General features: G+C 46.2%; 1 protein-coding gene across 1 annotated transcript; it reads left to right on the forward strand.

Moving 5' to 3' along the window:
• Positions 1-39,794: 39,794 nt before the first annotated feature.
• Positions 39,795-40,889, forward strand: LOC136658992 (4-galactosyl-N-acetylglucosaminide 3-alpha-L-fucosyltransferase FUT6-like). Its single transcript, XM_066635987.1, has one exon. The coding sequence runs from the start codon at positions 39,795-39,797 to the stop codon at positions 40,887-40,889; it is 1,095 nt and encodes a 364-aa protein (XP_066492084.1).
• The last annotated feature ends 20,059 nt before the right edge of the window (positions 40,890-60,948 follow it).

A 60,948-nucleotide genomic window follows, 5' to 3' on the forward strand; every position in this document is an offset into this window, starting at 1 on the left:
GCCCTAAGACAGTTGCATTTTTGTTCTCTGGTGTGTGTCACCCAGGCCAAATAAAGAGGTTCTGGGGAACACATCTGGCCCATGGACCTTATGTTTGACACCCTTGTTCTAGAAGCATCTGCACCCAGCTTGAGATGTAGCTTGCGTCAACGGGATGGCCAAATGTGAAATTCTGTGAAACCAGCTGTGACCAGTGGTTTGGGAGTTCCTATAGCAGCCTACAGCCAGCTCTGAATCTCTTGTGATTTTGGTGCAAATTGGGTACAAAAAATAATTATCAGCTCTACTATTGTTTTTACAGATAGTTCCTGAACCACTGTGCCTATCTTTCTGAACTTTAGCAAGGATCTTACCTAAGGGCAATTCTAACTTTTTAAATCATCCAGTTGCCTCTAGAATGAGAAACCTATTTGGATGAAATATAGCAGGGCTGCCACCCCTGTAAATTTCTGATCAGCAATTTAAAAATTTGTAGTGAATTGCATTTTGCTCTTTGAAAAAACCAAGAATCAACAACAACAAAAAGAATCAAAGTTAAAACAAAGCAACCATCTAATTAGACACAAAGTGAAGCACATTGTTGGAATGAGCCAATGAGATGATCAGGCCCCCAAAGGAAGCACACTCCTGATCTGTATCTATCTTTTTTTTTTTCCTCACCTGAACCTGTTTTGATCTATCTGACTATCTGCTCATCCTGCTAATGTATCTGTAATCTGCATTTACTGTATCTCTCATCTAATCTGCATCAGTCTATTCTGGTTCTATATATTTCTTTGTTTTAATGCATGCTGATTTGCTTTTTGTCCACATGTTTTGTTTTCTGTTAAAAGCTGTTTAGCCTTTAACAGAAACATAGATGATGATCTAGGCTTGTGAGTGCACAACTGGGTTAATGTTAGAAAAGCATCTTGGAGCACGTAAAGAATGCATTTCCCCTTCCCCTTAGCAAACCTGCAGGTGTAACTTACAACTGGAAGTCACGGTAGCTCTTCTCTTTTAGAAATGTAAACTTTATCCTCACCTTCCTTGACAGCATTCTCAGAGCATAGCCTACAAACCTCCTCGGGAGTAAGCCGCACCAGCACACAGAGGTTGGATCCAGCCTACAAACCCCGTGGTGGCTTCCTTGGCAAGCTTTGCATCGGCCCACCTGGGCCAACGCAAGGCTCTGGGGTGGGCAGAGAGGAGGCGGGAGGTAGGCTTTCTGGAGCAGGGGGAGGGCAGGCAGTGAGCAGCCCTAGGGGCAGGCAGGCAGAAAGCAGGGCTGGGATGTGGCAGTTATGCTGGATCCCAACCCCTGTTACTGGGGAGTTTGGAGCGGAGCGAAGCGGCTTGCAGAAGGTGGCACAAGTTCAAGGAGACCCATAGGGGCAAGGGCCCCTTACCTGAAGGTAAGGGGGAAAGTTTACCTCTGGCTGAGCCACTTTGGGCCCCTATCCTGCTCTGGATACAGTGCAAGCCTCTTGGCTTGCCTGTTTCAGCGCACGGTAGGATTGCACAGGGTAGGATTCCGTGCAGGGTAGGATGAAGAAGCTTTGCTGAGGAAGAATCAGCATGGCTTCTCTAAGGATAAGTCTTGCCTCACAAACCTTTCAGAATTCTTTGAAAAGGTCAGCAGGCATGTGGATGCAGGAGAACCTGTGCATATTATATATCTGGATTTTTCAGATGGCATTTGACACCAAAGGCTGCTGAGAACACTCCACAGTCAGGGAATTAGAGGGCAGGTCCTCTCATGAATTAGGAACTGGTTGAGGACCAGGAAACAGAGAGTGGGTGTCAATGAGCAATTCTCATAGTGGAGGGAGGTGAAAAGCAGTGTGCCCCAAGGATCTGTCCTGGGACCAGTGCTTTTCAGCATGTTCATAAATGACCTGAAGACAGAGTTAAGCAGCAAGGTGGCCAAGTTTGCGGGTGACACTAAACGTTTCTGAATGGTGAAGAGTAGAAGAGATTGTGAAAAGCTCCAGAAGGATCTCTCCAAACTGGGAGAATGGGCAGCAAAATGGCCCAAATGCAATTATGCATTCTAATGTAAGTGTAAAGTAATGCGCATTGGCACAAAAAAAAAATCAAAAATTCACGTATAGTCTAAGTGTCGACCCAATATGTGAAGAAGGCTAATTCCATGCTTGGGATCATTCAAAAAGGTATTAAAACGGCTATATAATACCATTGTACAAATTGATGGTAAGGCCACACCTGAAGTTCTTCACAGGTTACAAGCCATGATGTGTATGTGCAACCTCCTGATTTTAGAAGTAGGTTACCTCAGAATTATAGATTCAAGGGAGGGCACCAGGATGCAGGTCTCTTGTTGTCTTGAGTGCTGTCTGAAGCATCTGGTAGGTTACTGTGAGATACAGAAAGCTGAACTAGATGGGTCTTAGTCCTGATCCAGTGGGGCTTTTCTTATGTTCTTATATAATGTGTATTTGTTTATTATAATTGCCATCATAACTTTTATTCCAACTTGGTTAAAAAATACATTTTGCATTGATTTGTTTAGTTAAACGACAATCACTTCCCCCTTCTTTGCATCATTCATTTTTTAATTAGAAGAGTTATGGGTAGGAAAATTGGAGGTTTTTCTTTCTTGCTTTCTCTCTTGTTTCCAGCTAGTTTTTTCTGACTTGTGTTATTCCCAGGGACCAGGGAGGATATGCTTTTGTTCATGCTCAATCTCAGCATAGTTGGTTTGTTGGCATCTGCCTGTGCGCTTCTTCTGTGCATAGACACCAATGATATGCAGTGAGGTCAATGGCCAGGGAAGCACTTTCTGTGGTTTAGCAAAGCATTCTGGGGCATTACCTGGAGGCTGTAAGGCATTCTGGGGGCTACCCAGAAGCCAGAAGGCATTCTAGGGTAGTACCCAGCCTCAATCAGAGGGGAGGCTGAGCTCGTTGCTGCTGCACCTCTTGTCTCTCCCTATATAGTAACAGGCACCATGTCATCCTGAAAAGTTGGGGCCCACCTCTGGGCTATCATTACTTGGTCCTGCAGTGACAATAAGAACAGTGACTCATATTCCCATTAATATCCAAAATTTCTTTCATTATCAATATGCTGTATGTGAGAGAGAAAGGAGCAGGAAATGGCTATCTGTTTGGCTCACCGCCACAGCCAACCAAATGTCAACAATCTGTTCAATTGCTTTTTGATAGAAGAAGGGACAGGAGGGCCCCACACATCCTGGGTTAGGGTGATTACAGCCTCTGAGGTGGGTCTGATCGCACTTTTCACAGATGCCAGGCTATTAAAAACACAAAAACCTAGAGCTAATCCCCACTCTATATGGAGTGGGAAGGAAGACCTCCACTATTAGATGATTTGCATGCCTGATTAGACCCAGCAGGGAGAGGGGGAAAGGGCTGAGATGTATGAATGATCCATTTATCAAGCTCTGCAGCCTCTGTGGAAAGCAGAAAACAAAGAAAGATGCAAACGTTCTTAACAGCCAAGGAATCCAGGCGGCTGAAGCTCTCTGGTTCTGGTAAAAAGGATGAAAAACTATAGCTTGATGCGCCAGGACACAGAACATGTTATTGTGGTGTACATGTGATAGAAAAAGGGGATGTGTAGCCACCCCACATATAATGGGATAGAAGCATGCAGATGTTCCATTTTTAATGGGTATACATTTCTACTGTTATGCATGAAACAGCCTGAAAGCCTGATGTAAACAGTCTATCCTATCCTCTTCCCCCCTTGCCAATGCAGCTGTGCCAAAAAGTCACACACTGCATCCAGCAGTTGGGGGCAGGGACACAAGAGCAAATGGGAGGTAAGTATAAAACATTTATACTTGCTTCCCAGTAAGCCTTGGAGCTGCCTATGGGTCTTCTTGGACATATGCCACCACTTTTGGTGGTGTATGTCCTTGGAGAGAAAAGGGGCAAGGAGCTTTGTAATAGGGGATAGCATTTGGTGCATGCCCTCATCCACATCTGAGATGTGGTGCATCCTGAGAAGTTGGGGGTCATCTCTGAAAAGGCCCCATCTTTGGTCACTGCCAGAGGTGGTGGCAGTTTGGTGGTAGCCCCAAGAGCAAGAATACTGTGGATGATCTTAAAAACTGGACTGGCTCATGAAACAAGTTCATGAATAGCTTTATTGAGTCATGTGACATTTACAGCCCAATCCTACCTAAATTCCCATGTGGCAATGCAGCAATGCTGATGAGGGCTATGTTGCATAGCTGATGAGGGCTATGTTGCATTATGGGGGATTTTTGGCTGCTGAAAGTCAAAAATTTGACCCCTTGCCTCAGGGTAAGCCCCAGAAGCTGCTATGAGTCAACTCAGACCTGCATGAGCTCAATCACAGGCACACATGCAGGTCAATCAGGGATTGGAATGGAGCAATGGAATTTATGCCCATCTCAAGTGACACTTTGGCTGTGGTCATGACTGGAAGTGGTCATGACTCACTGAAAAAACATAGGGCTGCCCTATTGTAGGATCAGACATGAAACCTTCAGCAGATGATATCACTGGCACAAGTCCATGTTGATCTGGGCAGGCAGATCAGGGCAGGGCAGGGAGTATGCACGGGTGCCGCTGATCCACCCTCCTGGACTCAATCTGCCCACCCCCTGCCTCTGTTTCTGTCCCATTTCACCCTCCCCAAGCCCTGTCCCACCCCCTCCTTGTCTTCTCCCTCCCTCCCCAGGGCTGAACTTGCCTACTCTGGAGAGTGTCCCGGTGGCTGCCAACATGTGCAGGAAGACTCCAGCCTTCCCACTGGCACGCTGGCTGCTAGCGCTGTTGCAAAGCGCTTTATGGTACTTTTGTGACCGCACGTGCTGGCAGAACACATGTTCCACCGGGACAGCATTTAGGTATGATTGGGCCATAAATACCTACCAACTGCTGTACAATTAATAAAACAGTCTCCATGGCAAAATGTCTCATTGGCTCTTAGATATAGCACATAAGGAAGGTCAAGCAAATCCAGGTGTGTTTATTCTAACTATAACCTGGGTGACAATGGCTAGGGGTGGAGAGGAAGGAGGCAGATGAGCACTTGGCTCCAGCCAGCCTGATGGAGGGGGCTAGCAGCTGCCTTCTCTTCCCCTCTTGAAGTTGCTGTTTGGCTGGGCTATAATGCTCTCCCTTGGTTTCACTACCCCATTTGCAGGAAGTGACATTGGGAAGAATGTCAGTGATTCCCAGAGGTAGGAAAATGGTGAAAGGGAGAGTCTTAACAGCAATGCCAGTTTCTATTTGTCAGATGGAGGCCACCATCTTTTCATACATCCTGCTCCTCATAGAACAATACTGTGTATTATGGTTCTAAAGAGAATAGACGAACACATAGACGAACAGGCCTTGCTGAGGGAGAGTCAGCATGGCTTCTGTAAGGGTAAGTCTTGCCTCACAAACCTTATAGAATTCTTTGAAAAGGTCAACAGGCATGTGGATGCGGGAGAACCCGTGGACATTATATATCTGGACTTTCAGAAGGCGTTTGACACGGTCCCTCACCAAAGGCTACTGAAAAAACTCCACAGTCAGGGAATTAGAGGACAGGTCCTCTCCTGGATTGAGAACTGGTTGGAGGCCAGGAAGCAGAGAGTGGGTGTCAATGGGCAATTTTCACAATGGAGAGAGGTGAAAAGCGGTGTGCCCCAAGGATCTGTCCTGGGACCGGTGCTTTTCAACCTCTTCATAAATGACCTGGAGACAGGGTTCAGCAGTGAAGTGGCTAAGTTTGCAGATGACACCAAACTTTTCCGAGTGGTAAAGACCAGAAGTGATTGTGAGGAGCTCCAAAAGGATCTCTCCAGACTGGCAGAATGGGCAGCAAAATGGCAGATGCGCTTCAATGTCAGTAAGTGTAAAGTCATGCACATTGGGGCAAAAAATCAAAACTTTAGATATAGGCTGATGGGTTCTGAGCTGTCTGTGACAGATCAGGAGAGAGATCTTGGGGTGGTGGTGGACAGGTCGATGAAAGTGTCGACCCAATGTGCGGCAGCAGTGAAGAAGGCCAATTCTATGCTTGGGATCATTAGGAAGGGTATTGAGAACAAAATGGTTAGTATTATAATGCCGTTGTACAAATCTATGGTAAGGCCACACCTGGAGTATTGTGTCCAGTTCTGGTCGCCGCATCTCAAAAAAGACATAGTGGAAATGGAAAAGGTGCAAAAGAGAGCAACTAAGATGATTACGGGGCTGGGGCACCTTCCTTATGAGGAAAGGCTACGGCGTTTGGGCCTCTTCAGCCTAGAAAAGAGACGCTTGAGGGGGGACATGATTGAGACATACAAAATTATGCAGGGGATGGACAGAGTGGATAGGGAGATGCTCTTTACACTCTCACATAATACCAGAACCAGGGGACATCCACTAAAATTGAGTGTTGGGCGGGTTAGGACAGACAAAAGAAAATATTTCTTTACTCAGCGTGTGGTCGGTCTGTGGAACTCCTTGCCACAGGATGTGGTGCTGGCGTCTAGCCTAGACGCCTTTAAAAGGGGATTGGACGAGTTTCTGGAGGAAAAATCCATTATGGGGTACAAGCCATGATGTGTATGCGCAACCTCCTGATTTTAGGAATGGGTTAAGTCAGAATGCCAGATGTAGGGGAGAGCACCAGGATGAGGTCTCTTGTTATCTGGTGTGCTCCCTGGGGCATTTGGTGGGCCGCTGTGAGATACAGGAAGCTAGACTAGATGGGCCTATGGCCTGATCCAGTGGGGCTGTTCTTATGTTCTTAATTAGGAAAGAGGGAATGATGTTGGCCACTGACTGACAGAAGGGACATGGTTATTGCCACTGTCACCAGGAGAAGTACCATCAGTACAAAACAGGCAGTGGTAGGGAAATAAGGTGAGCTAGGAGCAGTTTTTCCCTCCACCCTCCAAAACTCAGGCTGTTTTTGACAGAGAACTTCCTCTTCTGCGCAAATAGTGTGCATGTGCCCATTGACAAAATATTGCCAAAAAAAAAAAAGGCAAGCAATTTCTGTGTGATAGCATGTACGATTGCATCAAGATTCTTGCTGTGTTTTACTAGTGCACTTCAATGAAACACCATGCATAAAGCATCTTGATGCATCATACTTATACTCACATTGAGATTTCTGTAGCGTTTTACCAGGGCACTTGTGTACAAAATTTAGAGGGAAAGTCATGATTGAACTGAAGGGACTGAAACCTGTGTCAAAGACTGTATACAGAATTTGGAAATTAAAAAACAGGTGTCCTAATGCACTGTTTCTGCTTTGGAAGTGATCAGATAATTTGGAACTTCAAAAGTGGGGAAGAATTTCAGAAGCTGAAGGTAGCCAGCACATTTTATCTTTCTTTGCCAGGGCTCTGATCCAGCACCTCCAAGTCCTGGCAAGTGGTAGCACCTTTGTGTGAAAGCCATAACATATTCCAGTGGAATGACAGGTCACCAGCAGTGTTACTGTTCTTTCACACTAGGAAATGAAGAACCAGTGGAACGCTCCTGCCCTGGGGATACTGGCAGAAGGAAGGCAACCCTGCCTTGATTACCTTTCCCAGAACAGAATCTCACAGTGTGCCAAATGTCATGTGTTTTTTGGATTGGGTTTTGAGCTCCAAAATGCTTCTTTTTGCAATTCTCTCTCTTAAGAACCTTCCTCCTTCAGTGGATAGAGAATTCCTCTAACTTCCTAAATTCCCCAAAATTCCTCTAGAGCAGTGGTTCCCAAACTGTGCTCCATGGAGCACTTGATGCCCTGTGAGGCATCTCCAAGTGCTCAGTGAAAAGATTGGAAAGAAAATTAAATAAATGTAACAAGATCTCAAAATTGCGAATTTTGATAACTGTGTATAGGTAAGTATTGGGTAGTGTCTAAGTCTCACCGGGGGGCCTGACTTACCAAGTGTTGTGGGGAGCTGGGCTTCTTGGCTTGCTGAAGCGTCTGGGAAGGGGCCCGCTACCGGAGAAGCAGCTGAGGCAGCAGCAGGTCCCAGTGGGCCGACAGACTACACTGACAGAAGTATGGGCAGCCAATGCAGTAGGAGACAGGCAGACACCTTCGGCCCCATGACAGCCCCCAGAATGGAGGACAACCCAAGTGAAGAGAGGCCAAGAGAAGGAAAACAGGAGGGGATGGGAAGCGGGAAGGAGTTGGAACCCAAGGCAAGTTGGAACACCTATGTTACCCCTGCAAGGGGAAGAAGTGGGTACAAAGAGGGGCGGCAATCCCTTCTTAAGCCCCAGGCAGACCTGTGATTGGTCATTGGTGGTGAGGCAGCTGGTTAGGAAGGACGCTAGCCAGTCAGTGAGTGTTGAGAGTGACCACGGATGGGGAAAAAGAATAGAGTGATGGAACCCCCTTCCGCTGCTGCTTGTCCGAGGTCTTTAGCATGGGGCCAAGCAATAAGATGTTATGTTTAACAGGCCCAAATGCTTAAAAATACCTTCCATCGTCAATACTGCTGTCATTTGCTTTATTACCTATGTAGGTGCTAGGTGAAAATATTGTCACCCTTATGCCAAAGACACATACAGGTGGGACTTCGGTATCCATTGATTTGGTATCCACTGATTTGACTTACCACTAATACTGAGGTCCACCTTGTAATAATGAAAAAAGCATCAGAATCCAATTTCCTACCTTTGCGCTGTTAAATAATAATTTCATTCTACTAGATTCCACTATTCACCCCATCTAGTAGCTGAATGCAGTATAGTGCCTATGCTAATGCATTCTGGAGCAACAATGGAGGAGCAAGGAACCTGAATGTGGGTTTTTAAAGCTATTTTTCCACTGATTTGGTATCCACTGATGTATTTTATCGACTAGGGCTGCGGTTTTCAAACTCTCCGGGAGTTTGAAACCCGCAGTAAGTCTTTGCGGGGGTGGGGGGAGGCAGCAGGGGCAGGGGGAAGGCAGGCCAAGGCAGGCCATCGCATCGCTCAGGGGGCTGCAGGGGGCTGCTCATTCAATTTCTCTGCCATCTCTAAGTCTCCTTTTATCTCCCCTTTCCCTCCCTCACCATCCAGAGGGCCAACCGCTTCTCTGGCGGGTTTCCTGCTTCTAACATATTTGAAGAAGCTTTTATTATTCCCCTTAATGTTGCTGGCCATGCGTTCCTCATAGTCTCGCTTGGCCTCCCCTATCACCTTCTTACATTTCTTTTGCCACAGTTTATGTTCCTTTTTATTCTCCTCATTAGGGCAAGACTTCCATTTACGGAAGGAAGCTTCCTTGCCCTTCACAGCCTCTCTAACTTGGCTGGTTAGCCATGCGGGCCCTCTCCTGGATTTAGTGGAACCCTTCTTCTTTGTGGTACCCCTAGTGCAGTGGTATTCAAACTGGGGCATCACGATGCCCCAGCCTGTGGGTCCTGGCCTCTACCCCCTTAAGGGGCGGGAGCAGCCAGGAGACAGGGGGAAGGCAGCGGCACGATCCGCAAGATCCCGCCGCTCAGGGGGGCTGCAGGGGCTTGGGTACACTTGCCCAAGCCTCCTGCAGCCTCCCGGGGGTGTGGGGAGCCCTGCGCAACCTTCGACAGGGCTCCCCAGTTCAGGAAAAGTGAAAGCAGAGCGATTGCGCCCCACTCCGCAAAACCAGAAGCGAAGCACGATCGCTCCACTTTCCCTTCTGATGGGGCTGCAGGGACTGGGGTGCACCCCCCAGGCCCTGCAGCAGCCGTCCCTGTGTGTGGGGAGCCCTGCTCGAGCACCTGCAGAGCACCCCAGGTCAGGGAAAGGGAGAGTGGAGTGATCTACTTTGCCTCTGCTAAAGCGGCAGCGGGGCGTGATTGTAGGCCGGTCAGCCTAACATCCATACCGGGTAAGATGGTGGAATGCCTCATCAAAGATAGGATCTCAAAACACATAGACGAACAGGCCTTGCTGAGAGAGAGTCAGCATGGCTTCTGTAAGGGTAAGTCTTGCCTCACGAACCTTATAGAATTCTTTGAAAAGGTCAACAGGCATGTGGATGCGGGAGAACCCATGGACATTATATATCTGGACTTTCAGAAAGCGTTTGACACGGTCCCTCACCAAAGGCTACTGAAAAAACTCCACAGTCAGGGAATTAGAGGACAGGTCCTCTCATGGATTGAGAACTGGTTGGAGGCCAGGAAGCAGAGAGTGGGTGTCAATGGGCAATTTTCACAATGGAGAGAGGTGAAAAGCGGTGTGCCCCAAGGATCTGTCCTGGGACCGGTGCTTTTCAACCTCTTCATAAATGACCTGGAGACAGGGTTGAGCAGTGAAGTGGCTAAGTTTGCAGATGACACCAAACTTTTCCGAGTGGTAAAGACCAGAAGTGATTGTGAGGAGCTCCAGAAGGATCTCTCCAGACTGGCAGAATGGGCAGCAAAATGGCAGATGCGCTTCAATGTCAGTAAGTGTAAAGTCATGCACATTGGGGCAAAAAATCAAAACTTTAGATATAGGCTGATGGGTTCTGAGCTGTCTGTGACAGATCAGGAGAGAGATCTTGGGGTGGTGGTGGACAGGTCGATGAAAGTGTCGACCCAATGTGCGGCGGCAGAGAAGAAGGCCAATTCTATGCTTGGGATAATTAGGAAGGGTATTGAGAACAAAACGGCTAGTATTATAATGCCGTTGTACAAATCGATGGTAAGGCCACACCTGGAGTATTGTGTCCAGTTCTGGTCGCCACATCTCAAAAAAGACATAGTGGAAATGGAAAAGGTGCAAAAGAGAGCGACTAAGATGATTACGGGGCTGGGGCACCTTCCTTATGAGGAATGGCTACGGTGTTTGGGCCTCTTCAGTCTAGAAAAGAGACGCCTGGGGGGGGACATGATTGAGACATACAAAATTATGCAGGGGATGGACAGAGTGGATAGGGAGATGCTCTTTACACTCTCACATAATACCAGAACCAGGGGACATCCACTAAAATTGAGTGTTGGGCGGGTTAGGACAGACAAAAGAAAATATTTCTTTACTCAGCGTGTGGTCGGTCTGTGGAACTCCTTGCCACAGGATGTGGTGCTGGCGTCTAGCCTAGACGCGTTTAAAAGGGGATTGGACAGGTTTCTGGAGGAAAAATCCATTATGGGGTACAAGCCATGATGTGTATGTGCAACCTCCTGATTTTAGAAATGGGTTATGTCAGAATGCCAGATGCAAGGGAGGGCACCAGGATGAGGTTTCTTGTTATCTGGTGTGCTCCCTGGGGCATTTGGTGGGCCGCTGTGAGATACAGGAAGCTGGACTAGATGGGCCTATGGCCTGATCCAGTGGGGCTGTTCTTATGTTCTTATGTTCTTATGGAGATGCTCTTTACACTCTCACATAATACCAGAACCAGGGGACATCCCCTGAAATTGAGTGTTGGGAGAGTCAGAATAGACAAGAGAAAATATTTATTTACTCAGCATGTGGTTGGTCTGTGGAACTCCTTGCCACAGAATGTGGTGATGGCGACTGGCCTGGACGCCTTTAAAAGGGGATTGAACAAGTTTCTGGAGGAAAAATCCATTATGGGTTGCAAGCCATGATGTGTACGTGCAACCTCCTGATTTTAGAAATGGGCTATGTCAGAATGCCAGGTGCAAGGGAGGGCACCAGGATGAGGTCTCTTGTTATCTGGTGTGCTCCCTGGGGCATTTGGTGGGCCGCTGTGCCAGTGTTTGATCATATGAGAAAGGTGCAGTATACAGTATTTTAAACAAATATATTTGTACCAGTTGTATTACCAACCCAAAGTACATTTGATCAATGAATTTTGTTTCCTGCATATGTTAATTGCTAGACCAAATTAAAAATGTTTAATTATATACTCACTATATGTATTGTATTATGTATTGGCAACCTTCAGTCTCGAAAGACTATGGTATCGCGCTCTGAAAGGTGGTTCTGGCACAGCGTCTAGTGTGGCTGAAAAGGCCAATCCGGGAGTGACAATCCCTTCCACACTGGGAGCAAGTGCAGTCTGTCCCTGGTCTGTCTCCCTGGCTATGGGCCTTCCTTCTTTGCCTCTTAGCCTCAGACTGTTGGCAAAGTGTCTCTTCAAACTGGGAAAGGCCATGCTGCACAGCCTGCCTCCAAGCGGGCCGCTCAGAGGCCAGGGTTTCCCACTTGTTGAGGTCCATCCCTAAGGCCTTCAGATCCCTCTTGCAGATGTCCTTGTATCGCAGCTGTGGTCTACCTGTAGGGCGCTTTCCTTGCACGAGTTCTCCATAGAGGAGATCCTTTGGGATCCGGCCATCATCCATTCTCACGACATGACCAAGCCAACGCAGGCGTCTCTGTTTCAGCAGTGAATACATGCTAGGGATTCCAGCACGTTCCAGGACTGTGTTGTTTGGAACTTTGTCCTGCCAGGTGATGCCGAGGATGCGTCGGAGGCAGCGCATGTGGAAAGCGCTCAGTTTCCTCTCCTGTTGTGGGCGAAGAGTCCATGACTCGCTGCAGTACAGAAGTGTACTCAGGACGCAAGCTCTGTAGACCTGGATCTTGGTATGTTCCGTCAGCTTCTTGTTGGACCAGACTCTCTTTGTGAGTCTGGAAAACGTGGTAGCTGCTTTTACTGTTCTTATTATTTCACAGAGGGAGTGTGCTAACAAGAAGTCTTGCTGAAATTGTAAAGAAGGACTTTGTACTCGATTCTGAATACTTGATTACATCCCTAGTGGTTGTACCAAAGTAAGTAAATCTCCAGATTTCAGGTGTATTGAAACTTTGGGGCTAAACTAAACAATAAGACTGTGTGATTGGAGCCAACATGTATGCTGCGTTTCTTTGTTAGAATAACAAATGTAAATTGTTATTTCTTTTGTAAACAAAAGAAAGTGACTGAAATAATTACGGGACTGGGGCACCTTCCTTATGAGGAAAGACTGCAGCGTTTGTTTGGGACTCTTCAGTCTGGAACAAAGGAGCCTGAGAGGGGACATGATTGAGACATACAAAATTATGCAAGGAAAGGGTAGAGAGATGCTATTTTCCCTCTCACACAACACCAGAACCAGGGGGCATCCACTAAAATTGAGTGTTGGGACAGACAAAATTGGGACAAACAAAATTGAGTGTTGGGACAGACAAAATTGAGTGTTAGGACAGACAAAAGAAAATATTTCTTTACTCAGCATGTGGTTGGTCTGTGGAACTCCTTGCCACAGTATGTAGTGATGGCGTCTGGCCTGGACGCCTTTATAAGGGGCCTGATGGCATCCACCCAAGAGTTAAACTACCTTTTGGTATATCTTTTGGTATACTGGTAAATGGTCATTAGGATATAGAACCTGTTGTTAATTTATTTGAATCCCACCACTGATCAGAACCCCCACCCCAGCTTAGCCACATGCTGAAACCTCAGCTCTGGTGGCAGTAGAAGGGCAGGCGGTGCCATTGAGAGTGCAGGACTTTGCCCCTTGGCCTCCATGACTTGTGCCTGCACAACAGGAAAGGAGAGTTTGAGATTGCTGGTTTTTCTGAACTTTCTCAGAAAAAGCTTAGAAAGGGTTATATGGTCTGGGCATGCAGGGCTGTCAGAGCTGGCCACTCTGTCAAGGATGCTGCTGACAGCGAGGGAGAGGTATTCAGGACGGAGACTGAGGGCCTTGCTCAGGAGTGCAAAAAGAGGAGCTCAAACAGCCTCAAACGTAGCCAGGGGAGGGAGTTAAACTACCCAGCTTCCTGCTGTTGCCTTCTCCTGCCAGGGATCACAGGCAGTCACCCTCACAGGACAGATGCCTACCCTTTACTCAGCTCCTCATTGGCTGCTGGGAAATCCTTATATACAGGCACCCTTGGTCTCCACCCAGCCCCTTCTTGCCCCTGCCCTGGTGTAAGTTTTGCTCCCTTCACAGGCCCTGATCCTGAAGGGAGCCTCCTCTCCCATTGCTGAGGCTGCGGTTGCATGACTGCCTCGTTATCTGGAGGGAGTGGTGCCATCTGAGACTCAGGTGCCTTGCAGAAAGACTAGGGGTGCTTGCTGAGTCAGGCACCAATCTTGTTAGCCTGCTGGGCTCATCCCAAAGGGCGCAGCAGCGACTGTGTTGCTGTTCCAGGGGGGATGCTGTGCCTGGCCACCCAACGACAGGCCCAATCAGGCCATGGCAAAGACCACCAACTGTCAGGGGCTCCACAGGAAAGCCCATGAGGGCTGGAGGTGAGGACTGCCCTGGACAAGAGTATACCAGAGGATTTGGGGGGGGGGGGGATTCTCAGAGGAAGCTCAGGAAAGAAATGCTTTCTGCATCCGGCTGAGGGCAATTCAACTGACATTAGGGAGGAACCCTCTCTTGTTGAATGGTTTGCTACTTTTCAACCTGTTAGACACACAGAAGGCCTGCCAGGAAAAGCAAAGTAACGGCTTTGCCCTCAGGGGAAGCTGGAAGGTCCTGTCATTTTGATGAATAGCTTTGGCACTACCAGTACGACAGCTTGGGTAGCCAGATGATGAACTGGAAATGGGGGAGGGGAAGGAATCTGTTCCCTCTCCATTCCTGGATACCGACCTCCAAGAAGTCCTCCGTTCCTTGGTCAATATGTCCAGCAAGTTCTTAAGAGGCATCCACACAGAGGAGCAAGAACTTCAGACCCATAATTCTCAGTCTAGTTCAGCACTCTTGTCTGCTGACAGCAGCCAAAACAACTGTCACAGTGATTGTTATCATAATTATTCCATTATCAGAGATACTTCCAAAATTCACCCCATTCATTTTTCCCCAGATTTTTCGGTTCTGAATGATTGTGATTTTATTTCTGAAGTGGATGTATCAGGAATCCTCAGTGTTTCTTTTTTATTTCTAGACTATCATCCAGAGTCTTTATATGCTGGTTGGAATGACTTTCAGATCCTGTTCATTTCTGTTTCTGCTCCCACCATTACCAACACACACATGTGCACTGATAAAACACAATTTAAAAAACCACAACAACCTTGATGCAGTAAAATAACAGATGATCACATCAAGAATCATTTTCTGTGATGTTTTACCAATGTTTGTATGGAGTTATTTGGACAAATAATAGAGCACCCCGAGAGCAATATTCATGACCCTTATCCACGGGGGTTTCTTTCTAGAACCCCCTGTGGATAGCTGAAACCACGGATATAGGCGAACACCCATCTCTGCAGTCTGGGGAGGCTTCTAAGTTCAGCAGGCAAAAAAATCAATTTCCATTTCTCCATGAAACTGGAAGTGACATTTTCAATGCCTAATAAGGCATTGGAAGGCTTGGGGAAGCCCTCCAGGGCCCCCCCAGTATTAGCACAATTCAAACATGGGAAAGTGAAACTTACACCTTCAGACCAGAACTACTGAACCGCAACTGTAGGTCACCCAGTTCAGTTCACAGAAATCCTAGGCCCCAATGGTAAGTGCCATCTCTTCTAAGCTCCACTCACTCTAATTTAGAGTGTGTCTAGAACACATGGCACTGCAGCAAGCTACAAGTGTTTTGGCATTGTATGAAGGTGAAATTAACAGTATGGAATACAAATAAGCATTTCGGTGGTACTCCTTGCCATAGGAAGTAGTGATGGCATCTCGTCTAGATGTCCTCTAGAATGAGATATTTTCCTTACTTTGAGTAGTGCTGCTATGTTTCTACCCCTGTAATCATTACAGGGGGACCCCGTATCAGCGGAGGCTTTCCCAGCCCTCCTAATGCCTTTTATGGACATTAAAACATCACTTCTGTTTTTTGACCAAAAACTGGAAGTGATATTTTTTGACCAAAAAGAGAAATTCTGAGGCCACTGGTGGACATCTGTGGCTTCGGCGGGGCTCAGAAGCCCATCAAGAGGGGAAGGAAGCCAGGCTCCCCTTGCCTGCAGAGCAGTGGTTTCCAACCTTTAGGAGCCCGTGGACCACTGGGACAAAAACTGGAATTGGCACGAACCACATGCAACCAGGGCCTCTGAGAGGCGTTTTATCAGGGGGTACAATGTTTCTTTTGGACTCCTTCCCAAAGGGGGAGGGAAGGGGGTGAAACAGAGTGGGGGAGGGTGATGACAGGGGTGGGTAGAACAGGGGTGGGGAAGGGCGAAACAGGGCAAGGGAGGATGGCAACAGCAGGAAGAGTCTTTGAAGCCCAGATCTACCTTGCTTCCCAATGTGGTGCCCAGGACTACCTGTCCACACAGTGTTGGCAGCTTCCTCCCAGATTTGAAAATGTTCAGGAATGTCATGTGTGTAATCCTTGGCCCAGCACATATGACTTGCGACTGCCACAGCCACTATGCACCCAGCATCCCACACAGGCAGCAAGTCCGAGTGAGATTGGAAAATATAAGGTCCCAGGAAATTTCTGGGGCTCATCCTTTGGCTCCTGGGTCCCGGTACATATTACCCCTGTACCCCCTCTCATGGGCTCTGCATGCAACCTCCACCTCTTCACACAAGAAATACAATTAAATTTGTAAAAATTAGGGAAGATTCATTACATTTATTATTTATAGTGAAGATTTGTGGGTTGTTGCTTTTGTTGCTGGCTGCAGCTGTGGGCAGTTCATTCTCTGCCCTCTCTGGTGGTCTGTGGGGGAGCACGCTGGAAGTGATCAAAGGCAATCTTTTTTCCCCCTGAGACTTCACAGACCGCTTCTCAAGGTCTCATGGACCACCTGTTGGGAACCAGTGCTCCCAAGAGGCCAGGCCACAGAGATGGGCATTCACTCATATCCATGGTATCAGGTATCCGCGGGGGCGGGGGGAGTTCTGGAATGGAACTTCATTGATTAGGGGGCACACCTGTAATGCTTTTAGTTTACCTGTAAATGCATTTAGTTTCACCTGTATGTAAATGCACACCTGTAATGCATTTAGTTTCAGTCTTGCTCATGCAAAGCTGAAACTGTCAATTAAAAACTTGTTTAAAAATTGTAGTAACATCTGGTTTATACGAGGGTCACCCAGAAAGTAATACACCACATTTTTTTTTCTCAGCCTACTGTAATGGTACGAATGCGAAACTTTAGATATACATTATTTGAATTTTCAGGAATGCGCACACAAATTTTTGGTTTCTTCAGACAGATAGCATAGTTGCAGCAGTGTTTCAAAATGGCGTCTGTAAGTGATGTACGTTACAAGCAGCGTGTCGTCATTGAATTTCTCACTGCGGAGAAAGAAACTGTTGGGAACATTCACAAACGTTTGTGTACAGTTTATGGAGAATCTGCAGTCGACAGAAGTACGGTTAGTCGCTGGGCACAGAGGGTGAGGCCATTAGAAGGCGGTTCGGCAGAGCTCCAAGATTTGCAGCATTCGGGGTGGCCATCCACGGCTGTCACACCTGACAAGACGCAGCTTGCTGATGTGCTCATTCGCGAGGATCGACGCATAACGACTAGGCAGTTGGCGCTGAAGCTGTCAATCAGCAAAGGAAGTGTGGATGCAATCATCCATGCTCTTGATTACTCAAAAGTGTGTGCACGATGGGTTCCACGCTGTCTTACGGTGGACCACAAATCTCTCAGAAAAAAACATTTCTTCTGAGTTGCTGAAACGTTTTGAAGATGAGGGGGAAGCGTTCTTGTCCAGGATTGTGACAGGTGATGAAACCTGGGTTCACCATTTTGAGCCCGAAACAAAATGACAGTCGATGGAATGGTGTCATCCTCAATCTCCACAGAAGAAAAAATTCAAAGCAACTGCTTCCGCCGGTAAGGTCATGATCACTGTGTTTTGGGACTGTGAGGGCGTCATACTCATTGATGTGATGCCAAGAGGCAGCACCATTAATTCTGAAGCTTATGTGAAGATAATCGTAGGATAATTAGGAAGGGGTTTCTGACTCAGGCTTCTTGCCCCAGGCCCAAAGACAGCCCTCAGTGGTCCTGCGGGCGACATAGGCCTCCCTACTGGTGCCGTTTACTCATCAGGTGGCAAAATGGGCCTTATGGCATGTTTATGATACCCAACATCAGTGCCATTGAATTGGGCTGGCCAACAAGTTCATGGATGATGGAGCAGGAAGAGGATGATCATTACGACTGTCAGGTCAGCAGGGGAGGATAGCCCTTGCTTTCCCGAAAGCAGAATAGCATGGGAGCATAGGAAGATAGCAAAAGAAGCAGGCGATCCCAAACAGAGCCAAAGAAGCAGACACAGGCTTGTTTGTTGCAGAAGCATGTATTGGTAAAAGGAGCAGGCAGAAGAGTAGTCAGTCAAACGGTCCAGAAGTCAGGGATACAGCAGGTCACAGTCACAAGAAGGCAGTCCAAAATCAGTACACAAACCAGCAGCACGGCACGCAGAAACTCCACCACAACCTTGGTGTCTGTGCTTGCCCCATATATACTGGGGTCAGCCAATCAGAGTAGGGCAACCTCATAGTCACAAGACAGTCTTGTGTCCCACTCTGATTGGCTGTCCAGTGGTGCATTGCATCACTCCACCATAGCCTACGTGACTCTGCACACATTTCCCCAGATCACATGGCTCCCACCTGTAACAGGTGCAGATCATAAGAACATAAGAACATAAGAACAGCCCCACTGGATCAGGCCATAGGCCCATCTAGTCCAGCTTCCTGTATCTCACAGCGGCCCACCAAATGCCCCAGGGAGCACACCAGATAACAAGAGACCTCATCCTGGTGCCCTCCCCTACATCTGGCATTCTGACTTAACCCATTCCTAAAATCACCTGTAACAGGAAGGCGGATCATGAACATGCTGCACGAAACCTTCCCTAAGTTCCAGAACAGTAGCAAAGTTTTCTTGCCCTTTGTCACAAAGGCTGTTGCAGCAAAGACAAAACGATTAAATGGTTTACTGTGGTGGGAGTTTTTATACTTCCGGAGCTTTTGTGCTTTGAGATTGTTCTTTTTATAGGAACTATAGAAATCATGATTCTGTTTGCACAGGGCTATACAATACTACTGTGTTGTGAACAGCTGAATACTGGACAGTGTTATGCTAATTCCGTTCTTGGTCAAAGGTAACGTGTGGGACTTCTGCGCCTCCATTCTCTTGAAATTGCCTTGAACTCTTGAACAAGCTGGCCTTGGAATGCCTAATTGGGAAATTTATTATTACGCCGCAGCAATGAATTGGATAAAGGATTGGGCAGAAATGGAAAAATCTAGAGAGTTAAAATTAGAATTGCATGATCTGCAGATTGGCCCTCATGCCTTTATGATTTATGATAAAGCCAAATATCATAGCTATTTTAAACAACATCTGATAAGAAGGGCACTGTTATTTGCCTGGGAACAAATAAGGTATAAAATTTATGAGAAAATTCCGAGATGGGTTAAACCACTAGAAATCAATACAAAGCCAATGTGGTTATGGAATTCACAAAATAAGAGATAGGATGACTTATTAGATGATAAAGCAGATCTCTACTCAAAAGAAGAATTGTTGGAGAAAGGGATTAAATTGGATTGGCTGACAGAACTACAAATTAAAACAAGATGGATGAAAGATAAAAAAAGAAGGAATTTACCCAGAGGAGATGGAATTTGATAAAATATTTTTATCAAATGAGGAACATTATATTAAGAGGATCTACCAATATCTGTTAAGCATGAAAATGGAAGATGAATCGGTAAAAGAGGTGATGATCATGTGGGCAAAGAATATTGGACATAATATAACAATGAATAATTGGGAACAGCTTTGGAAAAGAAATATGAGGATAATTAAAGCAGTAACAATGAAAGAAAATATCTATAAAAATTTTTATAGATGGTATCTGTCTCCAGATAGGTGGGCAAAAATGTATCCCGGTATATGCAACAAATGTTGGAAATGTAAGGAGGCGAAAGGATCTTTTTATCACATGTGGTGGCTTTGTCCTAAGGCAAAAGAATTTTGGGGAAAAATACATAGAAATACCCAAACTATTTTTAATTGTGTTATATCCTTCGAAACAGAATTGTTTCTATTGAACATTTTCCCTGAAAGCTATAATAATGATTTCAGACATATTTTGTTATACGTAATTATTGCAGCAAGATTAATTTATGCTAAGACGTGGAAGAATTCAGAAATTCCCATTATAGAGATGTGGATCAAGAAATTGTATGAAATTATTGAAATGGATGTTTTGACGGAAAGACTGAGGGATGGCAGGATGGAGAGAACGCAGCAATTATGGAACCCGTTATAAGAGTGGTTGGATAAACGATTATGAGCTATTTAAGTGATGATAATTATAGAAGCAAAATAGTATTAGCTACAGTTCTGCGATTCCCTAGTGTAAACATGTAAACATATGAAAGCGTCTTGAGTCAACTGAAAACTTCATGAAATCTTTCTTCTGAAATCATGTGCAAATCACCATCACCAGCCTCTAGCCACCTGTTTGTTTTAACGATGTTAAAAAAAACCCACAAAAAAACTGATGCAAGGTTTTCAGTCACGGTGATGTTACATTTTCAGTCACACCTGCATTCAATATTGGGTTCCCTGCTAACTCTCCAATCACAGATCAGGTGTCAGTTCAATCAGCATTTAACCATAGAGACTAAAGTAGAAATGCTCAGGAATGTATTTTGTGAGAAGTGAAGGTGTGGCTGTTCAATCAAATGGCAAACAGATCAGGTCATGCAAGAAAATACAGAAAAGTAGTGCCACACCTAAAAGAACTACAGTGCAGTCCACTCAAAGAAATTATTAATATTAATAATAATAAATAACTTTAATAAGAAATAAACCCCATTGATTCCCAGAGCCCTACCCCAGTCATCCTGGACTCTTGGCTAGAAGCTATTGGTTGCATTTTGGGGGAAATGCTTCCTGAAACTGGAAAGGAGTCTTCTGAGGACAATCTCTCTCTGACTAGTGGTGACTGAGGAGTCTTCTGATTCTGGTCCTGGAATAGGGCAGATCAAGGAAAAGCAGGAGGCGCCAACACTAAGGTTCCCCTAATCATCACAGCCCATATCATGCATACTGCAGAGATGGAGAGGATTAGGCATGTTTGCAACTACTTTAGAGCAAGCAGTGCCAGTGGAAAGGCCTACGCCGGCCCGCTCACACTGCATCTGGATCTTTGGCCGCCAGTGGAAGAGGCTGCAGGAGCTTGGGGAGAGCGGAATGGAGGCAGGGAGGGGACGTAAAAGGGCAGGTGAGGGTAGAACAGGGGGTGGGACAGGACCAGGAGGAGGCCAGGATTGGTTGAGGAGACCTCTGTTGTATCCTATCCTAGAACAGAAATTTGGCAAAACAGAAGCATATGAAGGAGAAGAGAGTTGTGGCCTAGAACATCTGCTAACAACTCTAGGCCGCAATTGTCTCTATTACACATATTTCCTTTTCCACTCTCCAGGCACTGCCTGTTTAAAATGGAGACAGGGAAGAAGAGGAAGGAGAGTAGTAGTTGTGGCTGGTGCTGGGCTGAGCAGGGCTAGTAGAGACGAGGACAGGCAAAGGGTGCCCAAAGAGCACCCCCCACCCCCATTAACGCAGCCCAGCACTTGAACCTGCTGCGTCTCCAGTCCTCCTAGCAGGCCAGCCCTTTTAAACTCTGTTACAAGAAGTGGCAACTCTCCTTGTTTCCAAATCCTACTTTGGTGACAGTTCTCTGGAGGGTCAATCCTAGAAGAAAAAATACTGTGTGATGCATACTGGGAAGAATAAGGTGATACCTCAACCTCTCTCACCCCTGCCTGCCTGCTCCCCCCCATGAGTGCACCAGCACAGTATTCACAAATAACAAGAATAGAGTCACCGATAACAAGAGGTAGATGGCAATCTGCCCCTTACAGATAAGCGAATGCACTTAAAGAAAAACAGTCATTTTTCTTTATATGCGCATTTATTTTGGGGCACTGCTTCCCAACTTGTGGTTCAAGGACCACAGGTGGTCCGCAAGACCCTGAGAAAGTCTCAGAAATAAAGACTGCCTTTGATCACTTCCAGTATGCTGCCCCATGGACCACCAGAGACAGCACAGAATGAACTGCCTGCAGCCAGCAACAAAAGCAGCAACCCACAAATCTTCACTAATAAAGCTTCACTAATTACTACAAATTTAATTGTATTTTTTTGTGTGAAGGGGTGGTGGTTGCATGCAGGACCCATGAGAGCGGGTACAGGGGGTAATTTGTACCAGGGCTGAGAGTTTAAAAGGGGGCCCATGAGCCAAAGGAAAGCCCCCAGAAATTTCATATATTTTCCAATCTCACCAGGACTTGCTACCCGTGTGGGATGCTGGGTGCACAGCGGCTGTGGCTGCTATTTGCTGGGCCAAGGAAAGCATACATTACACTCTTGAACAGTGTCAAACCTGGGAGGAACCTGGCCTGCTATAGTTGCTCTTTGGTTTGTGGATCTGTTTACCGTGAAGGAGTGCATCAAGGACACAGCTATGGGAGCTCGGCCGCTGCAGAAGTTCATTTTGGTCCACACAGGGCACTTTTCATGTGAGCCTAAATATGATGATCTAATTTTCTGCAATGATTTTCTATATTTAAAAACTTTAGAGTGTAGCAGGTAGACCTGGGCTCCACACTAGTAAGCATGGTAGACCTGGGCTCCAAAGACGCATCCTGTTGGTGCCTCCCCTGTCCCAGTAGCCTGTCCCAGTAGCCAGGGAGGGGGGATTGGTGCAGTAAGTACTGCAAAAAGCTGTGTAAGTAGCACCTCCCATTTGCCAATGGAGTCATTCCAGGCAGCGATGGCAACATGTATCACCATTGCTACCTGGAATGGCTCTGGCAGCGAGTGGGAGGGGTTGTTTACAAAGGGTGTAGTGACACCTGCCATATTTACATACCACCACCCCAGCTACACTACTGCATGCTCCAGTTCTGAAATTAATTTCAGAAAATCTCTTTCCAGTTACACTGTAATTCAGGAGGAATGGAAGAGAGAAAATTCCAAGAGGGGATTTAATCACCTTTAACTATTGTGAAACTCTAGAGGAAAAGTGCCATTCATAATCAAACACCTGATGATCGTTTTGGTTTTTCAGTCATCTTGTCATCCTTTGGCTCCTGTAATTCCATGTCGTCATGCCTATGTGGCTTAAAGTCACCTGTAGGTGACATTTAGTTGATACCTTGGAACTTCAGAATTTATATCAACTAGGAAAAAAGAACACCTTGTGTTTAGGGCAGAGTGAGGAACACACCTAGCTGCTGATTTCTCATTGGACAAGTCAATGTTCATTGACAATGACAATGACAATGTCATTCTTAAGAGTTCTGCACTCACTGCTTCCTGGTTTCCAAACGTTACATTTGATTCCCTGCAGGTAGCAGGCAGCAGCCAACACTGCCCTAAAGAACATACAGACCTCAGCAGGAGGTGAGTCACTTTCTTTGTTTCTTTTGACTGAAATTGATTCCCAAGAGAAGGGCTAGTGGGTGAGCCATTCAATGGGAGGGGGTTATACTTCACACGCAGGAGGTCCCAGATTCAATACCTCTGGTGCCTGCAGTCCAGTTAGCAGGGCTGGGAAGCGCTATCTTGGGGTGATCCTACCAGTCAGAATTGTGGTCGAATTCAGTAAAAAGCAGCTCCATCAGTTCCTATTGGGATAGTTCCTAGGGAATCATTAACCTGTTTTGCAATTGCTGGCTGATGGGTTGATGTTTCATTAGATGGAAAAAAATAGCTACAAGGTAGTTTCCCAATAGGAATCTTTCTCACTGGAGTGAGATACTGATCTGTCCTTGCAGCAGAGGAGCTCCCCTGCAGCTGAGGGGAGAGAGCAGGGGCAAGTGTGAGACACTTGGAAGTTTAGAAGAGATCAAGGGAGAGGGTTGTGTGTGTGAACTGACTGAATGTGGCATGACACTGGTTGCTGGGTCTGTCTCTGGGGGTCTGTTATGGGGCAGCATACTATTTGCCTTGTAGGTATGCTTCTTTACCTCTACTTGAATATTTATAAATAAAACATCTATTACAAAGATCAGGTCTGTTCTGCTGGCCTTGTGTTCCTCATCACCTGGCGTTCCATAAGAGCCAAGGCACATTCACCTACTCATGAGTAAACACATGTGTGGCTCAGTTCCCCTTTCCGTAGAGCTCAGTACATTTTCCTTGTCAGCTGGGGGAGGAGGGAATTCCTTCTTGAGAATTTGTTGGGGCCTCTGTGCATCAGATCAGGACCTTTCTAATGGTGTTGCATTCCCCTAAGCCTGCTCTTCAATGTAGAACAAGGCACATTTGCCTACTTGCAAGTAAACATGCTTGTGCTGCTCTGTTTCAGTTTCCATAGGGCTTAATACATTTCCTTGTCAGTCATTGGCTTGTCAGTTTCATGACCCACCAAAAATCAGGTACTGACACACTGATGGGTCACAACTGACAGATTGAGAACCAGATCTAAAAATGTGAGGAAGGAAAGGATAACAGAAGATGGAGGGCTCAGAAGAGACTTGGGTAACAAGAAATGTATGCAAAAACATGCATTTAACATACCTGCAGCAACTTGATCCTAATCACTTTTACTCAGCAATAAGCTCGAATAAGTTCAATTTCTGATCAGTGCAGCCCAATCAATGTAAAAAAAAACCCTGCCAGTTCAGACCAAAGACCCATCTAGTGGGTACATTAAAACAGCAATTCTCCCCATTTTTTCACCCCAGCATCTGATATTTTGAGGTATAATGTTTCTGAACTTGGAGGTTTCGTTTACCTGTCATGGCTAATAGCCTTTGACAGTTATTTGTCAATATTTTTCCTTCACCCATAGGAAAACTTTTATTTGTAGGGAAGTAAGTTTGCAGCATAACACATTGGCTTGCAATCCTGTGTGCTTTTAAGCTGGGGGTCAGTCCTACTGAGTTCCATGGGGCTTCTAAATAACTGTGCATGGGATCAGGTTGTTAATCTCAGTGGGAGAGGGACCCTAAGGGGCTAAGCCAGTGGATATATGGAAATGTTGATGTTGTTGAGCTGGAATTTGAAGGAAAAGAGAGTAAAATGGAGAGAAGGAAGGGTGTAGCACCATGTAGGCATTGGGATTCTGAAAGACAGTTCTAGGCACAAGGGGGTAGCCAGCCATCTCTTTCTGAAATGTTCACAGCAAAGTAAAAACAGGAAATATGCAACTGGTATATCAACCATCTAGCTAAGAATAAGATTGAGATGCAGAAAAGTGTCAATACTAAAACTGCAAGATCAATCACAACAACACTTTCCAACTTTTATTCAGAGAACGTAAGAAGAGTCCCACTGGATCAGGCCATAGACCCATCTAGTCCAGCTTCCTGTATCTCACAGTGGCCCACCAATTGCCTTAGGGAACACACAGGACAACAGGAGACCTGCATCCTGGTGCCCTCCTTTGCATCTGGCATTCTGAGGTAGTCCACTTCTAAAATCAGGAGGTTGCACATTACACATCATGGCTTGTAACCAGTGATGGACTTTTCCTCTAGAAATGTGTCCAATCCCCTTTTAAAGGCATCTAGGCCAGATGCCATCACCACATCCTGTGGCAATGAGTTCCACAGACCAACCACACGCTGAGTAAAGAAATATTTTCTTTTGTTTGTCCTAACTCTCTCAACACTTAATTTTACTGGATGTCCCCTGGTTCTGGCGTTGTGTGAGAGGGAAAAGAGCATCTCTCTATCCGCTCTATCCATTTCCTGCATAATTTTGTATGTCTCAATCATGTCCCCCCTCAGGCGCCTTATTTCTAGACTGAAGAGCCCCAAACGCTGTAGCCTTTCCTCATAAGGGAATGCCTAGTAATCATTTTGGTTGCTCTCTTTTGCACCTTTTCCATTTCCACTGTATCTTTCTTGAGATGTAGCAACCAGAACTGGATGCAATACGCAGGGTTGGGAACGCAAATCAGTGTCTCGGACTGGAGTTGTGAAAATGCGTGTTTTTTGTTGACTCAGCAACACAGACATGGAAGACTCTGTAAAAGATGTGAGTCAGAACCCCCCTGACTCTGTACTTGTCCCCATGCATGCTGACTCAAGTCTGCCTCTGTCTGGGGGTGCTTGCTTACAGTTTCCACAGTGTGGAAAATCTCGTGGGGCCAGGCAGAACTGGGCTCTGTTTTCCGGTCTCTGATAGGAAGGAAAGAAGGAATGATCGGAAGGAAGGATCATTGGACAAATGAAGGGCATTTTCATGCTGTCTGTGGTTGAGGGAGGGCAGTAGGAGGAGCCCAAAGGGGTTCTTGCTAGAGGGAAAAAGGAGGGGGAAAGCCGGGGGGGGGATAGCATTGCTATCATGCTTTCCAACCCCATGGCTTCTTGGCTATGTTGTTACTTGGGGAGAGAAAAGGAAGTCTCATTGTAGACTGGCTACAGTGGGACTGCTTCTGAACAGGGTTGCAAAGGATCAGGTCATCCTAGTAAGCCTCGCAGCTGCTGTTCCTGACCCTCCTACCTCTCGTTGCTTCTGTCCTGGCTCTCGCAGTCCCTCCCACACCTCCCACCCTGTTTGCAGATGGGCAGGGACAGCGGAGGAGTATTCAAAGAGAGCTCTCAGACACACAGAGCTTGGCAGCAGCCTCTCTTTTTTCCCCCCCTTTTTTTAATCACTTGTTTTCAAATCAAGGTGTGAGGGGGTGATGACTCAGTGACTCGAGTGAGTCAAGCCCTACTGGATTTTCCCATCCCTGGCAATACTTCAGGTGTGGCCTTACCAACAATTTGTACAACGGCATTATAATATTAGCCATTTTGTTCTCAATACCCTTCCTAATGATCCCAAGCATAGAATTGGCCTTCTTCACTGCCGCCGCCAGGGCTTTTTTTCTAATGGAACGCGGGGGGATGGAGTTCCGGCACCTTTTTGCAGGAGCCCCTCCCCTTCGGAGGCATTCCAGGAGGGGGGGAGCAAAACAGAGGCATTCGCTGGGTGGGTGCTGGGGGGTGCAGGGTGGGCGGGCGCCTGGCCCCTGCCTGACCGCACAACAACCCCCTCCTGCCCCCACAAGCTCTTGCCTGAGCCCAGCCTGCCTCCCCTCCCCCTGTGCTCTGCTTCCCCGCGCAGCTTCCAAGGGTGGGTGGAGGAGGGTGGAGGGCATGGGGAACACGCACTGACGCCTAGGAGGAGGAGGATGGACAGAAGTACTCAGAAGTAAGTCTCATTGTGCTCAATGGGGCTTGCTCCTGAGAAAGTGTGCATAGCCTTGCAGCCTGAGAGCCCAAGCCTATGCATGTCTACTCAGAAGTAAGTTCCATTGTGTTCAATGGGGCTTACTCCTGGGAAAGTGTCATAGCCTTGCAGCCTGAGTAGACAGGCAGAGGAAGGGCTCTGAGGCTGCAGTCCTCTCCACACCTTCCTGGGAGTGAGCCCCACTGCCTCTACTGGAACTGACTTCTGAGTAGACAGGCACAGGATTGGGCCCTGATGCTGCCATCCTATCCACAGTAAGCCCCATTCACTATAATGGAACTTAATTCTGAGTAGACAGGCACAGGATTGGACACTAAGGCTGCCATCCTATCCACAGTAAGCCCCATTCACTAAAGTGGACTTCTGAGTAGATATGCATAGGATTGGGCTCTTAGGCTGCAATCCTAGGCACTTTCCTGGGAGTAAGCTCCATTGACCAGAATGAGACTTACTTCAGAGTAGACATACCTAGGATTGGGCTCTTAATCCTGGCAGAGATATATATCTGCACCCATTTTCACCTGCTAAGGGCAGGTGAAAAGGGATTCTATGTGTGTACAACGTGCTGTCCAGCCTTGCCAGAGATCCTCCTCATCCTTCCCCCACAAGCATGCCCTCTGCCAGCCAGCGTTTGCAGCTCCTCTCCAGCAATGCACAGCAGCTGCTCAGGGCAGTAGGGAACATACAATTGCATGCCAAGCACCTTCCCAAAGACACAGAGTATTCTGATACCTGAATTAAACCATATTTAATCGTTTGTTTGCAAATGTAGCTGTTTCTATGTGCACCTAAGGACCCCTCTTGTGTAAGAATTCCTTTTTTGTTCTTACTCCCACAGTTGCTTAGAGTAATTTTACTACATGGAACTCATGTAAGCCATTTTTTGGAATCCATTCACTGCTTCCTCTCCTCGAAGTAGTGCCACACTACATACTACACACTACAAGTGCATCTGTACAGTATATTTTTCCCCATGTTTAGAAAAAGTAGCTAGGGGGAAGGGGATGTGGAGATTGACAGCCCAATCCTATGCATGTCTACTCAGAAGTGAGTTCATCTTTAGGGGGGAAGCACATAAAAAACATTTTATTTCTCCAATAAAAAATGGTTTAAAAATAAATAAATAAATAAATAAATAAATAAATAAATAAATAAAAGATTAACAAGTTGTGGGTTCCTGCACCTTTTATTTTACAAAAAAAGCACTGGCCGCCGCACATTGGGTTGACACTTTCTTCGACCTGTTCACCTGGGTCACGACCTGTTCAATGACCCAAGATCTTTCTCCTGATCTGTCACAGACAGCTCAGAACCCATTAGCCTATATGTAAAGCTTTGATTTTTTTACCCCAATGTGCAAGACTTTACACATCTGTCATTTTGCTACCCATTCTCCCAATTTGGAAGGATACTCCTCAAAATCTCTTCTGGTCTTCACCACTCAAAAAAGTTTGGTGTCAAGGCGGCTTAACATTTGTGGGAGAAACGCGGGGTAAAAATAAAGTTAATAATAATAATAATAATAATAATAATAATAATAATAATAATAATAATAATAATTCATGTCCTTCATTTTGTTCAAGTAAGTTCATTTCCATTGGTGTAGCCACTGGGTTTGCATCTTTGAGCCCTCTCTTTTTTGCCTTTGTTAAGAAAGCAACTACCATCTTCTTCCTTTCCAATTCTAATACCTAAATAGTAGCTGGCATTTCCCAGTTCTTTTATTTCTGCTTCCTTATTCAAGTGGCACACAATGTCATTCTTGTCCTGATCATAAGCCTTGCTGAGGGAGAATCAGCGTGGCTTCTCTAAGGGTAAGCCTTGCCTCACAAAACTTTTAGAATTCTTTGAAAAGGTCAACAGGCTTGTGGATCTGGGAGAACCCGTGGATATTATATATTTGGACTTTCAGCAGGCGTTCGACATGGTCCCTCACCAAAGGCTGCTGAGGAAATGCCACAGTCAGGGAATTAGAAGGCAGGTCCTTTCATAGATTAGGAACTGGTTGAAGACTAGGAAGCAGAGAATGGGTGTCAATGGGCAATTTTCACAATGGAGAGAGGTGAAAGCGGTGTGCCCCAAGGATCTGTCCTGGGACCAATGCTTTTCAACCTGTTTATAAATGACCTGGAGACAGGGATAAGCAGTGAGGTGGCCAAGTTTGTGGATGACAAACTTTTTCAAGTGGTGAAGACCAGAAGAGATTATGAAGAACTCCATAAGAATCTCTCTAAACTGGGGGAATGGGCAGCAAAATGGCAGATGCATTTCAATGTAAGTAAATGTAAAGTCATGCACATTGGGACAAAAAATCAAAACTTTACGTATAGGCTAATGGGTTCTGAGCTGTCTGTGACAGATCAGATCTTGGGGTGGTGGTGGACAGCTCAATGAAAGTGTTCACCCAGTGTGCGGTGGCAGTGAAGAAGGCAAATTCCATGCTGGGCATCATTAGAAAAGGTATTGAGAATAAGACGGCTAATATTGTAATGCCATTGTACAAATTGATGATAAGGCCACTCCGAAGTACTGTGTCCAGTTCTGGTTGCCACATCTCAGAAAGGATATAGTGGAAATGGAAAAGGTTCAAAAGAGAGCGATCAAAATGATTACTGGGCAGGGGCACCCCTCCCCTTATGAGGAAAGGCTACTGTGTTTGCAGCTCTCCAGTCGAGAAAAGAGGCGCCTGAGGAGGGACATGACTGAGACATACAAAATTATGCAGGGGATGGATAGATCAGATAGAGAGAGCTTGTTTCATTCTCACAACACCAGAACCAGGGAATATCTGCTAAAACTGAGTGTTCAGAGAGTTAGGACAGACAAAAGAAAATATTTCTTTACCCAGCGGATGACTAGTCTGTGGAACTCCTTGCCACAGCATGTGATGGAATCTGGCCTGGACGCCTTTAAAAGGGGATTGGACAAGTTTCTGGAGGAAAAATCCATTACGGGTTACAAGCCGTGATGTGTATGTGCAACCTCCTGATTTTAGAAATGGGCTATGTCAGAATGCCTGATGCAAGGGAGGCCACCAGGATGCAGGTCTCTTGTTATCTGATGTGCCCCCTGAAGCACTTGGTGGGCCAATGTGCGATACAGGAAGCTGGACTAGAGGGGCCTTTGGCCTAATCCAGTGGGGCTCTTCTTATGTTCTTAGCATTCTATCAAATCATCAAAGTAGCCCAGAAGTCAAGTCCGTTTTCCATCTTGGTGCCTGGAGTATAAGCTTTGGCATGCCTTGGCTGGAGTGAAGCCTTCCTGTTTCAGCATGTGATCCAACTTCTCAATCCAGGCCCTGGCTGATTTGTTTTAAGCCATACAGCTTTTTCCAACGTTTATGCACCTTTTTATGAAGTTTATGAAGCCTGCAATTTAAGAAGCCTGAGGATTTATGAGCTTTGTCTTTTCTGCCATGCAAAAAAGAGGTTGCGACATTTGGGTGCTTGACACTCATCCAACTGCTACATTCAAGAGCATTCTTTTTGTGCTGTGTTTCACCAGTGGGGCAAAGATTTCATCATAGTCCTTCCCATAGTTCTGCAACTAGCCTTTGACAACCAGTCTCACTTTGTATTATGTATTGGCAACCTTCAGTCTCGAAAGACTATGGTATCGCGCTCTGAAAGGTGGTTCTGGCACAGCGTCTAGTGTGGCTGAAAAGGCCAATCCGGGAGTGACAATCCCTTCCACACTGGGAGCAAGTGCAGTCTGTCCCTGGTCTGTCTCCCTGGCTATGGGCCTTCCTTCTTTGCCTCTTAGCCTCAGACTGTTGGCAAAGTGTCTCTTCAAACTGGGAAAGGCCATGCTGCACAGCCTGCCTCCAAGCGGGCCGCTCAGAGGCCAGGGTTTCCCACTTGTTGAGGTCCATCCCTAAGGCCTGCACTTACCCTTCTGTACTTTGAATTTAAACACCAACTTACACCCTATTGCCTTCTTGGCAGTTGGTAACTTAGGGCGCAATCCTACCCTGCACTGGAACAGGCAAGCCAGGAGACTTGCGCTGTATCTAGTGCAGGATAGGGGCCAAAAGCGGCTCAGCTAGAGGCAAGAGGAAACTTTTCCCTTTACCTCTGGGAAAGGTGCCCCTTCCCCTAAGGGTCTCCTCGGACTTGAGGTGGCACAAGTCCAAGGAGAGTGGAGCTGCTTGAAGCTGCTCTGTTCTCCCTGGGAACGGGGGTTACTGGCTGGGATACTCCCAGCTCCACCTCCTGCTCCCCACCTGCCCACCCCCTGGGCTGCACCCACCCTCCTTCTGCCCAGGAACGCCTCCCTCTCACCCCCACCCCACCTACTTCAGAGGCTTGCATCGACCCACCAGACGTGTTCCGGAAGTGTTCCAGGGAAGGACTGGGGAGAGTTCAGGACTGGTTGGGTATGTGTCAAGAGTGGGTTGGGAGCAGATATCATCAGCAGAAGCAGCACTGATATTCTATGCCCCCAGCCCAGTCTTGACATGCCCTCTTTGACCCATTCAGATTTACACCAAAGAGCCTGCAAGGATCCCATTAAGGACAAGGCAGTGGCAGAATAGGCCAGTTAGAAAAACTTTTAACTTAACTCTCCATTGATGCCTTGTTCCTGGCCGGCCAATGGCATGTGCAGAGGCTACATCAGGACTACTGCACGCACTGGGCCAGCCCAGAGTAGGATTGGGCTGCAAGTAACCTAAAGAGAAATTGATTGACAGCAGTAAGTTTTCACACAATCACCGTTATCTGTACTTTTTAAACCATTCACCTACGTTTATTATTATTGTTATTAACAACGCTTCCAAATGAGCCCTGCCACTGTGGCAGGCAGTTCCCTGCCATAGGGCCTTAGTGGTAATAAGCACTGGGTGTGCAGACATGAACTCAGATGAATAGAAATCAGCAAAATGCTATCCAAACTTCCAATTGTCTAGCTAGCTCAAAGAAACGGCTGAAACTGCAAGTCTCAAGACAGGTAAAATCAGCTGCAGGCAGGACTGGCTCAAGAGCTCCTGATACCTGAGGATACCTGAGCATACCAAATGCTCTCCTTTATTTGATGATGTGCTAGCCTTTGTGCTTTCCCCTCTCCAGCTCAGCACTCTCTTCCCCTTCCCATTTCCTCTCCCTCTCTGTCCCCCTCTTCCTTTTCCAATTCAGGGAATAGAAGGAGGTGGGGGAGTAGTAGAGGCAAGTAGGTGGACAATGATGGGAGCTCTCCCGACAGTCTCCCAAGGCAACTGCTTTCGTTGGCCCCATGGATAGGCTGGCTGCAGGACATACGTAATCAATGGGAAAGAATCCAAAAGCTATGCAAACAAATCACACAAAAAATCATCACATTTTTTTTCAGATTGACTTGTCTCATTGACTCACGACACCAGGGTGAGGCTAACTCTCCCTTAGGTCTCATCCACCAGGAAAACAAAAAAGTTCCCTCCTCTAAAGGTCTTTTTCCTCTTCACCGATTAACCCAACCATTCTCATCTGAATCTTTAACATATGAAGAGCCCCAGCTACTCTAATACCAATGCAAGAGGAAGTAAGAACCCACATGTAACAGTTTTATGACATGGGCAAAACAGGGGGGAGGAGGTGTTTCCATGCAATAGTTCATTCAGAATCTTTTATTGACATATATAATACATATAAGATAAGAAAAGTAATGTGATAAACCACACTTATTCACAGCTGGACTTCCTTCTACGCAGCCTCCATCACCTGCTGCAAGAAGACGACCACCCGATTGACATTCTCCATTGAGTAATAATGTACAGGAGATCTTAGCAGAATCAGGCAACTCCCACTCAGTTCTCATCATAGAGTCCAGATGTATTGACTGTATCTGTATTGTATTGTATTGTGTTGTTTTGACCTCTGTATTGACACAGGGTTCTGGGACAAAAAGAACTCAGGGAATTAGCAGAGCCATAAAACCATCAACCCTCACTAAACTTGACTGGCTTCTGTTTACTCTTACTCTGTTTGCTCCCAATTGCAGGAGCTCTCTGACCATAAAATGGGTTAATTTTACTATGCCCAAAGTAGACCTCCACCCAGCTGGAGTCCCCACTTGGCTTTACACAGGGAGCAAGGAGTGAACTTAACAGGGCACTTGTGGTAGATCAAACCAAGTCACTGGGTTCAGATACAACCAGTTCCCCTCTAGGTTACCCAATAAACAACACTTGAAGTAAGTTAGACCGCAAAAGGAGAGGCACTTCAAAGGGCATCAATATAGAGATTTAAAGAGTATACAACACACAACAATTTAAAATAATAAAAGCTAACTGCTGATACTAACAGTATCACTCACCAAAGTAGCATAGCCATAAATCTCAATCCAACAACCAGTGTTGGGAACTTGGACTCGAGTCACAAAAATGCGCATTTTTTTGTGACTTTGCAACTCATGAATCATGCACATGGAAGACTGAAAAAGTCAGGGTCCCCCGACTCTGCACTCATCCCCACGCCTGTGTCTGGGGGTGCTTGCTTACTGTTTTTGCCACGTGGAAAACCTTGTGGGGCCAGCATTCCAACAGCAAACAGCATGGAGTTCCAGCTGGGAAGCAGGGAAGGGTTAATTTCAGCAGGAGAGGGAAGGCGGGACTGGGCTCTCTTTTCCCATCTTTGATAGGAAGGAAGGAAGGAAGGTGATCATTGGACAAAGGATGGGCATTCTCATATAGTCATAAGGGGGCAGTGCAGAAAGACATAGATGATGGCAGGTAGTATTTTGTTGCTATATACTTATTAAAAGTAAGAGCCTCTTATCAATTTGCAGCTGAGCCAGCTTGTGCCAGAATAAATTCCTGTCCACTGAGTCAAAAGCCCCTTTTAAGTCTATGAGCACAATCTTAACCAGGTCTACACAAAAGTAAGTCTTATTTTGTTCAGTAGGCCTTACTCTCAGGAAAGTGTGGTTAGGATTGCAGCCTGTGACTAATTTAAGCTTTGTGCCTTCGGATTGTTTCTCGATCAGATTTTGATAGAGTAATTGAGTGATCCAAAGTAGATTTGCCCTGCTAGAACCCCACTTGTTCTGGTCCCCGAATGTTCTGGTTAGTCATCCAGAGCAGGGGTGCCCAAACCCCGGCCCTGGGGCCACTTGTGGCCCTCGAGGCCTCTCAGTGCGGCCCTCAGGGAGTCCCCAGTCTCCAATGAGACTCTGGCCCTCCAGAGATTTGTTGGAGCCCGCACTGGCCCAACACAACTGCTCTCAGTGTGAGGGCGACTGTTTGACCTCTCGCGTGAGCTGTGGAATGAGGGCTTCCTCCACTGCTTGCTGTTTCACGTCTGTGATGCAGTAGCAGCAGCAAAGGAAAGGCTAGCCTTGCTTTGTGCAAGGCCTTTTATAGACCTTGAGCTATTGCAAGACCTTCATTCATTCATATAAGTTCATCTTTAATATATTCATTTATGTAAATGTATGCAAATTTATTCAAATTTTAAATGTAAATTACTTCTTCCCCCCCCGGCCCCCGACACAGTGTCAGAGAGATGATGTGGCCCTCCTGCTAAAAACTTTGGACACCCCTGATCCAGAGGATGAGCTTAGTTAAGAGAAGTTTAGTGTAAAGTTTACTGATGGTAGAATGTAAACTAATTGGTCTATAGTTGGATGGTACACCAGGGTCTCTCTTTTTATGAATCGGGACAACAACAGTGTTAGTCCAGGCCTTTGGCATTCAGCCAGTCCTGTAAACCATAGTATACAGGGCAGCAACGGAAGGGGCCCAACAGTTTTAGAATATCCAGTGGGATTGCATCTGGACCAGGGGCTTTACCTGTTTTTAATTGACAGATTAAGGGCCCAATCCTATCCAATTTTCCAGCACTGGTGCAGTTGCAATGCAGCCCCAAGGTAAGATAGCAAATGCACCAGCACCGGAAAATTGGATTGGGCCCTCTTTGATTTCTTCCTGGGATACAGGAGGCCATTCCGGTGCCTCTATTAGAGAGCTGTCAGGAATTTCCGTACTAACCTGTTCCTTCTCATAAAATAGTGTTTGGAAATGATTAAACCAGCCCTTGGGTGAAATATAGGACAGACCCTCCTCTTGACAAGAGCTGGACACAATAGTCTAAAACTGTTTTGATTTTTTCCTTGCAATAGAAAACGATGAAGGAAGCCTCATTGATGCAATGGGACTTCTGAGTAGACCTGCAAAGGATTGGGTTATAAGCCTCCCGGCTGCTACAAGTGACTCTCCCTCCTCTCCCTCTTGCCACTTCTGTCCCCTTGTTCATACTACCCATCCCCTCACACCTTGCCAAGCTCAGACACTTCCCTGTAGGTCCGTCCATGCTCGCTGCTCCTTCTGAGGGTAGAATCGGGAGTCATGATATGAAGAGGGGCAGGTCCTCACTGGAGGTTCTTACGGAACTGATAGCTTTCTGCACTGCTGTGCTCTCAAATAACAGTGGAGCAAACTGTTTGCATCAATGAATTGAAAAAAGGTGGTTGAAAATTGACAGACTTCAGCACATCACTGATGGCAGACAGGATGGGAACATAAGGGCAGTGTGAATGAGAGCTCTGACACACACCCTGCCCCATCTGCACCTATGTTTTTTCTCTGCAGCCCCAGCTGCCTTGCTTGAACATAAGAACATAAGAACAGCCCCACTGGATCAGGCCATAGGCCCATCTAGTCCAGCTTCCTGCATCTCACAGCGACCCCACCAAATGCCCCAGGGAGCACACCTGATAACAAGAGACCTGCATCCTGGTGCCCTCCTTTGCATCTGACATAGTCCATTTCTAAAATCAGGAGGTTGCAGATACACATCATGGCTTGTAACCTGTAATGGATTTTTCCTCCAGAAACTTGTCCAATCCCCTTTAAAAGGCAACCAGGCCAGATTCCATCACATGCTGTGGCAAGGAGTTCCACAGACTAATCGTCCACTGGGTAAAGAAATATTTTCTTTTGTCTGTCTTAACTCTCTCAACGCTCAATTTTAGCAGATATCCCCTGGTTCTGGTGTTATGTGAGAATGAAACAAGCTCTCTCTATCCGCTCTATCCAACCCCTGCATAATTTTGTTTGTCTCAATCATGTCCCCCCTCAGGCGCCTCTTTTCTAGGCTGAAGAGGCCCAAATGCCATAGCCTTTCCTCATAAGGAAAGTGCCCCAGCCCCGTAATCATCTTAGTTGCCCTCTTTTGTGCCTTTTCCATTTCCACTATATCCTTTTTGAGATGAGACGACCAGAACTGGACACAATACTCCAGGTGTGACCTTACCATAGATTTGTACGGCATTATAATATTAGCTGTTTTGTTCTCAATACCTTTTCTAATGATCCCAAGCATAGAATTGGCCTTCTTTATTGGCACCGCACATTGGGTCAACACTTTCATCGACTTGTCCACCACCTCCCCAAGATCCTTCTCCTGATCTGTCACAGACAGCTCAGAACCTGTTAGCCTATATGTGAAGTTTTGATTTTTTGCCCCAATGTGCATGACTTTGCACCTACTTACATTGAAACGCATCTGCCATTTTGCTGCCCATTCTGCCAGTCTGGAGAGATCCTTCTGGAGCTCCTCACAATCACTTCTGTTTTTCACCAATTGAAAAGTTTGGTGTCATCTGCAAACTTAGCCACCTCACTGCTCAACCCTGTCTCCAGGTCATTTATGAAGAGGTTGAAGAGCACCAGTCCCAGGACAGATCCTTGGGGCACATCGCTTTTCAACTCTCTCCATTGTGAAAATTGCCCATTGATGCTCACTCTCTGTTTCTTGGTATTCAACCAGTTCTCAATCCAGGAGAGGACCTGCCCTCTAATTCCCTGACTGTGGAGTTTTTTCAGTAGCCTTTGGTGAGGGATCATGTGAAACGCTTTCTGAAAGTCCAGATATATAATGTCCACGGGTTCTCCCACATCCACATGCCTGTTGACCTTTTCAAAGAATTCTAAAAGGTTTGTGAGGCAAGACTTACCCTTAGAGAAGCCATGCTGACTTTCCCTCAGCAAGGCTTGTTTGTCTATGTGTTTTGAGATTCTATCTTTGATGAGGCATTCCACCATCTTACCCGGTATGGATGTTAGGCTGACTGGCCTATTGTTTCCCGGGTCCCCCTCTTTCCCTTTTTAAAGATTGGCGTGACATTTGCTATCCTCCAGTCCTCTGGCACTGTGGCCGTTTTGAGGGCAAGTTGCATATTTTAGTTAAGAGATCAGCAACGTCATTCTTTAATTCCTTAATAACTCTTGGGTGGATGCCATCAGGGCCCAGTGACTTATTGATCTTTAATTTATCAATGAGGTCTGAAACATCTTCTCTTTTAACCTCTATCTGACTTAATTCTTTGGTCAGGAGGGGCTGTTTGGGCAGCGGTATCTGCCCGAGGTCTTCTACCATGAAGACAGATGCAAAGAACTCATTCAATTTCTCTGCCATCTTGCTTTTCAAAAGATTCTGACTAGAGTCATACTGATGCTAAAAATGGCACTGGATGAGTTGTGAAGGCCACCTGTTATGACTTGTTTGAAACCCAAGTTAGGGGGCGGAGACGACTCAACTCGAGTCAGGGTTTGTGGTTCCAGCACATCCCTGGATTGAGGTATCCAAATTTATTTTGTAATGTATTTGTTCTGTACTGTATAGCTTGTTTTAGCATGGCCCATGCCCTTCCCCCTGGAAGCCCAGCCCCTGGGGATTTTGCCCCATTCTCCCCTCCCTTAGACCTGAGCACACCACTCTCTTGTTTATCGCTTGGTCTTCTCACTCCAACCTATGCACTCACCCTTCTACAAGTGGAGCCCCTTCCCCCTCTCCCTCCCTCCCTTCAATTCAGGGAAACCCACCCAGAGACAGAAGAAGAATTCTTCCCTGCTTTCTCTCAGAGAGGTTGGAGATGGGATCTCTTGGCTCTTTACATTTCCGTAAAAAGCAGCAGGACGGAGGGAGGGTTGAAATGGTGATCATAGCACACCAGGAAAGGAGGATTAATTCTGTGATTTATGTTATGACTCATTGGTATACTGGAGTCCCGAAGCTGCTCTTTGGTGCATTTTAACCCTCTCCTCCTATAATCTGGAATCTCTTTTTCTCACATACACACGCACACATGTACACATTCTTTCTCTCTTCTTCTGACCTTCCCCTCAGTGATCTACAGCAGTGGTTCCCAAACTTTTAGCACTGAGACCCACTTTTAAAATGACACGATCAGGACATACTTAGGTTTTCTAGACTTTTTTTTTTTTTTTAAAAGGAGATCTAGAACAGAGGTCTCTAAACTTCTTGGCTGAAGGGTCACATCAAATATCTGGCAAGGTGTTGAGAGCCAGAAAAAAAATTAAATATAAAATTTAAATAAATACATTAGAGATAGAACTAAGATGAGTGAATGAATGAATGGGCTCAAATGTCAAGGTTTCTCCAAGCACCAACACAGCACAAGAAATAAAGCACACACTTAAATGAACCCCATCCCCCCACTGTACAAGCACAACTCTGGTTGTGTTTGGTTAACTGGGCCACAGGCTTTCAGGAGATCAGATAGAGGCTCGCCACGTGCCACATCTGGCCCCCGGGCCAGGGTTTGGAGACCCCTGATCTAAAAAGCTATAATATTTATATTTATTTATTTACAAATAATAATAACCAGAAAAAGATTCTCAAACATTTATCTCCCTATATTTACGCATGCTTGCAAACTGCAGGGAGCTCAGCTCTTTGCAGGGTAATGAGCAGCTATCTGATTTTTGAATGGGCTCAGGGCTTGAGGCAAGTGTGTTCTCTACTGGCACTACGCGACCTACTAAAAATTGGGTTGTGACCATGTTTTGCCAAATTTTTGTTCCAAGCTTTACCGAGATAACTTATGCCCACTTTAAGTTAATTAGTTCCCCTCGCTCAAAACCCAGCTCACTCTAGCGGCATACAAAGCTACTGTTGAACCTCAGCTCTAACGGGGAGACAACCTGTAGGTAGTATGCCAGTGGGGCTGTGAGTTCTCCTGGTTCTCAAAGCAGCAGCTGGGTATAGCAGCACCCCCTCAGCTCTCCACTACCCAGCAGTCTCCAGCTGTCCTTGTTCCAACAATCCTCAGTAGTCTGTTCTCCCGTCCATCCACCAGTCAGTCAGTCAGTCAGTCAGTCAGTCAGTGGGTCCGCTAGTTCATCAGTCAGTCCATTAGTCCCTCGGTCTATTAGTCAGTTAGCTTGTCTATCCATCCTGTTTCCTCCAAGCTCCTTTCTGCTCTCTCAGGGCTCAGTCCTATCCAATTTTTCAGTGCCGATGCAGCTGTGCCAATGGGGCATGCACTGCATCCTGCGGTAGGGAGGGAGTCACATAGGCCTCCTCAAGGTATTGGAACATTTGTTCCCTAACCTCGGGACTGCATTGTGACCGCACCAGTGCTGGAAAGTTGGATAGGATTAGACCCCCAGTTTCTCCAACCTCCTGCAACTACAAAACTCTCCCTCCTCCAGGTGCTGCTTTTATTCCTGAGGGCCTTGTTGCCCTATTGGCTGCAGCTGTGCAGCATGCTCACTACAGTCTAAGGCCCTGGTGTTATCCCCATGCTTCCCAGACCTGTCAGAGCAGGGGGCCACTGATGACCCCACACCCTATCTCCTCCAGGGATCTTGTGCATTTCCATTACAGATGCACAATTTTGGAACTACAGGATCTACACCAAATCCAATGCATGTCTACTCTGAAATAAGTCCATCTGTGTTCCGTAAGGCTTACTCCCAGGAAAGTGTGTATCGGTTTGACTTTTCTCCTTTAATTCCCTTGTTTACCTTGCAAGCCACTACTTTTTTCTTGTTGCTTGGGAAGTTTTGTTGTTTGACACGGTTTCTTATCTTCCCAGGCCCTTCCATGGATTCCAATGGACAAAAGAAAGCACTAAGTTGGCGAAAAATCTTCACCTTTGTTCTCCTCCAGGTTGTCATCAGCACAATATTTTTTGTCTACGTCCGAAACTTCAAGACACGAGAGTCTGTGATCTACCTTTCCTCCACAGGCGAGCCACCTAGAGACAGCTCCCCAACAGTAAAGGAGTCTTTGAACTCCAGTTTGAACCCCATCATCCTGTTGTGGACGTGGCCATTTGGGTCACAGTTTCGAATTCAAAAGTGCTCTGATCTCCTTGGCATTCCAGACTGTCACATCACGGCCAACCGCAGTTGGTACCAAAAAGCAGACGCCATTATTGTACATCATAGAGATGTGTGTACTAGCCCCAAAAAGCTCCCCCAGGAGCCAAGACCACTTTCTCAACGCTGGATCTGGTTCAATCTGGAGTCTCCCAGCCACTCCCCCAACCTGGGTTTCATGGACAACCGTTTCAACCTCACCATGTCCTATAGAAGAGACTCTGATATTTTTACCCCTTATGGGTGGCTGGAAGTCCTCAACCAACACCAGAATGTCACCGTTCCCTCCAAGTCTAAGCTGTTGGCTTGGGCTGTGAGCAACTGGAATCCAAACTCTCGCCGAGTAAAATACTACAATGAGTTAAAGAAATATATTAAAGTGGATGTATATGGACGCAATCACATGCCTCTACCTCGGGACAAACATCTGTCCATTTTATCCCAGTATAAATTCTATCTGGCCTTTGAAAACTCCATACATGAAGACTACATTACTGAGAAACTCTGGAAGAACTCCTTCCTCTCCAAGGCTGTGCCCGTTGTCTGTGGACCGCCACGGAAGAACTATGAGCGTCACTTGCCCCCAGATTCATTCATTCATATTGATGACTTCCCCACTGCAAAAGAGCTGGCTAACTTCTTGCAAGAACTGGACAAAGATGCAATACGATATCAGAGTTACTTCCAGTGGCGGTCGTGGTTGAAACCCGTGGGAGAGACATTCTTTAACATTCACTTCTGCAAAGCATGTCGATACTTACACAGATTACCTATCCAATACCAGTCTGTGCCAGAGTTGAGTAAATGGTTCAGATGAATTGGGAACTCATTACTTTGAACTTGATATCATGCCATTTTGAGTACAGCTGAGTACTGAGATCAAGAAATCCCCAGTTCTTGCATGGTCTTCAAGATATATAAAAACCAACAGTGCAAGAAGAAAAGGGTGATTGGTGAGAGAAGTTATATCCACAGTGCCCTAAGTTTGAAGGAACCCAAAGGAGCCTAATCTTATATTTTCCACCCCCTATTGATGCAGTAGCACCAAAATGGTGACCACTGCATTCTATGGTGTGCGGGGAGCAGTTGCAGAGGTCTCTTCTAGGTAAGCCTCAAAGGTGTAGACAGATCTACTCGGACCTGCAACAGCTGCCACAAGTCCACGTTGACCCATGCTGCAGGATCAGGCCTGGGAAGGGAGTTAGGGTATTGGTGTCACCAATCCTGCCCCCTCCCAGAACCCAGCCTGCCCTGGGCTGAGCCACAGGCAGCCCCAACCCTGCGTTAGATCTGGGGCAGGCCAGTCGGCCTCCCTGTTCCAGTGTGGGTTAGGATTGGGCTGCCTGTGAATCTTATATCATTTATCTCTGACTCCTCTTCCTTATAACCCCTTATTTTCCATGTCAATATTTGTGCATGTATTGTCAGCCATTGATCTAAATGATCCCAGAACGCATATGCTTGAGGGCATATGCGTGTAACCGCACTGTACAAGTCCTTTAGCCCAATTCTGATTTTGTAATTCTTATGCAATCATAACTCTTTTGTCCTTAAAAATATTGCAGTCTGAATGAAAAACTCCTCTTACAACTATTTTAGAAGCTTCCCATAATATTATTAGATTTATTTCCGATACACTGTACTGTTAAATAGAACATAATCATTAAGCATACCTGTGATATGAAAAAAACATTTCTTTATTTTGTAAGAACAAATTGTCTAAATTTGAAGTGGAAAGTTTTATTTCTGTTCCTACTCTCCATTCTGAGGAGACTGGGGCATGATCAGGCAAAGTTTGGGGTTCAGTAGGTATACACTGAGTTAAATGTGGAGATTTTTTAAAAAATCAATATGTGAAGAGGAATTGTAGTAAATTGAAAAAATGTAATCTTAAAAAAAAATAGTGCTCTGTAAAGCCTCCAAGTATCCAAAGATAAGTTTGATAAAAATTCTTTTGGCAGCCTTCCAGAATTTGTTCTATTCCTACCTGATCTATCTGATACTGCATCATTAGGGGATAGTACATCACTAAAGCCTCCTCCTAAAATATATCTTTATGCATGTTCTATGCTAAGAATGTATTAATTTTTGTATAGAAGACCATCTGGTTAGTATTAGATGCATAAAACCAGTCAATTAAAATAGACGTATCTTTTATTTGAGTTGTCCTAAAATATATTGACTTTTAGGGTCGAGAATCCAAATAGAAAACACATATGGTAAATGCTTGTTTAGTACTAAAGCTACTCCTCTCATATTTTCTTTAGCAATGCTGCATGAACGTCCCCCAGTACAGTACAGGAATTTCTCATCTCCTTGTTTAATGTGTTTCTTGTGGAAAAATCATAAGTGACCTTGATATTTTCCTATGCTTAATTGAAGAGTTCAGTCTTTGTACATTGGCTAGATTATCTGTTTAAGGAAAAGTAACACCATACTTTCTTTGGAGATTAAGAACCCAATCCTGAGCTGCCCGGCGCCCAGGGGAGTAGTGGTGCCAAAATGGCTACTGCTGCATCCTATATGGGTACCCTGGCAGCCACCAGAGTCTCTTTGGGGAAAGGGGACAGACGCAGGCCCCGCAGTGGGTCTCTTCCAGTCTGTGCTGGCTATTTTGCCTTTTGCTTTTAAGCCCGACACAGAGCATTGGATTTGGCGGAGCAGGGCTCTGCTGATTCCCACCTCCCCCCAACCCATGGGCTTTATAAATTACTGCATCCAAAAATTTTTTGGATATAATATATCAATGGATGATTGGAATCAAATTTGGAATACAAATATTAAGATAACTAAAGCAGTGTCTTTTAAAGAGAACTTATATAAAATGTTTTATAGATGGTATTTAACACCAGAGAAGTTAGTAAAAATGTACTCTGGGTTATCAAATAAGTGTTGGAAATGTAATGAGCTGGAAGGAACTTTTTATCATATGTGGTGGACATGCGAAAAAGCAAAGAAATATTGGAAAATGATACATAAAGTGTTGCAAGAGATATTGCATTGTGTATTACCATTCAAACCAGAAATATTCCTCCTAAATGTGACATCAGAAATTAAAGACCAACCTAAGAAACACCTTATTGTACATATTGTTACAGCGGCAAGAATATTGTTTGCGCAAAAATGGAAATCCATAGATGTGCCAACTAAAGAAGATTTAATAGATAAAATCTATGAAGTAGCAGAAATGGAAGTTTTAACAGAAAGAATGAAAGAGAGAGATTTAGATAAAGAAAATATTGGAAGTTTTTTTATGATTGGGTAGATAAATTTAGTTAGATAAAATTGAGTGTTTCGTAAAAATCATTTTTTTATATTGATAAATATGCGAACCTTTGTATTGATGATTATTGTGTTTTTTCTGTGTTAACTGAATGATGTATGTTGGAATCTGGGGCCAAACCTTATGTGTAACCTGTGTTGTACCCTACCCAAAGTTAAACCTATTTCCTTTCCTGTATCTGTAATGAATGAATAAAATATATTTTAATAAATAAATAAATAAATTACTGCATCCAATTTTGTCAAGTTTTTCCTTTTGGGCCACCCAGCCCACGTCCAAGCACCTTTCACCAGCCTGGTTGTTATACTACTCTCCTCCTTACCCCATATTTCTTTTGAGTTTTTAATATACTGGTTATATTCTGACTCCTAGCCTGCTTGACTCCATGTTCACTAATGGGTTGATCACTTGTGGGTGCTGCTGTGATGGGGTTTTAAACAAGAATCACTGGGTTCTATGTTCTCCCAAGAGCGGAGGTTTTTCCCAGGAAGCCACCCTCTGCCTGAGTTCCTTAGCTTGGGTTGGGGCAGCGGATAGATGACCCAGTGAATCTATGAAGCAAAGAACAGGAAAGGGTGTCAGCAGCTGCGACGTGTTTGCCCAACATTTTGCAGATAAAATCAATCGTATTCGTCGCGACTTGGATGCCACATTGACAATGTCTGATGATGTCCCCTTGGCAACTGCTTGTCCAGTGTTGTGGGATTCTTTTCAGCTTGTGCAGCCTGAGGATGTGGACAGACTCCTTTGGAGTGTGAGGCCGTCTGCCTGCCTGTTTGACCCTTGCCCAGCTTGACTGATTAGAGCTGCCCGGGGGGGACTGGCTGAGTGGACGGGGAGGGTGGTCAATTCTTCCTTGGTGGAGGGGATGTTGCTGCTCGCCTTGAAGCAGGCGGTGGTTCGCCCCCTCCTGAAAAAGCCCTCCCTGGATTCCACTGTGTTGAATAACTACCAGCCAGTCTCCAACATCCCGTTTCTGGGCAAGGTAATTGAGCGGGTGGTGGCGACCCAACTCCAGAGGGTCTTGGATGAAGCGGATTATCTGGATCCTTTTCAATCTGGTTTCAGGCCAGGCTTCGGAACGGAAACTGCCTTGGTCGCCTTGGTGGATGACCTACGCCGGGGACTGGACAGGGGGAGTGTGTCCCTGTTGGTCCTGCTGGACCTCTCGGCGGCTTTCGATACCATCGACCATGGTATCCTTCTGGGCCGACTGGCTGAGTTGGGAGTTGGAGGCACTGTTTTGTGGTGGTTCCGCTCCTACTTGGAGGGTCGGTCCCAGATGGTGGTGCTGGGGGATGCCTGCTCGACACCCTGGCCTTTGAGGTGCGGGGTGCCGCAGGGTTCAATTCTGTCCCCCATGCTATTTAATATCTACATGAAACCGCTGGGAGAGGTCATCCGGGGGTTTGGAGTGAGGTGCCATCAATATGCTGATGACACCCAGCTCTATCTCTCCTTTCCTCCAGATTACAGGGTGGCAGTTGGAGGGCCTGGAGCACTGTCTGGAAGCAGTAAGGATCTGGATGGGAGCTAACAAGCTGAAATTAAATCTGGATAAGACAGAGGCTCTCCTGGTTCGGAAATCCTCGATGCAGGTGCTGGATTATCTGCTTGCTCTGAATGGGGTTGCACTCCCTCTGAAGGAGCAGGTTCGCAGCTTGGGGGTCCTCCTGGACTCGCAGCTGCTTCTGGATTCCCAGGTGGCAGCTGTGGCTAGGGGGGCCTTCACTCAGCTTCGGCTGGTGCGCCAGCTGCGGCCGTACTTGGATCGTGCAGACCTGGCCACGGTGATCCATGCCACGGTGACATCGAGGTTAGATTACTGTAACACGCTCTATGTGGGGCTGCCCCTGAAGACGGTTCGGAAACTGCAACTAGTGCAGAATGTGGCAGCCCGTGTGGTCACTGGAGCTAGGCGGTTTGACTCTGTCAGTCCGCTTCTCCGGGGGCTACATTGGCTGCCCATTCGTTTCCGGGCCCAATTCAAGGTGCTGGTTTTGACCTTTAAAGCCCTATACTGCTCTGGGCCAGGATATCTTAGAGACTGCCTACTCCTGTACAATCCGGCTCGCCCTCTCAGGTCATCAGAGAAGGCCTTTTTACAAGTGCCGCCACCCAAGGAGGTCTGGGGGGTGGCTGCAAGAAATAGGGCCTTCTCGGTAGTGGCACCAACATTATGGAACTCCCTTCCCCTTGACTTGAGAATGGCTCCCTCTCTTGAGAGTTTCCAGCAAGGCCTGAAGACACTGCTGTTTAGTCAAGCCTTCTGATTCTTTGGCCTTTTTAACATTTTTTACACATTTTGTAGTTTTTACAGGCCTGACTCCTCTGTGACTTGCTCTGTTGTACTCTTTTTATTCTGTCTTTTAATCTGACTACTGTTTTTTAAGGTCTCTGTTAATGTGTTTTTAATGTTTTTATCCGCAATTTTTCTTAATTTATGTTTTTAAATGTGTTTTTTTTTACATGTTGTTAGCCGCCCTGGGTCCCTTTAGGGAGAAGGGTGGGATATAAATAAAGTTTTATTATTATTATTATTATTATTATTATTATTATTATTATTATTTATTAAAGGGTGTGCTAAATGCTCATCACCAGGTGCTCCTCCCCTTGGTTAGCTTTTGGCTTCCCTAACATGGAACAGTGTCTAATACAAAAGCAACCACCCATTTACTGTCACACACTACCTGCTGCACCTGTGTAGTGGTAGTTTTGAAGTGCAGGAGCTCATCATGGCATCCCCATAGCCATGCTGCACTAAGATGTGATTTTAAAAAACAAACAAACTTAAATCTCTTTCTTAGAGTGTCTTCTTCTCCTGCCAATTATTACTACTTGGAAATTTATTATACTTCATTTAACAATCTAGCTCATTTCATCCAAAATTTTGGAGTAAGTGGGTTGCAGTAATTTGAAAACAAGTGTATAAAAATCAAAAACTTGAAATTAAAAAAAAAAAACTTGAGTAAATAAGAAAGGTAAATTACAGCAGTAGCCTTTGCGTATTTATGCAAGAAATAAATGTATTATTATGTATTTATGAGAAATAAATACCACTGTGTTAGCTAAGACTAACTCCAAGGTTAACTTGCATAGGATTCATGTGACCTGAGCGCCATACTATTTCTCAAGAAACCCTTAGGAAAGACAACGGCCTGATTGAAAGACAAATGCCCCAGGCAAACTTCTTAGTTTGCCTTCTGCTGAACCTGATGCTTCTGTTCAGCTAAGGTCCTTTGAAAAAGGTGTCAAACACAGCACCTGAGCATTCCCATGGATGACACCAACATTCCTGCTGTAGGAGAAATTTCAGAGCTCCACTCCCCCGCATCCATCCCCACACAGCCCTGCTGATACAGCAACATGAATGTCCAATTTGCTGAAACAGCATATCAGTACTAGCTATTTGTGCATCTGAAGAATTATTTGTCAGCACAATTTGTGAGGGACAGCTTTTGGGGGAAAATTCATGTCAGCTCTTTCTGAGACTGTCCTACAAAAAATGAATATTCAGCATTGGACTGCATCCCCCAATCATCTGGATCAGCCCCTAAGAACCAGGAAGAATTGAGAACAGGCCTCATGGCTCACTGTGCCATGCTCTTGCTCACTGGTGCTTTTATGGGGAAGCAGGGCCATGGATCCCTGCCACTGTTCCACTTCTGACAAATATCTTTTAGAGGCACAGATCCAAGGGATGTTTAGTGACCTCCTTTGCCGTTAGCTAATTTGGGCCATGATGGGCTGAGCAGAGGCCATCTCAACAAAGCCACTTCCACTTTGTGTGTGAAAGAATCCATCCACATTTGCACAGTTTGCACAAGTTCCTTGTGCTGGCCCAGAAGGGTCGCAAATGTGTCGTAAGGCACATTTGCGCCTCCTTGAGAGTCAGCTCGGCCACCGCAGGGACACGCACTGGCCCGCAGAGACTGAATCCAGCCTCCACACCAATCTCGAAGGGATGGCTTGTGTTGGCCAAGCTTGGCTAATGCAAGGGTCTTTGGTGGGTGGGGAACAGGCATTCCAGGGCAGGTGAGGGCGGGCAGAGGGCGGGCCCGGGGGTGGGCGGGCCAGGAGCAGGAGTTGGGGCTGGGACCCGGCAGTTATGCCGGATCCTAGCCCCCGTTTCTGAGCAGCATGGACTGGCTGCAAGCTGCTCCCCTCTCCTCAAACTTATGCCACCTCCTGAGGTGGCACAAGTTCGAAGAGACCCAGTGGGGATGCAGTGGCTTACCCAAGGCTAAGGGGAAGAGTTTCCCCATACCTCTGGCTGTGCCACTTTGGGTCCCTATCTTGTGCTGGATACAGCACAGACCTCAGTGCAGACAGGCCTGCCTATTCCAGCGCAAGATGGGCATATAAGAACATAAGAACATAAGAACAGCCCCACTGGATCAGGCCATAGGCCCATCTAGTCCAGCTTCCTGTATCTCACAGTGGCCCACCAAATGCCTCAGGGAGCACACAAGACATGACTGGCATCCTGCTGCCCTCCCTTGCATCTGGCATTCTGACATAACCCATTTCTAAAATCAGGAGGTTGCGCATACACATCATGGCTTGTACCCCGTAATGGATTTTTCCTCCAGAAACTTGTCCAATCCCCTTTTAAAGGCGTCCAGGCTAGACACCATCACCACATCCTGTGGCAAGGAGTTCCACAGACCAACCACACGCTGAGTAAAGAAATATTTTCTTTTGTCTGTTCTAACTCTCCCAACACTCAATTTTAGTGGATGTCCCCTGGTTCTGATGTTATGCGGGTGTAAAGAGCATCTCCCTATCCACTCTGTCCATGCCCTGCATAATTTTGTAGGTCTCAATCATGTCCCCCCTCAAGCGTCTCTTTTCTAGGCTGAAGAGGCCCAAACGTCGTAGTCTTTCCTCATATGGAAGGTGCCCCAGCCCTGTAATCATTTTAGTCGCTCTCTTTTGCACCTTTTCCATTTCCACTATGTCTTTTTTGAGATGCAGCGACCAGAACTGGACACAATACTCCAGGTGTGGCCTTACCATAGATTTGTACAACGGCATTATAAAATTAGCCGTTTTGTTCTCAATACCCTTCCTAATGATCCCAAGCATAGAATTGACCTTCTTCACTGCCGCCGCACATTGGGTCGACACTTTCATCGACCTGTCCACCACCACCCCAAGATCTCTCTCTTGATCTGTCACAGACAGCTAAGAACCCATCAGCCTATATCTAAAGTTTTGATTTTTTGCCCCAATGTGCATGACTTTACACTTACTGACATTGAAGCGCATCTGCCATTTTGCTGCCCATTCTGCCAGTCTGGAGAGATCCTTCTGGAGCTCCTCACAATCTCTTCTGGTCTTCACCACTCGGAAAAGTTTGGTGTCGTCTGCAAACTTTGCAACCTCACTGCTCAACCCTGTCTCCAGGTCATTTATGAAGAGGTTGAAAAGCACCGGTCTCAGGACAGATCCGTGGGGCACACCGCTTTTCACTTCTCTCCGTTGTGAAAATTGCCCATTGACACCCACTCTCTGCTTCCTGGCCTCCAACCAGTTCTCAATCCACGAGAGGACCTGTCCTCTAATTCCCTGACTGTGGAGTTTTTTCAGTAGCCTTTGGTGAGGGACCGTGTCAAACGCCTTCTGAAAGTCCAGATATATAATATCGACGGGTTCTCCCACATCCACATGCTTGTTGACCTTTTCAAAGAATTCTATAAGGTTCGTGAGGCAAGACTTACCCTTACAGAAGCCATGCTGATTCTCCCTCAGCAAGGCCTGTTCATCTATGTGTTTTGAGATCATAAGAACATAAGAACATAAGAACATAAGAACAGCCCCACTGGATCAGGCCATAGGCCCATCTAGTCCAGCTTCCTGTATCTCACAGCGGCCCACCAAATGCCCCAGGGAGCACACCAGATAACAAGAGACCTCATCCTGGTGCTCTCCCCTACATCTGGCATTCTGACTTAACCCATTCCTAAAATCAGGAGGTTGCGCATACACATCATGGTTTGTACCCCATAATGGATTTTTCCTCCAGAAACTCGTCCAATCCCCTTTTAAAGGCGTCTAGGCTAGACGCCAGCACCACATCCTGTGGCAAGGAGTTCCACAGACCGACCACGCGCTGAGTAAATAAATATTTTCTTTTGTCTGTCCTAACCCGCCCAACACTCAATTTTAGTGGATGTCCCCTGGTTCTGGTATTATGTGAGAGTGTAAAGAGCATCTCCCTATCCACTCTGTCCATCCCCTGCATAATTTTGTATGTCTCAATCATGTCCCCCCTCAAGCGTCTCTTTTCTAGGCTGAAGAGGCCCAAACGCCGTAGCCTTTCCTCATAAGGAAGGTGCCCCAGCCCTGTAATCATCTTAGTCGCTCTCTTTTGCACCTTTTCCATTTCCACTATGTCTTTTTTGAGATGTGGCGACCAGAACTGGACACAATACTCCAGGTGTGGCCTTACCATAGATTTGTACAACGGCATTATAATACTAACCGTTTTGTTCTCAATACCCTTCCTAATGATCCCAAGCATAGAATTGGCCTTCTTCACTGCCGCCGCACATTGGGTCGACACTTTCATCGACCTGTCCACCACCACCCCAAGATCTCTCTCCTGATCTGTCACAGACAGCTCAGAACCCATCAGCCTATATCTAAAGTTTTGATTTTTTGCCCCAATGTGCATGACTTTACACTTACTGACATTGAAGCGCATCTGCCATTTTGCTGCCCATTCTGCCAGTCTGGAGAGATCCTTCTGGAGCTCCTCACAATCACTTTTGGTCTTTACCACTCGGAAAAGTTTGGTGTCATCTGCAAACTTAGCCACTTCACTGCTCAACCCTGTCTCCAGGTCATTTATGAAGAGGTTGAAAAGCACCGGTCCCAGGACAGATCCTTGGGGCACACCGCTTTTCACCTCTCTCCATTGTGAAAATTGCCCATTGACACCCACTCTCTGCTTCCTGGCCTCCAACCAGTTCTCAATCCATGAGAGGACCTGTCCTCTAATTCCCTGACTGTGGAGTTTTTTCAGTAGCCTTTGGTGAGGGACCGTGTCAAACGCCTTCTGAAAGTCCAGATATATAATGTCCACGGGTTCTCCCGCATCCACATGCCTGTTGACCTTTTCAAAGAATTCTATAAGGTTCGTGAGGCAAGACTTACCCTTACAGAAGCCATGCTGACTCTCCCTCAGCAAGGCCTGTTCGTCTATGTGTTTTGAGATCCTATCTTTGATGAGGCATTCCACCATCTTACCCGGTATAGATGTTAGGCTGACCGGCCTATAGTTTCCCGGGTCCCCCCTCTTTCCCTTTTTAAAGATAGGCGTGACATTTGCTATCCTCCAATCTTCTGGCACCGTGGCCGATTTGAGGGACAAGTTGCATACCTTAGTCAAGAGATCAGCAACTTCATTCTTCAATTCCTTAATAACTCTTGGGTGGATGCCATCAGGGCCCAGTGACTTATTGATCTTTAGTTTATCAATGAGGTCTGAAACATCTTCTCTTTTAACTTCTATCTGACTTAACTCCTCGGTCAGGAGGGGCCGTTCGGGCAGCGATATCTGCCCGAGGTCTTCTGCCGAGAAGACAAATGCAAAGAACTCATTTAATTTCTCTGCCATCTCTAAGTCTCCTTTTATCTCCCCTTCCCCTCCCTCACCATCCAGAGGGCCAACTGCTTCTCTGGCGGGTTTCCTGCTTCTAACATATTTGAAGAAGCTTTTATTATTCCCCTTAATGTTGCTGGCCATGTGTTCCTCATAGTCTCGCTTGGCCTCCCGTATCACTTTCTTACATTTCTTTTGCCACAGTTTATGTTCCTTTTTATTCTCCTCATTAGGGCAAGACTTCCATTTACGGAAGGAAGCTTCCTTGCCCTTCACAGCCTCTCTAACTTGGCTCGTTAGCCATGCGGGCACTCTCCTGGATTTAGTGGAACCCTTCTTTCTTTGCGGTATACACCTCTGCTGGGCCTCTATTACTGTTGTTTTAAGCAGCCTCCATGCACTCTGGAGAGACTGGACTCTTTTTACCCTCCCTTTCAACCTTCTTCCAACCAGCCTCCTCATTTGAGGGAAGTGAAGTCAAGAAGTCAAGGGTTTTTGTTAGAGATTTGCCTGGTATTCTTCCCCCAACATGCATGTCAAAACGGATCGCAGCATGATCACTGTTCCCCAATGGCTCAGTAACATTTACATCTCTAACCAGGTCCTGTGTACCGCACAATATTAAATCCAGAGTCACCTGTCCTCTGGTGGGCTCCATGACTAGCTGCTCTACGCCACAGTCATTTAGCACGTCAAGAAATCTGGTCTCCTTATCGTGACCAGAACACAAATTGACCCAGTCTATATGAGGATAATTGAAGTCCCCCATGATTACAACCCTGTCCCTCCTTGTCACCTCCCTGATCTGTTTCCTCATTTCAAGGTCCCCATCCGATTTCTGGTCTGGAGGACAATAGCACGCCCCCAGTATTACATCGCTGCACAAGCCTGGTAATTTAACCCACAGAGATTCTACGGTGGAGTTGGACCCACCTTCAATCTCTACTTTGCTGGATTCTATCCCTTCCTTAACATAAACGGCCACCCCACCTCCAACACACCCCTGCCTGTCCCTTCTGTAGAGTTTATAGCCCGGGATTGCTGTATCCCACTGATTCTCCGCATTCCACCAGGTTTCCGTTATGCCCACTGTCAATGTTTTCCCTTGTCACCAGAGATTTCAGTTCTCCCATCTTTGCTTGGAGACTTCGGGCATTCGCATAAAAGCACTGGGATTGCACTGCATAAGATACACACATTCCAATGATATCCCAGGATCATCTCTCCAATGCTGCAATCAACACACTTACTAAGAGGAAGCAAATTCCATGGAATTCAGTGGTTTGCTTCTGCATAAACATCTTATGCAAGAATCTTCAGGAAGGCTCTGAAATGCAAGTCAGTTTGGTGTCACCCAGTTCTGTTGGTCTCAGAAGGATAACCAGTGATGATGGGTTTTAGGTAGAGCACAACTGTTCACAGATGGCACACACAAAACCCAAATAAAACATGGATGCTAAATCCTTATGCGCACAGTATCCTCCATTGATTTAAAAACTAGAATCTTTCGCTTTCAAGATTGCAGGAACAGTTGTTCACATGTTGCAAGGATGATGCAAGTAAAAGGCGTGCAAGTAAAAGTCTCCTGCTTTTTTCCACTTTGCAATGTGCTTTCATTGAGGTTAGATTCACATTGCACAACGTTTTGTGTAATACCATTTGGAAAAGTAAGACAAGCTTTGCAAGGGAGCTGTCTTTCTAGACTCAAGCAACACTTCCATGCTAGAATTTACCTCCTCTACAGATTTGTTCTCATAACACATCCTTCATAGAGTATGAACTTCTTAGAAGAAGACAACATTTAATTGTAGGTCCCCCTATTAACATATTATCACAGTCACTTTAGGGATACAGCCCAAATAAATCCAAACATTCAGAAATTAATCTGAACCAGAGCTCATTAGAGCTTTGCCTGGTAACATGGTTTTCAATGGCAAGTTTCAGAACATATGAGGTAATGATAAAGGAGAGAGGTTTGAATATGTGTGGAGTGCTTTTCCTTTTACTGCTAGGGAAGCACAGCCAGTTCCCGCACATATCTAGGATTGGCAGAAAGGGTTTTTCTACTATGGCTTGCAGAACAGCTTATGCCTTATGCCTCCCTCCCCAAAACAATCAAGCAATGCATGCAATAGATCACCCCTGGTCCTTTTCAAAATGAGTTTTCTTTATGCATATTGCTCTTATTAGGTAACTCCCCCCATTCGAATAGAGAGTACCCCCATGCAAAAAAGAGTTTTGCCCTCTCATACTCTAGAGGGGCAGTCAGTGCCAGATGAACTAATACAAGCAGATTTTTGGAATCATCTTGACATACATTTAAGTCCAAAGAGGTTTTGGTGGTGAGCATGAGAGGCACTCTGAATTAGCTACTGCCAGCATGTTCTCGAGACAAGTGAACTGAAGTGGGAGGATTAGAAGGGGAGTGGGGCTCCAACTTTGGCTGGTAGGTTGATCTGTTTGTGGTTGGAAATGGGAACCCAATGCCACAGACATCAAGAGGGGCCAAGTAATGAAGTAATTCAATACACCCAAATGTTTGGAATGATGTGCTAGGGCTGCTGAAGAGCTAGGAAAGCCCAAAGAACGAAAGCTACTTCTTTAAATGAGCCTGATACAGCCCTCTCTGTAAAACAAGTGACCTCCCAGTGAGGCCAATGGAGTACACTATGGTGGAAAAGGAAGAGGGAAGAATGGCAGCAGACGGAGGCAATAGCAGCGGAGGAGGTCTTTTGCCTGCCCACTGTCACCAATTGTATCTGACTAAAGTGCCCTTGGGCCAGCGCAAGCCCGTTGTGCTGGCCCAGGACTGTTGCAAACATGCTGTAAGGCGTGTTTGTGCCAACTTGTGAGTCGGGGAGGTCAGCCTCCCCACAACGGCATGAGCCTCAGGACAAGTAAGTTTGCGTCAGCCTTTCCAGGCCAGCACAGGGGTCTGGGGAGGGTGTGGGGAGGGTGAGAGGGAGGCATTTCAGAGCAGGTGGAGGGCGGGGTTTCCTGTGGATGGGTGGGTGGGAAGAGGGAGGCCAGGCCAGGATCTAGCAATTATACGGATCCTAGCCCTGTTCCCTGGGGCTGCTCAGATCTGTGCCACCAATTTAAGTGATGCAGATCTGAGTAGACACATTGGGGCTGCTGCAGTGTGACATGGGGTAAGGGGAATGTGACTCAGCACGTGTGGGGACCGAGTGCTGAGTCAGGGAACCTTTTGAGTGCTTTGCTTCTACGTGCTTGACTCGAGTGTACATGAGTCAGCGAAAAACACTGATTTTTGCAATAGACTCAAGTCACCTGACTTGAGTTCCCACCCCTGTGGGGAGTGCTGCATCTGTAGCATGGAGGGTGTTGTGATGGCAACAAGCTGAGGTTGATACTAGTGACCAAAATTGTGAAAATCTTGGTATGTATGAATAATACATCATGTTATATATCATTGGAAAGGTAATTTAATGCAGAATGCAATGAAATAAACTGCTTTGGAATATTTGTATTCTATCAAAAGTTAAGGCCAATTAACCAGAAAATGAAAACACAACTGCCTTATGGAACAAAAAGTGGCTTTGCTTAACTCAAAACTGACCTATGAGACTGATTGTTCTGAGTGCCAATGAGATGTTATTATGATACAGCATGGAACCAAAAACTTTTTATTTATTTGCTTAATTAATTAAAATTGATTTTGTCATGGAGGGCGAGCTACAAAATCTTCTTTGACCCGAGGCAGCAGATAGATGCCTTAGCTATGCCACTGACTGGGGAGAGGCAGCAGAGCAAGTGGGTGGTGAGCTGCTGGGGGGAGCAGGTGGGTTCCAATTTTCACTTTTTAAAAAGCCCAGGCGTGACGTCACTTCTGGTTGTGACATCACTTCTGGGGCAACATTTTGGGCTTGGCACCGGGCTATACGATCATTAGCTATGCCACTGTGTGCAGGCCTCTTTTAAAGGAACAGATGCTGTACAAGAGCACTGCCATGCATGCATAGGAGCACTCTCTGGTGCGCAGTGTCCCAAATGGGACCGTTTGCATGTGTGAAGATTTGCGAGCGTGTGTGTCATCCGTTACCCAATACCAACAAAAGACTGTTTACTTTGAGAGAGGCCCCAGTTGTCAGACATGGGATATGTCTTTGGCAAGTCATCAAACTCCTCGAGTACACCCCAAACCAGACCAAGTGAAAGTTATTTGGGAAGTGCCAGAGCCAGATGACAAAGATACACTTCGATGTTTTTTAGGATTTTGTGGGTATTGTTCCACTTTTGTCAAACAATTTGCCCTGAAAGTAGCTCAATTGCATCTTGTTTAAAAAATAAAACCACAACAACAGTGTTTCAGTGAGGGGAGTCATGCAGAGATAGTTTCCAAAAGATTAAATTAGCCATTTAGAAGAACTCTGCCTAACTACATTAAGGGTGAAGTGACCTGTTAGAGGGAGATTCTGCCTTCCCCTTCTGCATCCCAAGCAAAATACTCTTGCTGAGTGTGGCTAAATTGGTGATGGACTCAGGCCATTTCTTAGAAGGATCGACAGCCCAATTCTACCTGGGCCATGACCACTAGTGGTGGCACACACAGCACACCGCTGGGCAGCCATTCTGGAACTGCTGCAGCAAATGGTAGCGGTGTTGGAGGCCCACTGCTGTTGGCTACTGGTGAGACCACCAGTAAGCAAGCCATCATGGTGGGCAGGAGGTGGCAGAAACAGAGCGAGGAGGGCCACAGGGGAGTGTCTGGGCAGGGAGGGGGCAGATGGGAGATGGGACAGTGTAGGGAGGGGGGTGGATTCTGGCAGCAGTGGCATACACCATGATTCTACCTCCATTCCCCCTCCCGCTCCTTCATTCTCCTCGAACTTGTGCCAGCAAAATGGCTGGTGCAGATCTGAGGAGACCTACTGGAGCAATGGGTCGCAAACTTACAGAGTTTTACACTCCGTAAAACTAAGTGAAAACTTAGTTTTACCTAAGTGTTTGCAGGAGAGGGGCTAGTAGAGTGATGCAATCCCCAGGATCGGGTTGCTGACAGGGGTGAAAGGGGGCTATTTTTACTTACTGAGGGCTGCTGGCAGCTGCAGGAGTAGTGGGGAGCCCCGAGCAGCCCTCCGCAGGGATCCCCGATGCTTCGAATGTTGACTTAGAATGTTGGAACGTTGAGAAAAACTGGTCGCCAAGCAACCAGGAAGTGCTTAGCATCCGGTTTTTCTCAGCATTCTAAGTATCGGGGAGCCCTGTGGAGGGCTGCTTGGCGCTCCCCACAACTCCTGCAGCTGCCAGCAGCCTTCAGTAAGTAAAAATAGCCCCCATTAGTGATGTGATCCTGGAGATCAGGTCACTGTCTCCCCCCCTTCCCCTTTCCCTTCAAGCTTTACACAAGCTGGTGGGTCACCAGTTTGTGAACCACTGTACTGGAGCAATGAAGTCTTACTCTGAGGCTCCCAGGACTGCCCTCCCCACAGGACGCTGCACATGCTCCATTGTTACAGCTGCATTGGCAGGGAGGTTTTAGTTAGGATTGGACTGCAAGACTCCCCCCCCCCATTTTTTCATTAGGGTTATCCACCCATATTAATGATTTTTTGGGAAAATCTTTTCTGTTGTACTCCACCTGGAATGCATACTGCAAACAGGCTATTTAAACGACAAGCTGTTTAAAAAATGCATAAAATCAGAGTTCTCTTGCTTTCCTCAAAATTCCCTGAGATAATTCAGTTGAGGGGAAACCTAAAAATGCACTTTGCATTTCAGGTGGGCAAAATTCTAGGAGCCACAGAATGCTGGCCTTGAAAGATCTAGTTCCCTGTTCAGTGCAGACAACTGCTATATGACAGATGGCCATCCAGCCTCTGCTTGGAAACATCCAAAGAGGGAGAGACCACTATGAGGAGACTGGACTGCTCTAACTGTTAGGGAGTTCTTCCTCATATCTAGCCTACCCTCCTGTAATTTCCAGTCCTGCCCTCAGGAAGCACAGAGAGTATGTCTTCCATGTGACAGCCCTTCAGATACTTGAAGGGCTCCCCTTATACTATCCCCTTATACTATCACAACTCCCCTTAGTCTTCTTTTCCCCAGACTAAACAAACAAAGCTCTATTAACCTTTTCTCATAGGACTTGGTTTCCAGAACCCTCACCATCTCTGTTGCCCTCCTCTGAAGCAAGTCCATTCTCATCTTGAGTGCCAAAATGTTTCAGGCCAAACCTCTTGGCGAGGACTGTGGCATCCTCCATAGAAGGTTTGACCTCTTTTGGAACAAAGTAATGCAAATCATCTTGAGCAGTGGTGACGTCATCAAAGATTGTTAGGCGATAATTGAAATGATTTTCTCCATCACTTTATGAATACAGCTTCCCATTTGTGGTTTAGCCCTCGGTTGACTTCACGGACCACATTTATGTGAGTTTTCCACTGAAACTGTCAGCAAGCTTTTGCAAAACACTTTAGTCCAGCCTGAAAGGAAATTCTGCTTGCAAATTTTGTTCCTTCTCCCATGTCCCCCTCTATTGCCTTTTAGGGTTTCATCAAATGTGGTTTTAGTGGGTGTTGAAAAACACACGCACCCTCCTGTGCAGTGGGTTCTGGGTATGTTCAAAAGTTCTTACTTTTTACTAGCATATTCTGGTTTCTCTTCACCCCCTATAAAGCAGTTGTTTGCCTTTTTACTTACACAGTGCTGGAGCTTAATTTTCTCCAGAATGGGAATGAATTGTGTTTGATCCCAGTGGAAAATCTTTATTTCTTTTTTAATCAGACTAGCCTAGGTTTTTTCTTTTTTCTTTTAAATTAGGATAAGAGATAGCCATAGCAGTCAAGAGGATCAGAGAGAAACAACATTTATAAAAGATGTTTTCCATGGAAGAACTTCTAAAAAGTCAGAAGGTCGATCTCTTGTCCCAGTTCTTCCAACCTAAGGAACAAAAGGCCAGTCTGTACATTGGACAAGGTAAAATTGGTCTGCCCCAAATCAAGTAACAATCTTACAGCCCAATCCCTGCCACACCAGAGCGTGCAGTCATTGCATGCTATTAGAGGGGAGGACCAGAAGACAAAACAAAGACAAAAAAACTTGGACCTACACCAACTGCGGAGTTGTTGTAAGATCAAGGAGAGCCAGGGGATATTCCAGGGCAGGGTTACGGAGATAGGATCTGGCATGTGACTTGAGTCACACATGTCAAAAACTTGGGCATTAACTCAGGACTCAAGGATTTTAGGGATTTTACTCTAAAAATGAAGACTTGAATAGACTCGAGTCAGGACTTGCTTTTATGTGTGCTTGCAACTGTTTTGGCTGTGTACTTTCTTTCTTTCTTTCTTTTTTGGCTACTTCTAGGGCTTGACTCACTTTTCAAAAAGACTCAGATTCGAGTTAAAATGATTCAAAAAACGGCTCTAGATGAGTTGTGATGGCCACCAGTATGACTTGTGGGCAACTTGAGTTGAGGGGAGCAGAGCTGCTAAGTGCCCTGCAAAGAGTTGAGCTCCTGCAGTTTGCAAGGATGTGCAAGTATAGGAAGATAAATTTCTGAGGGACTTTTCTGGTTCTTCCTACATATAAATAAATATTTCTTTCTTGATCTCCTTTTTAAAAAATCTGGTAAACTTGGATAGACGATAGAGTGTCGTTTAAAAAAGTGGGTTCCGTTGCTCAAAAGTTTGGGAACATGGCTCTAAGACTGCAGGTCATCACATCATATAAAAGGCAGGGGATTCCATAGGTTAATTGTGCATTCTGTGACACAAGTATTTTCCTAAATTGTTTCACTGGATGACTCCCAAGCAGCGTACTAGGAGAGAGTGATACTAGAGTAGCGCCATACAAGAATGTCAATTAACACTCGCGTATTACGAAGAGTGAGAAAAACCTCTCTGTCTCCCTCCACTTTCTACACACCATCCATCATTTTATAAACCTTTATCATAACCCCCCTTAAGCTATCATTTTTCAAAGCCAAGCAGCCCCAGACACTCCACTCATTTCTCAGAGGGGAGGTGTGTCAACTCCTTGATCATTTGGTTTGTCCTTTTCTGCACCAGCTCTCAGCTTTGGCCGATTCCTCTAGAGATGCTTCCTGAAGCAAGTTACACGAGCCGAACCTTCCCGACATCCTCTTCCACTTTGGTCATCGTCCATCCATCCCTTCGCCCCAAAGCCCTTTGTTGTTACTGCTGCAGCTGGCCTGGCAGCACTTCCCTGTTTCAAGAAAACAAGATTTATGAGACTCCAAAGATGCTTAATAAAATATTTACAGAGTGTGGCTTTAGAGGGGAGAGGCTGGCTGTCCTCCTCCGACTTGCGCTGCTGTCAGAAATCTGGGTGGCACAAGGAGAAATGTAAACTGAGCATTTTTCCATTCCCCAAACTGCATAAATCGTCAGGGTTCTGTAAAGCTGCTTTCTTATTCGCTCGTTCACTTTAAGAACACCTTCACATTTTTCCCCCCAGAAGGCTGACTCCCTCCATCACAGTTTAGACAAAATCCCAGGTTCTGGTCCTAGTCTAAGGAGTGTGATGGGTCTGCAGCTCACAGTACTTTGGTTCTGCACAACTTGCAGACCACAATACTGAATGCAATCCAGTGGCCATGTTTGGTGGCCATCCAGGGGTTCAGTAGACCTCCTGGGTTTGATGCCTGCCAGCAGAGGGGCAGAGGGGTTGTTAAACACTAGACAGGCCACAGTCCTTAGCTTGGAGGGTGGGGGGCACCTTTGCTTTTTGGTTGGTGAGTCATGTTATGCAGACCTGCTATGCCTCTTCCAGTGCTGCCCCCAATCTAGGGGGGGGGGTCTCTCTGGCAAAGAACATTGTCCCAACTAGATATCTTCCCTGTTCACATACACAGTAAAAGGAGAACACAGGAACCTAAGAGCCCCATGGATATATTCAAATACCCATCCAGTCCAGCGTCCTGTTTCCAGATGTTTATGGAAAGTCCACAAACATGGCGTGAAGGCAACAACCTTTCCTTGACATACTGAGGGGTGAACTGCCTCTGGACATGGAGGTTGCATTAACCTAATAGCCTTTAATGGACCAATGCTCTGTAAGAATAGCCTTGTTGTGTGAGATCCCAGGATCTGCCCAGCATCTAGGCTCCCACTGTGACTTGCCAGATGTCTCCAGGAAGTTGACAAGCAGAGTTGGAAGACAATGTCATCCCCCTTTTGTTTTCTCCTCAGCATCCGCCCTTCATAGGTTCACTGCTGCTGAACATGGAGGTTCCATACAGTCACAGAAAGTTATTAACTAATAGTTATTGATCATTTGATGAAAGAAAGGTCTTACCTAAAAAATGCAACTAGTACCTAGGAGAGACTGAGGACCCAATCCTAAACAGTGCGCGCCGGTTTACTGCCAGTGCGCAGTGTCGCAAATGTGCCATGAAGCAGGCTTGTGAGCTCTTAGTGCTGGTGGAACACTCTGCTGCTCCGTGGTCGCCTGAACTGCTGGGCAGCGGAGAGGCAGGTGGAGGTGTGGGGGAAGGCGGAAAGGAGGCATTCCAGGGTGGGGGAAGCAGGGGGGAGGACAGGAGGGAGGTGCCGGGGGAGGGAGCAGGGTGCAAGGAGGTGGGACCAGTGGAGCTCAGTGGTGTAGCTAGCAGGCCGCCTTGGGTTTCATGCCAAAAGAGAGTGCCACATAAGGCCCAGCCAAGATGGCGGACGCTATAGTCTCCCTTCTGGTGCCTTTACGATCTGCCTGTGCCCCCCCCTTCCTCCTCCTTTGGAGGCTCTCATTGAGCCTCTGGAGAAGGAAGTGATGGCAGCAAGATCACAAAACTGCACCTGCCGTTGCTGCCTGTGGGCCGCCATCGTGACACAAAGAAGGCACTCAGCACAGCGAGAATGGAGAGAAGCTAAAATGCCGCCATTCCTAGCTAGGCCAAGTGGCTTCATCAGCAGCTTGCAACCCAGAATTGGCAGTGATGTCATCACATCACTGCCAATTACTTCCATGACGGCACACTTGGGGGGGAGGGGATGTGTGACA

Source organism: Tiliqua scincoides, chromosome 8 (genome assembly GCF_035046505.1).
Source record: "Tiliqua scincoides isolate rTilSci1 chromosome 8, rTilSci1.hap2, whole genome shotgun sequence".
NCBI classification, from domain to species: Eukaryota; Metazoa; Chordata; class Lepidosauria; order Squamata; family Scincidae; genus Tiliqua; species Tiliqua scincoides.

Excerpts from the sequence above, each read along its gene's own strand:
- LOC136658992 (XM_066635987.1), top strand. The coding sequence starts at position 39,795 with ATGGATTCCAATGGACAAAAGAAAGCACTAAGTTGGCGAAAAATCTTC.